At 39.8% G+C, this 71315-nt stretch overlaps 4 protein-coding genes across 5 annotated transcripts; 3 read left to right on the top strand and 1 right to left on the bottom strand.

Moving 5' to 3' along the window:
- The first annotated feature begins 3335 nt into the window (after positions 1–3335).
- On the top strand, positions 3336–14326 carry LOC148841200 (kyphoscoliosis peptidase-like). Of its 2 annotated transcripts, XM_088916111.1 has the most exons (7): positions 3336–3452; positions 4190–4241; positions 5294–5367; positions 5741–5846; positions 8352–8451; positions 10795–10920; positions 12891–14326. In XM_088916111.1, exons 2-7 carry the CDS (start codon positions 4190–4192, stop codon positions 12997–12999), a joined length of 567 nt encoding a protein of 188 aa, XP_088772237.1. In that variant the 5' UTR covers positions 3336–3452; the 3' UTR covers positions 13000–14326. The 2 variants fall into 2 exon arrangements, with proteins under 2 accessions (XP_088772237.1, XP_088772228.1); XM_088916102.1 differs by lacking the exon at positions 3336–3452 and having other exon boundaries at positions 4100–4241.
- A 4376-nt stretch (positions 14327–18702) lies between these two features.
- LOC148841199 (kyphoscoliosis peptidase-like) lies at positions 18703–25493 on the top strand. The gene is made up of 7 exons (XM_088916090.1): positions 18703–18774; positions 19512–19563; positions 20616–20689; positions 21066–21171; positions 22939–23041; positions 23444–23560; positions 24258–25493. The coding sequence occupies exons 2-7, from the start codon at positions 19512–19514 to the stop codon at positions 24364–24366; spliced, it is 561 nt and encodes a 186-aa protein (XP_088772216.1). The 5' UTR covers positions 18703–18774; the 3' UTR covers positions 24367–25493.
- Positions 25494–27098: 1605 nt separating this feature from the next.
- tkfc (triokinase/FMN cyclase) lies at positions 27099–42619 on the bottom strand. The gene is made up of 16 exons (XM_088916078.1): positions 42553–42619; positions 40151–40340; positions 39708–40000; positions 39320–39398; positions 36760–36849; positions 36177–36211; positions 35656–35740; positions 35395–35484; positions 32891–33007; positions 32581–32697; positions 32317–32454; positions 30905–31011; positions 30398–30501; positions 29711–29744; positions 28618–28710; positions 27099–27792 (listed from the first exon to the last, which is right to left on the bottom strand). The coding sequence occupies exons 1-16, from the start codon at positions 42556–42558 to the stop codon at positions 27634–27636; spliced, it is 1737 nt and encodes a 578-aa protein (XP_088772204.1). The 5' UTR covers positions 42559–42619; the 3' UTR covers positions 27099–27633.
- A 2566-nt stretch (positions 42620–45185) lies between these two features.
- On the top strand, positions 45186–71115 carry LOC148841197 (circularly permutated Ras protein 1). Its single transcript, XM_088910205.1, has 20 exons — positions 45186–45358; positions 49332–49397; positions 52370–52525; positions 57201–57326; positions 58171–58257; positions 58504–58601; positions 58682–58861; positions 59128–59178; positions 60023–60112; positions 60451–60602; positions 61531–61612; positions 61919–62034; positions 62363–62447; positions 63023–63129; positions 63582–63694; positions 65805–65916; positions 67288–67428; positions 68529–68622; positions 69696–69737; positions 70062–71115. Exons 2-20 carry the CDS (start codon positions 49340–49342, stop codon positions 70155–70157), a joined length of 1986 nt encoding a protein of 661 aa, XP_088766331.1. The 5' UTR covers positions 45186–45358; positions 49332–49339; the 3' UTR covers positions 70158–71115.
- The last annotated feature ends 200 nt before the right edge of the window (positions 71116–71315 follow it).

Raw genomic sequence — 71315 nt, 5'->3', positions numbered from 1 at the left:
AGGAAGTGGTTCTACGACTAAAGCACAACAGAGAGGGGACAGCTCTGTATCGTGCCCCCCTGCAATCTGAAAACTATTAGGCATAAGACCATGCAGGGTCACCACTGTTTGGGGACTTTATTAGTTTTATTCTCTTAATACAATTAGAGCCTAAGTTAAATTTATCAAGCGTAGCAAAGAGAAAGCAAAATTTCCCTTTGACCCTATCACATGCTTTTTCAGCATCAAGAGAGAGTAAGGTTGTGGATTATTTCAAAGGGTAGGTTTTTTTTAAACAATGTCCATGTTGACTATCCCCAGTAATGCCTTTACTACATGGATAAGGTTGGATCCTCTTCGAAAGCTCCAGTGTTTTACATGATATGCATATTATGTTAGAGTACAGTAGGTGAGACTAATTATAACAATCCTCATTTACCTATTATTAATGATTAATAACTTATTTTGACTAGCATAGCTATAACATGCTGTCCTGGGAAAGGAGCCATACAGTACATGATAATGTAATAAACATTCACTTCAGATTTGTGACTCATGCATTTATATACTGCAACACTTTTCACATGAGAACTGGTAAGAAAGAAAAGCATTCAAGAATCACAGCCTGAAGACAATGTGTTAATTTGGGTCACATGTTTAACTGTGCAGTATTTAAGAATTTATCAAGTGACCATAAAACATTTAAGTATGCAGGTATGCTAACATGGAGTTTTAAGGTACCTTATAATAAACCATTAGAATAATCTAATTCATCAGTGTGATGAAGGTATGCATCAATTTCTCGGTATCCTGCATTGAAAAAAAACACTTTAATTTGGCAATATCTATAAACTGGAGAAAACACTCTAGACATGCTTTAAATCTCTGGGTAAATGATAGGTTGGGATCAAAGCATGCACCCAAATGACATGTTGTCGCTTTGAGGTTGTGCTGGAGGAGTTATTTACATATAGAATGTCAGTTTATTTTCCCCAAGGCTCAGAAGCCCTGCAACTTATCCGCAACAAGAGAATATTAATTATATTTATATAAGCTGTATAACTAGTGCATATGACAATAAACTTAAACTGACCTTATTTTATGTTCAATCCCATATGTAAAGTCTTTGTTCTATTTGATGTACATAAAAAGATATTTAAATCTTTACTTCTTATGTCATTCATGGTATAATGAATGATATAGTGAATCTAGTTATGATGAGCTGGATAGTGTTGGGGAACAAGTAGAGGTTAATTCCATGGTAAAAAGTAGAAAGCATGAAGTTTCAGCTGTTCAGCCTTCTTCAGATGTGAAGAGAGACAGCAAAGTAGCGAGAATATAAAGCACAGGAGAACAAAACATGAAGCAGGTAAGAATGTGTACAGCAGGTGGGAAAGAGTCCAAATGAATTAAAATCTAGGCGAAAGATGTGAAATCTGTAATCTGTACATTAGTTTTCTCCGTATTCTTTTAAATGCACATCCCTGTATCCTCATCTTTTACTTTGATTCTATAGAAGTCTACTGTGTTGACTCTGCCGTTGAGAATAGAAATTTTGGATGAGGTCATTTCTCTGTTCAAGACTAAGAAGCTTTGGTTTATTAAACTTGTCAGTGTGGGACATTACTTAGATGTATCTGGTTGCTCTTTTGTGCACTCTTTCAGTATATCAAAATCTGTTTTTTAAAGCAGTGAATGACTGAGGAGCCCTGTTTACACATTTACTGGAAAAATCTGAGTGAGTACCTGGCTCATGGGTACAACACCAATATCCCATCGGCAACTAAACCCCTGAGCTTTTGCTCTGTAATCCTTGCCACTGCTCCATTGTGCTGCCTGTTGCTCCTGGTAGTGGTTTTGGACACAAATATTCCTTCCAAAAAAATATATTTTTATCTGGGAAGCTCCTAACTGAATGTATCCAGTGTTTCAGTCACTATACCATTCGTTTACAGGTGATACTAATATAGGAAAGAACTGTTGCTGTTTCACACACACATTATCAAATAATAAAATCCCGATAAAATAATGAAATGGTAGTCAGCAAGAGAATATAAACAAACATGGTTGCTTTAAAAACAACGTTTTGGCTGTGGAGCCTTCTTTGGGTGTGCTATATTATAACACCCAAAGAAGGCTCCACAACCGAAACATTGTTTCCCTTCTTCTCTTTTCAGCATGGAATAAACCTGTGCTTGTTCCTTTGCAGCCTAGGCATGCTGATGTAGCTACCTATTTGAACTACTTGCTGTAAAGACGCCTGTTTTCTGTAAATCACCTGACCAGAGCTATTGGCAAAACCTCAGTTGAAACCAAAAGTAAGCAGCACGTACAAGGCACTGTAAACTAGAGTGACTCTTCTCTCGCAGCACAGAGGAAAGACTCTCAAAGATATCAAATGAAACAACATCACATAAAAATCATAATATCTAAAATTAATTTTTATTTTAGTCTTGGAAATAAAATGCTTATTTCTAATTAATACATTATTAAAGTCACAATTTAGACAACAATACCATTAATAATACTAGTAAAAAATATTAATATTGTTCTTTTTCTTGTTATACTTCTAGTTAAAACTGGAAATTCACCCACAAATGTAAAAAGCCACCTCCAACAAAATAGAAACATGAAAACTAGAGCTACAGTTCACTAATGTAGTAAATATTATTCTTTCTCCCATTACATTTTATTCCTTTCTGTGACCACTGGAACCCAGCCTGAGGAGTAAAATCAAGATCAAAGACTTGGACTCCATTTCAAATATGAGTAGTCTGTTTTGTGCAGAACCAACAACATGTTAGGATATATAGTTAAAAGCATATAATTGAAATCATCATATGTCATTAATGCATGGAAAATGCTCAATAGCCAGTGTTGAAACTGGACCAACCTTGAATCTTGTTCCCCATCTTTAGCATTATAAACATGTACTGTAAATACAAACGTGTACAGTACAGGAACAAGTAATAGGTTTATTCCATGCTGAAAAAAAAAGAGAGAAAAAACACGTTTCGGCCGTGGAGCCTTCTTCAGGTGTGACAGTACAGTATGTACAGTACAGTATGTGCCTGGGAAAGATGATTTAAAAAGAATGGTTATTGTTTTATTTGTATTAGTATCTGTACAAAGCACTCACTGTCCTAATCCAAGAAAGTACTAAGTATGTGAACTAAAAAGAAAATTAATTGAGAATTAATTAACTTAAAGATGAATTAGAAGTAACCATTTTAAAATGAAAGCAAAAAAGTTCAGAACTGTCAGGAAAGTACCGTAACTACAAGGGGATGTACAGGTATGTGAAAAGAGAAAGTAAAACACTCATTGGTGGGCTGTGTGCCACTGACACTGCTCAGCCAATGACAACACTGGGAGGAACTTCGGATGCTCTTGAAATTTCACCCTTGTGAAGAAGTACAGATTATTATCAATCAGTCCTTGGTTGAGTTTTTCTTTTGCAGTTTATACCAAAGGTAGGTTGAAATTGATCTATTTTCATTTTGTGTTCAGAGGATTAAGGTGCTTTGAGTCCGTTTTTTAAATGATAGTTTTAAATTTTTTTAAACTCAAATAAATCTTTCATTCTCAAGTGTTTCAGATTTGTGTCCTTTTGGATAAACAATGTAAACTAGAATATTTTAGTAAAATAAACTTGCTATGCTCTTTATGATAGAATTACCAACTCCAGCTTATCAGACTAGTCTGTGAGCTCTTCTATGAGAAAGATGGTTTCATTCTTGCAAATCAGCTTGGTACAGTACCTGCACGTTGTGTGCGACCAATATCAGTGTGTTGAACACTCATGGAATGAAGTGTTTGCCTTGTCCAGCAAACTCACTTAGACCGAAGAGAACTTCTTGAATATTGGAAGAACAAATCACAAAGCTGTCATGTCTAGCTAGGGCAAGAGCTAAAGGGCGAACCAAGAGTTACAGTATGTGAAATTTTAATTTTCAGGAAAGTTAACACCTGTCTCAATGCAAATATAGTAGCTAATATAATGCTATTTTGACATGGAAGAATAAATACTCAAATGTTATGTTTATAATTTTGTTTCATTTATGGATGAGATCTGCATTTAACATTTATTAACAAGATTTTTTTAGTGAGGGTGTCAGTATGAAATTTTGATTAGGGGTAAAGTCTGCAGTAGAGTACTGGATTCGAATCATAGATGGAATGGTCCATGAACATATTTGCCCTTCAACAGATGCGTTGGACAGAGGAACTCTTTGCGGCAATCCTCCAGTTGAAACTCCCGGGTAAGTACTGCAACACAGGCCCAGTTCACTACCAAGTGCTCAGAAAGCTCTTTTAGGCAGAAATTTCATTTTCTTTCTGTGTTTTTTACTATAAGACTTCACAATAGCTTGTGACAGAATATTTTATTGAGAATGTGCAGGTTCCTACACAAAGTCTAGGGTGCTGATGTAAAACCGCTTACTCTTGTCTTGTTCCATTCTGGAAAATGGTGAAAATGTATTTAAAAACGTACTATCAGTACTGTAGCAGTAAAACAATAAACATAAATATCAAATGTGAAGTTGATTAAAAGACATCGCCTTATGGAGAAACAAACTTTGTATTTGTTCTGCTCCATATCCAGAATCCAGGATGAATGTTCCACTACAGTACATGATACAGGCTCTGGCAGGTTAGAGGATAGAGCCCTGGGTCTGTCAGGAAAACATCCAGATCCATCACCATTTGCCTTCTCCTCTTATCTGAATAGCACCAGCTGGTTCAAGGGCCAGCCACTCCAGCCCCAGGGTCTCTCCCTGCCAAATGTGGCAAGCCCATTGAGAAAGGAGAAGCCAACGCCCAATATCCGTGGGTGGTTAAATAACTGGACCTTGGCTTGGTGCACCTGACTGAAAGGAGGAAATATATTTTTAAAACACTCCAGCGCCAGGGTGTCTCCCTGCCAAATGTCAAGAGCAGAAAAGGTGACCCTTGCAATGTAACATACTACTGAACAGCTGAAACCCCACAGATGAAAGGAGGCACTTCAGGTTCTATTGCTCTGTAGATCTACAGTCGGTGCTTGTTGTACTTCGAACTTCCTTTTGTAACTGCTCGGCCTGCTGAAAGAGAAAGTTTCATATAGCCAATCAGACCTAACCTGCATGGTTCTGGATAGTAGAGGAACACAGGAATATGCAGAATGAACATCCAAACTCCACTCAGACAGACCCAAGAGCCTGTCTGTGAGGCTGCAATTCTAACCACTGATGGGTGATGTAAGTTTGGATGAGATTTTAACAATTAAAGCAAGGATTCATAAATGGTATGTGCTTTTATTTTACTCTTTCAGATACTGTTCTGACTGATAAATCCATACCCTACAAACCTCAGGACTTCAAATTACTGGATTCCCAGGCCTCGTTAGTAAGCCCAAGCTTCTCTCCTCCTTGTGAAAATGTGGATCTGTGTGAACATTAGATGGAATGAATTCAAATCTGTTCACACATTTTCAGATGTTTTGAGCAATGTGAACTCTTTTAAACAGAAAATTCAAAACAAAACCATCAAATACACGTAGGAAAAAACAGCAGGTTTTGAAAGATTATTATTTGGATTTAGTATCTCTAAATTCCAAGTGGGGATTTTTTGCTTATTGTAAGTTTGCTTTGTTCAAAAAATACTTCATTATAATAAAACTGTGCAGCCAACACACACAGTAGCTGTTCTCTGTCTGAATAGGACAGGTCTCTGCAGTGACTGCACAGTTGTAGAAGTGACATTCTTCTTTCTGCCACAGACTGAGGGGACTTCTGTTAAAGATGTGGTGTCCTCTTTGCTACGTTTTGCGAAGACAGATTTGCAGAAGGTCAGAGCAGTATGGACATGGATGGCTACTCACATAGGTAAGAGAGAATACATTTCTCTTATGTGCTGTATATTCTGTATCATCAGTACAACCAGCACATTTTTCAAATCTGAGAGTAAAATATTGTATTTGCGAATATAAGAGAGGTTACAAATGAGAAAAGATATTTTATTTTAAGTGTATGTTGAAACAAAAGACATCATTAACAGGAAAAGGCACAATAGTCCTGCTCAGGAATTAAAAGTTCTCATTATTGTACAGAGAGCTCCTGGTAGCCATGATAGCCATGATTTCCTTGCAGAAAAGATGTACAGTAAATAACATGTGAACCATATGATAAAATAAGTACGTCTTAGAAATAGCACATTTATGAGGATGAGTACTACTAGGTCCAGGCTTTAAGGAATACCAGATCAGATGAAAGTTAACTTTTAATCTATTTAAAATATATACTAAATTGTTATGTTTTGTAACAGATTAATCAAATATTGTATTTGTAAAAAAGTGCACGATTTCCATGTCAGAAGTTAAGTTTCTGTATGTTCTTTATTTTGTATTATGGATCAATTGTGTACAAATATAGTTGTCACTGCATAGCTTCCAGAGAAAACTGGGTTTGGGTTTTCTGCCTGAGGATTTTGCAGTTCAGTCTAGCCCAGTGTTGACCAGACACATAGTGGAGGGCTGTTCTCTGTCATCTTAGTGTTCTTCATTAGCTCTTATGAGCTGTGGTCCTAAACACACTGCACCATTGTTGAATTTGTTTTGTATCAGGCTTGAAATACTTGGTAAACAGGATTGTAAATGGTTAATCATAAATGCTTGAGAGATTAAATGATTTATTGTAAACTATTGCTGTGAAAGTTTTCTTGATAGTCATAACCATAATAAATTCAAAAAAGATATATAATTCTGACTTATGCTTTAAAATAATGACAAGGTATATTTTTGTGTTATTAATAAAAAAGGACTACTTTAAGGTGCTGCTTAGTCTTTAAGGTGGTGTTTTTTAGAACAGAAGTTCGGGAGGAGGTCATATTCTAATTTCATACACTCCACTTCCCTATGCATCTAAGATCCCAAGCTGCACATAGCTCTGTGTGCATCTTTTCTAGTACTCAACATTTTGCTTTGTTCAGGTGGGTAGCTGCGTCAGCATGCATAGGCTGCAAAGGAACAAGTAATAGGTTTTTTCCATGCTTAAAAGAGAAGAAAGAAAATATAACAAATAAACGTATTACTTGTTATTTTGCTTTGTTGCAAACAGATGTGTTTAGCACTTGACATTGCTGGGACCTTACTCATCTCTTAAAAGTCAGGACATGAGTCACACTCCTGCCTCTTCAGCCTCAACGTTTCACCAAATACAAGTGGCTGTGCTATGCTTTTCTTTTGGTGCTCCTGAAGTTGTTAAGCCTTGTCCCCATTTCCCTTCCTATCTCTCTCCTATCACTGCATCTACGGCTTCAACCCGTATCTACCCCTTTCCCAATCCTACTTTTCGCTGTCCCTGAGAGCTTACAGGAGCCCATGATCACTGATTCCCACTTTCTCTCCTGGGTGTGAGTACACAGCATCAGTCTGCACCAGATATGTGCCTCCTCATTCACAGCGATAATTTCCCTGCCCTCATGTTTCCCACCTCATGCACATTTACCAGCTCCCTTGGTCGGCGTCCAACTGGTGCAGTATTGGTCCTTGTTCTCATGCATGCTGGGTAGCAAACTTCAGCAAGCGGTAGCTCTCTTCCTACTTCCCATCAGGCTACTGTTCCAGATAGCCACAGCACCTTCGACTTCCCAGTGCAGAGTTCCAATCTGAAGCTAGAAGGTCCTGCTGCTGCTGCTACCTGTTCAATGACTCACACATTTCATTCATTCCTTTCCCTATCTGTGTTTCTCTGAAAAACTGCATATTCGACTCTAGTTGCTCAAACAAGCTCAAACCTGTATCACACGTCATACACTTTATATCTGAATCTACTCAGTCAGCATATTCTGCATCATATGTGCTTCTCATTCACTCCATGCATGCATGCATATTCTACTTGGTTCCTGCAAGTCTGCAGCAGAACCAACTCGCTCTTAGTGAGTTTTAAATCTGCATCACAGTTTTGAGGATTCCTCTGGGGTGATGTAACAGTGCTGATAGGAGCTTTTATTTTCTTAACCTAGCCAGTTAAAGCCAAAGTACTCTCCTTTCATATTTGTCACATTTTTCCATTATGAAATTCATTCGAATTTGACCAAACTATTCAAGAAGAGGATAGCATATTTTCCATTTGAATTACAATAATGTTTAAATTGATTAAAATTATTTAATGTTTAAATTGATTAAAATTTAAAATTTAAAATGAACGTTTAAATAGAAAAATCAATTAGAGTTTACAATATACATTGCATATACAGTAACGGCGATATCAATGCATGTGGAGTAGCTCACCAGTAGCTATTTATCCTCATCAAATAGAATTGAAGTTGTTTACTTACTGCGTTTGAAACTACAGTATGAGTGTTGTGTGTGTTGTTTTGTCTCTTCTCAGTATACGACTATGAGAACCACACAGAGGATCCTCAGGAAGTCTTCAAGAGAAGGAAAGCTAAGTGTGGAGGACATGCCAAACTGTTTCAGGAAATGTGCAGGTACTCCTGAGAACTAATAACACTGGCCTGTTGGTGATGTTCATGACGCAGTTAATAAAAATGATCAGGACTAAGTGGAGAGAGAGAAATCAGTTCTCACCATGTGAAACTGTATCCCAAACATTCAGGCTAAGATTGATTCACTGTTCACTGAAAAAGGGATATTTCCATTTTGTACTTTTCATTGCAGCTGTGCTCATGGTTATACAGCTTTAGATTAGGTTTTCTTTCACTGTTTTTGACACTCAGTCCTGTTTAAAAAATAACTTCATTTTGTTTCCAGAATGATCTAACAGATTTACAATATTATAGTAAGATGTTTTATATTACTTGTCCTCCTTGAAACCCAGGCATCCCAGTACCCTTTTTTAGAATTAAAAATGCATTTAAAAAATAAAGTTCACAAGAACCATAAACACCGATCCAACTGGCCAAAAATAAAAACAGGTTACTTGAAATGGAATCTAATGGGGAAGTAAAGGTCCAGCTCCAGTTTTCTGAAAATAATTCCTCAATTCACTAATCTACATATGATTTAAGATAATAATTAGAAACATATGGTCCCCTTTTAAATCACCACAACTCCTTTAAAATCTACATGCAAACCACTGGTAACCAAAGAAGGAGCATAAGCTCAGAGAGGATGCCTTCATAATTGATAATATAATAAAACATTAAGCCTGTCAGGGTAGGACATTTGTTGAAGTCCCAGAATGTACTGTATCTGGTTGCTCTTCTTTGGACTGATTCCAGAATTGCAATATCTTTTCTGTGATCTGGTGATTAAAATTGTACACACTATCTAATGGAAACCTTATTTATGTTATACAACTTTAACATGCCATCATTTCAGTTCAGTTTGACACTTTTGACTTTATATATGCTTACCATTCCCTGATGAAAATGTGAAGGATGTGCCAACCTCTGTTTTTGATTTCTGATGTAGTACTCAGCACTTGTCCACGTTAAGGGTCATTTGCCAGGAGTTTGCCTAGTCTATTACAGATTCGGTCTATTTATTTTTTCATTTCCTTTGCTGCTTCTACAGCGTTTGTTAAACTCTACTAGTTTGTTAACTACATCAGAGTATACTGTACATCACTGATATAATTAGGAAGTGCTACAGTATGTTATTAGTACAGATCAGTGTGGTATCCACTAATCACCCAAATCTGAACTTTCAGCCTTTATCTGGTTTATGTTATCTAATCAATCAAAATACACATTGCCCAAATTCCTAACACCCATAATTTGAGAATGTTTATTTTTTTAGAACTTTATCAGAAGTCATCTAAAAATCGACCATTGGAAGTCTCACTTTATTCACCACTGAAATGCAGCTCTCTTTTGGTTTACATGTGGCAAACATTACGTGTTAACAGTCCTGTACAGAGCAAATCAGGTGAAAAACTGAGAAACTACTTCACCATTTCAATTAAGGTGGAACTTTAGAAGGCTATTTTCTATAAACCTAAAATGGAATTTAGGCAGGTCACCAGATCTCCAACCCCCTCCACCAGATATTAAACCCCTCCACTTTTACAAACAGTACTATGGGATTTTTTTGTTTTTTTTAGTTTGAACAAAAACAGCAGGCAATCCTCTTTCACATAGACGCATTAACAAACATAAGCATCTCAAAAAATTCCAAATAGCTATCTCCCAAAAAACCTGGGTGGAGTCTCTTTTTGAACCAGGATCCCCCCAGACCCGCTGTGACCCAAAGACAAGACTTCCTTTCCAACAGCCTCTCAGAGCCTCTGGCCAGCAACAACCCCTTCCTTCTATGGGGCAGGATGAGTCACCTTTCCTGGGCAAATTATCCTGGTACAAAGCCAGTCTGCATTCGGCTTCTCAGTCACTAGGACCTTGTGGCCATTGAAGCAGCCCTCTCCGAAGCACATGCAGTACATCTCCTTCCCCAGGTGCTGATGATAGCCCCTTCTACCACTCAGTATCCTGTGTCAACATTGCTTGCGCCTTGAGCTAGAAATCACTGAGTCAGTAATCTAGATGCAGTATTCTGCACAAGCTCTTCAGGGCAAACTGAACTAAAGAGGTTTGAGTGTTTTTGCTCCCATAAGAGTGCTGTTTTTCACAGTCTACTTTACAGTTTTGAATTAACCTTTACGCCTTCCCTTTCTGAATTTACCAGAATGTGTATCAACTGACAGGGAGTTGTAATCCTCAAGGCAAGAGGTCACAAGGATGTGGACTAACTTATCTACATCCTTCATAGCAAATTCAAAATTAAAGACACTATAATGAATGAATAATGTAATGAATCTAATCTCAATGGACCGAAAAAGAAAGCTTGAATGATTTTTGATGTGGTGGCTTTAGAATTGCAGGTGTCCCGTGTGAGTACATTTTGGGATCATGCCCAGAAAAGGCCAAATCAAGACACGCTTGGAATGCAGTTTCAATCGGCAGTCAGTGGCACCTGGTTGACGTGACCTGGAGCAGAAGGCAAGTTTGTTTCAATTGAAGAGGTTCCGGTGGGGGGACTGTGTCTGTCAGTGGGTGCAGGGTTAGTTACACTGAAAAGAAGAAAGGAGAGGAAGGCACTGGCTGCGGAGTCTTCTACCTACACACTTGCGGACAGTCAAATTTTATGCTTTACTCCTTCTGTCTACTATTCAATGTGGAAAGAACCACTACATGGTCCTTCCTTGTAACTAATTTGAAAGCATTTTGAATGAATTCCAGTCAGTTATTCATTTACAGTCAGTTCACAACAAAATGAGGATTTCTTAATTCTATTCAATCTTTCAGAAGGTTATTGAAATAGTGTCTAAATTAAAAGAAGACTGATATAACTTGGTTATCACTAATTCAGTCCCAGTACTTGAGGTTGTTCTTTATGGGGAAAAATCAATAAGCCTCTGGCAAGAAGAAATGCCATAAAGTTTTGGAACAGTAATCTGTGATTGATCAGTGGGTTGAAGGTTTTGATTTAATCTTGGCCTAAATCTGACTGTCAGGGGGTCTCTCAGGAAGCATCTTGTATGTAGTTCAGAAGCCAGAAGACCCCGACATAAAAATCCCCAGACTACAATTTAAAAACGGAGCTTTCTTCTGCCACACTAGATTCTCTGCAGTTCCTAGTCCAACAGCGAAGACCAACTCAAAAACCTAAACTCTGCTCCAGCAGCCTTCAACTGAGACTCCTTCTGCCTCCTCCCAACTCTCCCACAAAACTGCCCACCTGGAGCAGTCTTTTATTACTGAACCCCTCCTCCTTTTAGACCATTGATTCTTAAAGGCCCAGTCAAAAGAATATATATAACAAATAAATTATCAAAACACACTCACACATATACACGCATTTCATTTATTTTCCTTTTTCTAAAATCTCAATCAGGAAGGCTCTATATATACATTTTTGTTTTATGGTGATAGAATGTTGGGTTGACATTAGGGCATTGGCTCTGTGGCTGGAAGGTTGCCGGTTCGTATCTCGCGGCCAGCAGAAGAATCCTATTCCATTGGGCCCCTGAGCAAGACCCTTAACCCCAGCTGCTCCAGGGGTGCTGTATAAATGGCTGACCCTGCTCTTTAAACACAAGCTTCTCTCCCTGTCTGTGAGTCTCATGGAGAGGAAGTTGGGGTATGCGAAAAGACAAATTCCTAATAGAAGAAATTCTATATGGCCAAAATAGAGATCTTATCTTATCTTGACACCAGTATGAAAAGGATGGGGAGACCAGTTCCTCTCTTATGCTCTAAAGGGCACTGTAGTGCCAGGAGCTTTAGGAACAGGCTGCTGGCCATCCAGCTACTGCTCCTTTAAGAGACACCTTGAGCTCAGATAAAGGTCTGACATTTGTTCTATCTGTTCCCAAATCAATTCCAATACACACAAAAACACAATAACAATTGTTTATTAATATATATATGGTTTATGAATTTTACCACATGAACAATGGAAATATTCACTGGTAAGTACACAATATCAATTGCAATGTATGATATTATTTTCTACCACAGTTGTAATCAAGATGTTTGCTGCAGGCTGTTTGAGGGTACATCAACAGGCTGTACTGTTCTTTTTCCGCTATTTGTTACTTTTTACCCAATGAGTTTGCAAATTTTGAAATGTCAAAGTTTTTTCCAGTTAAGGGTCCATTTCTAGAAAGCAGTGGCCAACCTGTTTTAACTTAAAGGCCCTCATCTCCACAGACACTACAGTAGCCTTCAAAAGTGCCTGTTCTTTAACGGACTATAATGTTAAAATATTTCACTGAGTGCTTGGAGCCCACTTGAGAACTGATATATTCTGAAATTCAGCCAGTGAGTTGAAAAATTCATGGCCCTAGTGATCTATGATATTGTAGTTAACTTGCTGTTAAATATAGGTAAGTATATTGTATTAAATGTACACTAGTAACATTAGTATTATTAGGTAAATTGTAAAGATGTCCACTGTTATCTTTCAGGGATTATTACTTCCTGACAAGACCTGAGAAGTTCTGTAAAACACACACACCAGATGACTCTAGATGGAACTTGCTCGACAGAACATGCAGCACAGCCACAGCAGCGTAGTATGTCTGTCAGACTGCAGGAAAGGTTTTCATGCAAAGATTTGAAACTAAATCTTAATTCAGGTTATTGGGTACTGTAACAGGATCTTTAATTTAAGCGGGTTGAGGTAACACAAATACAGCCCGAAGGTAAAAAACAGTGTAGAAAATGTGAAACAAAATCCACAAAAATAAAACCTAACACCCCCATTTGAGCTACAAAACAGTACTCCCTCTCTGATAATATCCTGGTAGCTAAACTGCTTATTGCCTCCAAACAAGTTTCTGTCTGAATCTCTTAAAAAACAAGTTTGCTGGGTCTAATTTACCATTTTAAACACATGACTTCCTAGTTAATTTTTATTCACAATGCAATGCAATGTTTTCCGATCATATACCTTCCTCTGACAAAATTGCATTCAATTAAAATCAAACCAAAGGGTGGGTCATTATCTTTGGATTCATACTGTATATTCTTAATCTTAGTGGAGTTTTTAACTCTCATTTTAACATTAAAACTTATAAGATGTGTTAAATAGTGCATATTTGATTATAGAAGTTAGGCTATGATTTGAGATAAAACAAATACTACGTGATTAATTAAATTCAAGTAATTTTGACCGGAAAAATTGTCATTTATTCACTGTGTGATGTTTTATGCACCATTAAGTTTTAAGCTTTTTTCCAATCCTCAATAGCTTTGCTGTTTGAAAAAACAATCCTCCAGGAACATTATTTGTTTACTTACAGAACTTTATTCCGTTCCTCTATTAAACTACTGAAACAGTGAAGACAGAACATCCAGTTGTTCCAAAACACTTTGGGAAGGATACAGAGTGTGATTGTATTGCCGGCTATTAAGTCAGGTTGAGGTGCAGAGAGAACAGGATCATCTAATGCTTTTAAATCTCTAGTCTGAAAAATAATACTTATACTGGAACAGTCCCAGTTATTTATAATATACTGAGTCTCTGGGCTTCAGCTGATTCAAACACGTGCCTTGGAACAACCAACACATCTGTTTTTTATACTGTGAGGGATTCATTAAGAACAAATGGAATAAGCCATTATTCCTGAAGACAAGATACTTTGTATTGATCCTAAATACCAAATAGTTTTCAGGTCATTCCCTCCTTTAGTAAACAAGCAATTAAAAAATGTAGCATCTAAAATGTAAGAATTAATATGCTTCAGAGCTGCCTCAGCAAAGTTAATTATATATGTTAATAGCTTGAATACAGTGTTTGCCTGGAATAAAGAAAAGACTGTGTGGAGGTTATCCACTTGATTTTAATCAGTGTCATAATGTTATGTAATGCAGCTTATATGCATTTGTTTCCTTGTGCTAAAATGTTGTGCTAAATGTTAATAAAGTGCTTCATTAAATATATTTACAATCAAATACATTTTAAAAGATGGCTTTACTGTATGAAAATCCCAATACACAACATTACCATATGTCAAAACTTGTTTAAGAGTGTTCATTTATTATTGGGTTTATTTGTTTTCAACATTAACAGTGACTAACAGGCTTACAGCATTCCTATATTTCAAAATAACAAAACATCATGGTCAATCTATGCAAAAAGCTATAGAATAAAATACATAATGACATGTTATGGAGTGTAGGGAAAGAACTGTACAGTGCTGAAAAAATGATAAAGTAAATAGATTTAGAGAGGAGTCTTTCAATGTATTTCCAGAGGGATGACCAGATGTTCCTGAAATGCTCCTAACTTGAGTGAAAATTATGTCAGTTTCTCTGGGGGTAAAAATACAGCTACTTTGGAGAGCCACATTTCAATGGTAGCTTCTACAAATTTGACTATATTGTCACTGTGTAGGAGATACACGTTTGGAGACATACCATTTGAAGAAGGGAGCAGATAGGAGGCAAAGAGGAGACTGAAATTAGAGGAGGGAGAGAATGTTCTTTCTAACCACATTTATCCTAATAATAATGAGATTGAGAGAGGGCTTGTTGAAGTTAAATCAAGTTTAATCTTTTTGATTAGAGGGATGTAAAGATGTAAAGAGATCACATACATGTAATTCTGGAGGGATAATAATAATAATAATAATAATAATAATAATAATAATCCATTCTCATACAGTAGGTGGAAGGGGGTTATGGGTATTAGCACTTGGGGGAATTCTCATGGTTAATGCTATTGATTGAGTACATTCAATTTGTTTCCAAAGAGGTGAAATTCATTCCAGCACTACTGCAATTGTTGGTTCTGGTTTACGGTAGTTATATGCAGAGAACATCATAAAGGGAGATTTTCTGTTCCTCTTCCCCCTACCAGAAAACGAGAGAGAGTTGAATTCATCCCTACAACCTCAGGAAGTGGTTCTACGACTAAAGCACAACAGAGAGGGGACAGCTCTGTATCGTGCCCCCCTGCAATCTGAAAACTATTAGGCATAAGACCATGCAGGGTCACCACTGTTTGGGGACTTTATTAGTTTTATTCTCTTAATACAATTAGAGCCTAAGTTAAATTTATCAAGCGTAGCAAAGAGAAAGCAAAATTTCCCTTTGACCCTATCACATGCTTTTTCAGCATCAAGAGAGAGTAAGGTTGTGGATTATTTCAAAGGGTAGGTTTTTTTTAAACAATGTCCATGTTGACTATCCCCAGTAATGCCTTTACTACATGGATAAGGTTGGATCCTCTTCGAAAGCTCCAGTGTTTTACATGATATGCATATTATGTTAGAGTACAGTAGGTGAGACTAATTATAACAATCCTCATTTACCTATTATTAATGATTAATAACTTATTTTGACTAGCATAGCTATAACATGCTGTCCTGGGAAAGGAGCCATACAGTACATGATAATGTAATAAACATTCACTTCAGATTTGTGACTCATGCATTTATATACTGCAACACTTTTCACATGAGAACTGGTAAGAAAGAAAAGCATTCAAGAATCACAGCCTGAAGACAATGTGTTAATTTGGGTCACATGTTTAACTGTGCAGTATTTAAGAATTTATCAAGTGACCATAAAACATTTAAGTATGCAGGTATGCTAACATGGAGTTTTAAGGTACCTTATAATAAACCATTAGAATAATCTAATTCATCAGTGTGATGAAGGTATGCATCAATTTCTCGGTATCCTGCATTGAAAAAAAACACTTTAATTTGGCAATATCTATAAACTGGAGAAAACACTCTAGACATGCTTTAAATCTCTGGGTAAATGATAGGTTGGGATCAAAGCATGCACCCAAATGACATGTTGTCGCTTTGAGGTTGTGCTGGAGGAGTTATTTACATATAGAATGTCAGTTTATTTTCCCCAAGGCTCAGAAGCCCTGCAACTTATCCGCAACAAGAGAATATTAATTATATTTATATAAGCTGTATAACTAGTGCATATGACAATAAACTTAAACTGACCTTATTTTATGTTCAATCCCATATGTAAAGTCTTTGTTCTATTTGATGTACATAAAAAGATATTTAAATCTTTACTTCTTATGTCATTCATGGTATAATGAATGATATAGTGAATCTAGTTATGATGAGCTGGATAGTGTTGGGGAACAAGTAGAGGTTAATTCCATGGTAAAAAGTAGAAAGCATGAAGTTTCAGCTGTTCAGCCTTCTTCAGATGTGAAGAGAGACAGCAAAGTAGCGAGAATATAAAGCACAGGAGAACAAAACATGAAGCAGGTAAGAATGTGTACAGCAGGTGGGAAAGAGTCCAAATGAATTAAAATCTAGGCGAAAGATGTGAAATCTGTAATCTGTACATTAGTTTTCTCCGTATTCTTTTAAATGCACATCCCTGTATCCTCATCTTTTACTTTGATTCTATAGAAGTCTACTGTGTTGACTCTGCCGTTGAGAATAGAAATTTTGGATGAGGTCATTTCTCTGTTCAAGACTAAGAAGCTTTGGTTTATTAAACTTGTCAGTGTGGGACATTACTTAGATGTATCTGGTTGCTCTTTTGTGCACTCTTTCAGTATATCAAAATCTGTTTTTTAAAGCAGTGAATGACTGAGGAGCCCTGTTTACACATTTACTGGAAAAATCTGAGTGAGTACCTGGCTCATGGGTACAACACCAATATCCCATCGGCAACTAAACCCCTGAGCTTTTGCTCTGTAATCCTTGCCACTGCTCCATTGTGCTGCCTGTTGCTCCTGGTAGTGGTTTTGGACACAAATATTCCTTCCAAAAAAATATATTTTTATCTGGGAAGCTCCTAACTGAATGTATCCAGTGTTTCAGTCACTATACCATTCGTTTACAGGTGATACTAATATAGGAAAGAACTGTTGCTGTTTCACACACACATTATCAAATAATAAAATCCCGATAAAATAATGAAATGGTAGTCAGCAAGAGAATATAAACAAACATGGTTGCTTTAAAAACAACGTTTTGGCTGTGGAGCCTTCTTTGGGTGTGCTATATTATAACACCCAAAGAAGGCTCCACAACCGAAACATTGTTTCCCTTCTTCTCTTTTCAGCATGGAATAAACCTGTGCTTGTTCCTTTGCAGCCTAGGCATGCTGATGTAGCTACCTATTTGAACTACTTGCTGTAAAGACGCCTGTTTTCTGTAAATCACCTGACCAGAGCTATTGGCAAAACCTCAGTTGAAACCAAAAGTAAGCAGCACGTACAAGGCACTGTAAACTAGAGTGACTCTTCTCTCGCAGCACAGAGGAAAGACTCTCAAAGATATCAAATGAAACAACATCACATAAAAATCATAATATCTAAAATTAATTTTTATTTTAGTCTTGGAAATAAAATGCTTATTTCTAATTAATACATTATTAAAGTCACAATTTAGACAACAATACCATTAATAATACTAGTAAAAAATATTAATATTGTTCTTTTTCTTGTTATACTTCTAGTTAAAACTGGAAATTCACCCACAAATGTAAAAAGCCACCTCCAACAAAATAGAAACATGAAAACTAGAGCTACAGTTCACTAATGTAGTAAATATTATTCTTTCTCCCATTACATTTTATTCCTTTCTGTGACCACTGGAACCCAGCCTGAGGAGTAAAATCAAGATCAAAGACTTGGACTCCATTTCAAATATGAGTAGTCTGTTTTGTGCAGAACCAACAACATGTTAGGATATATAGTTAAAAGCATATAATTGAAATCATCATATGTCATTAATGCATGGAAAATGCTCAATAGCCAGTGTTGAAACTGGACCAACCTTGAATCTTGTTCCCCATCTTTAGCATTATAAACATGTACTGTAAATACAAACGTGTACAGTACAGGAACAAGTAATAGGTTTATTCCATGCTGAAAAAAAAAGAGAGAAAAAACACGTTTCGGCCGTGGAGCCTTCTTCAGGTGTGACAGTACAGTATGTACAGTACAGTATGTGCCTGGGAAAGATGATTTAAAAAGAATGGTTATTGTTTTATTTGTATTAGTATCTGTACAAAGCACTCACTGTCCTAATCCAAGAAAGTACTAAGTATGTGAACTAAAAAGAAAATTAATTGAGAATTAATTAACTTAAAGATGAATTAGAAGTAACCATTTTAAAATGAAAGCAAAAAAGTTCAGAACTGTCAGGAAAGTACCGTAACTACAAGGGGATGTACAGGTATGTGAAAAGAGAAAGTAAAACACTCATTGGTGGGCTGTGTGCCACTGACACTGCTCAGCCAATGACAACACTGGGAGGAACTTCGGATGCTCTTGAAATTTCACCCTTGTGAAGAAGTACAGATTATTATCAATCAGTCCTTGGTTGAGTTTTTCTTTTGCAGTTTATACCAAAGGTAGGTTGAAATTGATCTATTTTCATTTTGTGTTCAGAGGATTAAGGTGCTTTGAGTCCGTTTTTTAAATGATAGTTTTAAATTTTTTTAAACTCAAATAAATCTTTCATTCTCAAGTGTTTCAGATTTGTGTCCTTTTGGATAAACAATGTAAACTAGAATATTTTAGTAAAATAAACTTGCTATGCTCTTTATGATAGAATTACCAACTCCAGCTTATCAGACTAGTCTGTGAGCTCTTCTATGAGAAAGATGGTTTCATTCTTGCAAATCAGCTTGGTACAGTACCTGCACGTTGTGTGCGACCAATATCAGTGTGTTGAACACTCATGGAATGAAGTGTTTGCCTTGTCCAGCAAACTCACTTAGACCGAAGAGAACTTCTTGAATATTGGAAGAACAAATCACAAAGCTGTCATGTCTAGCTAGGGCAAGAGCTAAAGGGCGAACCAAGAGTTACAGTATGTGAAATTTTAATTTTCAGGAAAGTTAACACCTGTCTCAATGCAAATATAGTAGCTAATATAATGCTATTTTGACATGGAAGAATAAATACTCAAATGTTATGTTTATAATTTTGTTTCATTTATGGATGAGATCTGCATTTAACATTTATTAACAAGATTTTTTTAGTGAGGGTGTCAGTATGAAATTTTGATTAGGGGTAAAGTCTGCAGTAGAGTACTGGATTCGAATCATAGATGGAATGGTCCATGAACATATTTGCCCTTCAACAGATGCGTTGGACAGAGGAACTCTTTGCGGCAATCCTCCAGTTGAAACTCCCGGGTAAGTACTGCAACACAGGCCCAGTTCACTACCAAGTGCTCAGAAAGCTCTTTTAGGCAGAAATTTCATTTTCTTTCTGTGTTTTTTACTATAAGACTTCACAATAGCTTGTGACAGAATATTTTATTGAGAATGTGCAGGTTCCTACACAAAGTCTAGGGTGCTGATGTAAAACCGCTTACTCTTGTCTTGTTCCATTCTGGAAAATGGTGAAAATGTATTTAAAAACGTACTATCAGTACTGTAGCAGTAAAACAATAAACATAAATATCAAATGTGAAGTTGATTAAAAGACATCGCCTTATGGAGAAACAAACTTTGTATTTGTTCTGCTCCATATCCAGAATCCAGGATGAATGTTCCACTACAGTACATGATACAGGCTCTGGCAGGTTAGAGGATAGAGCCCTGGGTCTGTCAGGAAAACATCCAGATCCATCACCATTTGCCTTCTCCTCTTATCTGAATAGCACCAGCTGGTTCAAGGGCCAGCCACTCCAGCCCCAGGGTCTCTCCCTGCCAAATGTGGCAAGCCCATTGAGAAAGGAGAAGCCAACGCCCAATATCCGTGGGTGGTTAAATAACTGGACCTTGGCTTGGTGCACCTGACTGAAAGGAGGAAATATATTTTTTAAACACTCCAGCGCCAGGGTGTCTCCCTGCCAAATGTCAGGTGCAGAAAAGGTGACCCCTGCAATGTAACATACTACTGAACAGCTGAAACGCCACAGATGAAAGGAGGCACTTCAGGTTCTATTGCTCTGTAGATCTACAGTCGGTGCTTGTTGTACTTCGAACTTCCTTTTGTAACTGCTCGGCCTGCTGAAAGAGAAAGTTTCATATAGCCAATCAGACCTAACCTGCATGGTTCTGGATAGTAGAGGAACACAGGAATATGCAGAATGAACGTCCAAGCTCCACTCAGACAGACCCAAGGGCATGTCTGTGAGGCTGCAATTCTAACCTCTGATGGGTGATGAAAGTTTGGATGAGATCTGAACAATTAAAGCGAGGATTCATAAATGGCATGTGCTTTTATTTTACTCTTTCAGATACTGTTCTGACCGATAAATCCATACCCTACAAACCTCAGGACTTCAAATTTCTGGATTCCCAGGCCTCGTTAGTAAGTCCAAGCTTCTCTCCTCCCTGTGAAAATGTGGATCTGTGTGAACATCAGATGCAATGAATTCAAATCTGTTCACACATTTACAGATGTTTCGAGCAATGTGAACTCTTTTAAACAGAATATTCAAAACAAAATCATCAAAAAGGAAAATACAGCAGATTTTGAAAGATTATTATTTGGACGTTGTATCTCTAAATTCCAGAGTTACTAGGTGGGGATTTTTTTGCTATTGTAAGCTGGCTTTGTTCAAAAAATACTTCATTATAATAAACATGTACAGCCAACACACACAGCAACAGCTCTCTGTCTGAGTGGGACAGGTCTTTGCAGCGCCTGCTCAGTAGCAGAAGTGACATTCTTCTTTCTGCCACAGACTGAGGGGACTTCTGTTAAAGATGTGGTGCTCTCTTTGAAACGTTTTGCGACGACAGATTTGCAGAAGGTCAGAGCAATATGGACATGGGTGTCTACACATATTGGTGAGTGAGAAACCACATTCCAGGAAAACCATGTTGAAATGCATTGCAATGTTTTTAAACAATTTTCTTGGTCTACTGTATGTCTTTCTAGAACTTTTATGTTATTTTAAAAAGTGAATGTATTCAATCAACTTTTTTCGATTTTCCTTTGCACTTTTTGCCAACACTTAACTGCTTTCACATGAAAAAGTGTTTGGTTCGAGCATTCAAGTTTTTATTAACTTTAACGAATGTACAGTAAACATTATTGGTAATTTTAATACATAATTTTGTAGTTTAAAGGAATGGGGCACCATTGGAAGGGGGTGAATACTTTTGCAAGACATTGTACTGTATGTCCAATATTATATATAAAAATTATTTTTGAAAGAAAATTAAATTTATTTTTTAATCAATACAGATGACACAGTGAACACTAATTTCCAGTCTCAATTTAATTCTGGAGAAAAAAGGTCATGTAAATTGATAGCTAGCATAAAAAAACATTACTTTGTGTTATATTTTGTGTGGTGACAATTCAACAATTAAAAGTAGGGATTAATAAGCAGTTCTGAATGTGGACTATGCATAAATCTGTAGCACCTTCCTACATAGTCATGATGCACTGCAGTGTTGATCCCTAACAAATTAATTTTTATCAGATACTATTCCTGTAGAAGTTTAAAATGGTTAAGTTTATTTCTGGCCGATGTACAGGTTGGACAGTGTGCAGCTGTTTGGTAGACCCCTCACTAAAATTCATACTGTAAATTCCATAATTGAGTGTGTTTGTATGTACATATATCCGAAGAGGCTCCATACCCAATAAGCTTTATACTTTTCACTGTGCAATTAGCTTACTGTATGTTTGTTCCTGTGTGTAGTGTATTTATGGATATTGTGCACCAAAAGAAACCTATCACATAATTACAAACAATTAACAAAGGTTTAATCAGGAAAACGACAACATCTTTGAAGCAGTTACACTGACCTTTTATTGAACAGATAAGACACAAGTAAATTAATTACATTAACATCTGTCATCAATATTGTTGATCAACCCAGGAAAGTTACAGGATAGTAGCATGTGTGTGGTGCTGTTGGAAGCAATACAAGGCGTACATCTGTGATTCATGGCTTCAAACCTGATTGCTGATGCTGCCTACTGGGATTGCATCCCATTCCTTTCATGGAGTTTGAAGAAGTTGGCTCGCTGGTCTCCGAGACCAAGTTTACATACTTTGACTAAGCACATTTAGCAAATATTCAGTGGGGCTCCAGTCTGGTGAGGAGGGTATTCACAGCATTACTATTGCATTTGCATCTTAAAAGAAAAACAATGTTACGCGAGCAATATGAGTATGTGTTGCCCTGCTGGAAGGTTGTCCTGTCAGAATGAGCCTGCAGGAAGAGCAGCCATTGACGTACAGTACCATGACTTGACCACTGTTATGCCAAGAAGTTAGGTTGCCATTAATAACCACATCTGGAGATCTGTAGCAACTATACAGTCTTGCCCAGACCATCACACTTATTCCTCACATAGAGTGGTCTGTTGCACAAAGACTAGTGAAAAACTCTGAACATACTGTATATGACACACTCTCCAGCATCTATCTTGGTGATCTATACAAAACCAACAGGTGCTTTGGCAACACCTGTTGTTTAGGAAAGATAAAACGAATATCTGGACATATGTGAGGCTGGACATTAACCTCACAAAGAGAAATTATTTTCTGGGACTTATTTCAAAGCAAATATCTTGGGTGCTTTTTTACTCCACTTTAGTTTATGAAAATGAAGACTGCTATACCACGGATCCGCAGGAAGTGCTGAGGAAAAGAAAAGCTAAGTGTGGTGGACATGCCAAACTGTTCCAGGAAATGTGCAGGTAGGAGCACCTTCAAAAGAAAACAGTTTAGAGCTGAGATCGGGTTTGTGCTTCTGTAAGGACACACTGAAATATAACCATCATTAGTAAGCATTCTGGGCAGACTGGAGCCTACATTAGCCTTTACTAGGTTTATCACCAAACCGGACATTGCTGCTATTTAGGCAAGAACTCATAGGGACATACTGTGAGAAATCCACATCCTACCTATTGGTTAAAGCTTAGCCAGAACATGACAATAAAACATAAAGAGTTGAGTGGGTGTGCTTTGGAGAGTTGTTGAATGTAATGGAAACATGCACAGCTTCTTGATGTATTGAGAATATATAAGGGATTTAAAATGATAAAAGAGGTCAAAATATTTTTACTATAAAAAAATAATTTTGTATGTTATGTGTCCAGGATCGCAGGTGTGGAATGTGAGTACATTTCAGGAAAAGGGACTGTATCAAGTCATGCTTGGAATGCAGTTTATATTGAAAATAAATGGCACCTCATTGATGTTACATGGAATGGCACGTGAGTGAGTTTTAAGCTTTTTATCAAGAAATACCAAGTATCTAGTCATCTTAATCAGTGCTGGATTTGGATGTGCTAAACAATTAATAAATGCATTTTTAATTCAGAAGGTCATTACAATTACACTTGGATTAAATTAAGATTTCAGGCACATAAGAAAAAAATCTAAACCGAGGGCTATCTACAGTTGCAGACAAAATCTTTTTAGAAGTTAATAATGGAGGAAAACCACAAAGAAATTTGAACTCTGTGATTTTTTTTAGTTTTTGTAATATATAAATTGAGTTTTAGTTTAAAAAAGAAACAAGAATTATTACATACTATGTATGTAAATAAAAAGAACATTAAAATATACCATTTTGAAATGGTATTTGGGCAATTCATACTATCATGCCTATTTATTGTGATGATGATATAACGATAGTAACTGATTTTTATGATAACTCAATTATCAATTGTTGTAAAAAACAGAATAATCAAGGCTGAAAGACAGATCAGCTGTCTGGTTCAAAAAGGGAATCAAAATGTTTATAATTAAAGAATGCAGCAGTGATCTGAAAAAAATCATCAAAAAAGCAGAATGCCTTGGTCTGTGACTGACTTTTTACTGTAAATTGCATTTACACACATGCAATGTTTTTAAATACACGCTCACTAAACCTAAAACTCTGAAACATACCTGTTGTTTGTGTTTCAGGGAAAAATACTTCTTGACAAGACCTGAGGACTTCCGTATAGACCACACACCAGAAAATTCAAGCTGGACTTTGCTCAAAGAAGATAGGAGACCAGATATTGCAGCTTAACCACAGTCAAGGCTGACTTGACAATCTGATGTTTATTCCACCAAGCTTTATCTCTATTCTTTCCAGCAGCTATCATGTAGCAGACTTTACCTGTTCTAGTTAGTCTACATAAATGAAGGAGCAACTTAGTTTTAAATCACTTCCTAATTCTTTATTTTTTTTATAGTACCCTTAATACTGTATGTTCGGTCTCAAAAACTTTAAAACCAAAACACAAAGTTCAATAAGAAATATCCATTTACTAAAACACAGACAAGTGAGGTTTTAAGGATAGATTTAAAAGACCATATTGTGCCATTGTATTTTTTGCAGAAAAATGAATTATGACTGAATACATGATAAAACACTAATCTCTCTGTCCTGTGGTAATCAAACTAAATTAAAAAGGTTAATAAAAGAGTTTACAAGCTGAATACCTTACAGGTTTGTATTTAACTGAATGCTCTGTTTATCTTATCCTATTGAATGAAGTCATTAAAGTAGGTTATGCACTTTCATTCTAATTAATTTCAACATATTCTTTATTTCAATGTTAATAAAGGGCTAAAACTTAAAGTGCTGTGAAATACACGTGATATTAAAGAATTTTAAAATCATATAATCTTGAATGCAATCTGTCTTGTAGAATTTTTAGTAGAATTTTTAGATCAAAATAATAATTTCATATACAGGCCAGAGGGCCAGAGTAGAAACTGCTTGGAAGATCATTTAAAACCGAGAACAGGAGACAGTTCTTTATGCAATTGAGTGTTGGAGTACGGCATAAGCTACCCAGCAATATTGTTGAAGCCAATACCTTGGCTTAAAGAAAAACAGCTGTATGAGATCCTTGCATTTTTAACTACCAACTGTCAAATGGGCTAGATGGGCCAAATGGCTACCTCTCGTTTGTAACCCTTCTTAAGTTTGTATGCATCAACGTACTATACCTGTCTATGTTAAATGTCATCTACAAGATGTTTGCCATGTTTTGAATTTTATCTTAATGTTTAGAACTTCTGCTTCTACTGTAGTTTGCTAATCCTCCTATTTGATTTTATTTCCTTTGTGCTTTACTCACTCTTTGGATAAACATAATTGTTAAACTGAAGTTTGGGAGGAGGTCAAATTATAATCTCACATTTCCACTCTTGTGCATAAATATTGTGACATTTGCACACATCTTTTTTCACAATCAGCATTTTGATCAAATCAAAGATAGACATCTCTTGGACTCAGTGGTTGGTCACTCATGTGCCTCTACCCTGATGCTTGCTTCACTCCTATCTTATCATCTTTTCACACATGCCAGCCTTTCTGGCATAGCTGTACCCAGAAGTCTGAACTTTTGTTCATTTGTCTCCCCAAAGCCTGGACAAGAGTCACTTTCTCACAGCTCTTCTACTTCAACCTCAACAACTGTCTCTCTGGTCCTGCTAAACTGTCTGCTCTTTTCTTTCAGTTCTCCTGATATTATCCACCCTCCCAGGAAATCCAGAAAATTTACAACTGCTTCCTGTCTCATTTCCCCTTTCTCTCTCCCTTCCACCTCTTTTCTGCTAGCCCTCTCACTCTGTTGTCTTTCCCTTGCTGGTCAGGTGTTAAACCCACTGTACCTGCGGCCCCAGCTTAGGAGCCCTCCAGCTGCTGATTTTTCCTCTGCTTTGAGTGTATGAGTACATGGTCTCTGCCCCTGGCTCTTTGTTGGCAGCCCTTGCCATCATTTGCTGATATACATGTAGTCTACAACCCTCTTCCCCTCTCTGCTGGAGTCCAATTGGTCTGGTGTTGGCCCTCAACCAGATCTAGGACTTGTTGGATATACTGCCGCTTGTTGACTGAATTTAATTTAATCATTTACATTTATATATGCAGTTCTCATTCATGCTTTCAATCACATTTTTTAATATGGATGTTCCTATGAAATTTTGCATATCCAAAGCAAGGGGCAGAGCAGTGGCTCCGTGGCTAAGGATCTGCGCCTGTGGCTGGAAGGTTGCTGGTTCAAAATCCCGTGGCCGGCAGAGGAATCCTACTCCGTTGGGCTCCTGAGCAAGGCCCTTAACCCCAGCTGCTCCAGGGGCGCTGTACAATGGCTGACCCTGTGCTCTAACCCCAAGCTTCTCTCCCTGTCTGTGTGTCTCATGGAGAGCAAGCTGGGGTATGCAAAAAGACAAATTCCTAATGCAAGAAATTGTATATGGCTAATAAAGTGATCTCTATCTTAAATCGATCAAAAACAAATCAGGCTACAATAGCTCCGCCTTTGAAAAACTCTGCATCAGTGTTTCAGGGTTTCTCTAATACTTTTCAGGGGTGTTGTTATTTCCTTAGCCAACAAAGGTAACTCCAAATATCAAAATATTAAGGGTGTTATCCCTTTATATTCGTCTACTCCTCATATTAATTTATTAATACAATTATTAAATTTTAATACTTCAAGGCTTGAAGCCCAAAACTTGCTTTCCAGTAACTTTTTTGAATTAATTCTGTAGCCATTACCACAGATTGAGTCTGACTGTCGGAGTACATCTTTAATTCTCCACATGTACCTCAAGCAGCAGATCACTGGTAGACCATTTTATATTGTAAGACCATAATTACACTATATTTTAAGTATTGAATGTGTACTTAATGGGTTGTTGTTGTTTTGTTTAGCATTATATCTTTCCTAAAGACAATGTACTTCACCTCATGCACAACATAAAAACAGACTCACAATCACAACCACAAAACACACACGTAGATGAATGTGTAGTAGATTCACACTCTTTATGAAGGATACTCACACTGATATTAGGAGCATGAAAATACATAGCTCTCATTCTAGACTGTTGGGAAATGTTTGCTGTAATATTCATTCTGGAATTCACATACTGTACATCTCCTCTCTGATCACATGTGCACACTGACACAGACAATGGACAATCCAAGCACCATCCTAATCCCTGACTGCTGCACCAAGCAGCTGCTCTTCATGACAGGGAGCTCAGAGAGAAAGTGGGTTAAAGGGGTATGTCTGGTAAAGTGATATTCACTCCCTCTGTAACAAGGTGTGGATGAGCTGCCTACTGTGGCAGTGGGATTAACATTTTTTTGTTAATCTACCTACAAACTGTCTTTTTATCATTTTATCTCAAACTTGATTATTTGTGTGTTAAGGTTCTAGTGCTCTGATGTAACCTGATAGTGTTAAGATGTTTAAGTGGAGATGTGCACAGATTGACTGCTCGCTGCTCTTACTGAGAGTGCATGATGCTGGTGACTATAAAACACTTCCTTGTATCCCTACACCTCATCCTGCAGAGCAGTGAGAATGGCCTTCAGTATGGTTGCTACAGCAACAGCACCAGGGTCAGGCTGGGTCACACGCTGTGCTGCGATGTAACTGGCACGCCCTGCCTTCGCTGTGAGACCGCGTGTTCTCTCCGCTCCTGACACCGCACGCTAAAACAGAGAGAGGAGATTGGGCTCAATGGGAACAAAAGGAAGGTCCTTCATACAGTTTTTGCCGTGAAATTGTCAGGTGTTTGAGGTACAGTGTTAGATTTCCAACTCTTCCACCTTGCCTGTCCAGTACTAAATTGCTTTTATACATTATTGGCACATGTGATAAATCCGGAAATACTGAAACCATACCCTAGCTAAAGTTTCATTATGCCAGCAGCCATATCACTCTGCAACTCACAACTGGCAACCCACTGAAGCTCAGCAGGTGTGAGCCTGGTCAGTACCTGGATAGGAGACCTCCTGGGAAAAACTAAGGTTGCTGCTGGAAGAGGTGTTAGTGAGGCCAGCAGGGGGCGCTCACCCTGTGGTCCATGTGGGTCCTAATGCCCCAGTATAGTGACGGGGACACTATACTGTAAACAGGCGCCGTCCTTCGGATGAGATGTAAAACCGAGGTCCTGACTCTCTGTGGTCATTAAAAATCCCAGGGTGTTTCTCGAAAAGAGTAGGGGTGTAACCCCGGCGTCCTGGCCAAATTTCCCATTGGCCCTTACCAATCATGGCCTCCTAATAATCCCCATCTATGAATTGGCTTTATCACTCTGCTCTCCTCCTCACTGATAGCTGATGTGTGGTGAGCATTCTGGCGCACTATGGCTGCCATCGCATCATTCAGGTGGATGCTGCACATTGGTGGTGGTGGAGGGGATCCCCATTACCTGTAAAGCGCTTTGAGTGGAGTGTCCAGAAAAGCGCTATATAAGTGTAAGCAATTATTATTATTATTATTATTATTACTGTTTCACTTGGAGGACGTCTTACCTCTACAGCACTCTGCAGTACTTCCATTTCTCCACCAGGAGGCACTGTGGAAAGTTTACTTAGCTCCTCCACGGCAGGGCACAGAGCATCCAGCTGTGGAGAAGAAAGGGGTTAGAGCAGAAGTCACAACTCCAGTCTTTTCATGCCAGAATCCAACTGGTTTTGTAGGCCTTTTCAAATCATCAACAGCTGAAAAGTGTTACATTTGTTCAGTTAAGCCAGGGGTTCCCAACCTTTTGTCAGCTGAACCCCTTCAACCTAAATTATTTGCCTCAAGTACTCCCTTGAGATTTTAACTAAATCAAACCTTTCAATAAATGTAGGGCTAATTCTATTAGCTAATTCTGTCATTGATTTCTGTCGTTGATATAAAGTCATGGTAAAGTGTTACATTTGATTGTTTTAATGTAATATATTTTACTTTCAAACATATATATATATTTAAAATTGAATTTTATTTGCCATTGACGTTTCCATCACAATCTCACAAACCCCCTGCAGTACCGTCACGAACCCCTAGGGGTTCGCAAGCCCCCTGCTAGGAACCCCTGAGTTAAGCTACTGACCATCTTAATTAGCTAACCATCTCAAACCTTCAGAGACTGAAGCCCTCTAGGACTGGAGTTGTTCAACACTGGGTTAGTGCAATGATAAAGTACAGATGGATTACACTAACTCTCACCACTTTTAATACAAAGGAACAACGAAGACTTTAATGACATATACTGTATAGCAGGGCTAGGACTAAAACTCAGATGGATTTGTACACTAACGAAGAGACACTATATAAAGGCACAAATACTGCATTAAATATTATGTGTGATATGTATACTAAGAAGATGAAGCTGTTTTGACTTCTGATTCCTTAAACAACATTAATATTAGGTGCAGAAATAAACTGACTGATAATTTAGGTGTTAATTTACAGCATAAGCCTGACTAGGTCCTAAGGAAGCAATGTAGCACTCAGTGCTCTTACTGTGCCCTTAGGCTCCAACTGAAACTGAACTGAAAACTGAAAGCCTCCTTTTTTCTTTGGGTCTTCCTACCTGGAGAGAGAGCTACATCCAGTTTGTTGCTCCAGAGTACTTACCATTGTCCGGTCACCCTGCTCTGCTCCGCCATACCTGCACAAACACAGGCTGCAGTTACACACTTCCACCACAAGGTTGTGTACACACATACAGTACCACAGGACAAATATTAGTGAGTGAATGGTTTAAAGATTCCTGCAATATGGGGTCTGACAGACTGAAATAGCTGTTATAACAGAGATACTAAAGTAGTAACAATTGTCTAACAATTTCTAGATGGATGACAATTCAGATACTATCTAAATAAAATGAAAATAGTACTCACAACCCTGAGATATGCCATTGTGCCCTAAAGTGCAATGGTAACAAATTTAGATAAATCTAAATCTAAATATATACCTAAATAAATTTATCTAAATAACTAACCAGTTATTTCCTCTGGAATTTCACTTTTGAATAATGTAAAATAATTTTGTTTTTTATGTTGAGTTTTTGTAGGATATGTTTCCAAAATATCCCTTGTAGGTGATGGTTGTTTTGCTGGACTCTTGTGTTGGACTCTAACACAAAACACATTTCCCCTAAGCAACAATAATAATAAAGTTTGGATTTGAAGACTGAAATGAAATATGAAAGTATTTTCTTGGAAATCATTCTGAAGCATCTGAACCCCCTGCTTCTGCACGCTGCAGTAGCATTCTGGCAGTTTCTGGGCCACAACCCTACTAAAGGCAATTTGGTCTGACCTCTTCATGGCCTCCATCCCAGCATGCACTGCATCAGCCCAGGCACTGGGCTCCGTTTTGCCTTTGAGGTGGGGAGCAGCGGCTGTCAGGAAGAGACTGTAGAGCTGAGAAACAAATCAAGAGTGTGTTTTTCACAGTCTACAGACGACAGAAACACATGGAGGTACAGCATCCCTATCACAGACTGAAGAGGCCAGAAATACTGTTCACCCAGAGGCAAAGTGCTGCTGTCATGGTCTGTGGAGCTGACAGACATAAGGACATTACCAGTATTTCAGGACTAACCAAAGCCATAGAGAGTTAGAAGATACACTAACAGATATATACACTAACAGAAATGAAGTGACTGAGGCAGATCATTATTAATGATACACAGCTCCAGGTCAAGACTGTTCCAGATCACCAGCCTACTGGGATGCCCACTGTACTTCCAGTGTCCTCAATGCCACTGATTCTCCCCTTGGGACATGAGATGACACCCAACAGAAACGTCACGGTTAAACTCACCGCCCCTGAGGATCCGCCCATGTGCTCCTGGACCAATCCAGCAAGAGAAGACAGCAGCTGCCCAGGACAGTCTGGCGTCACATGTCCCTGGAGCCACTGTTGGATGGCTGTGAAGAGTCCAACTCATTACAAGAGCCAAGCAGCAGGATAACAGTAGGATCTGATACTTTTAATGTAGGAATGAGCTGCCTAAGTGAGCAAGATATTCCCCCTGCTCACCCATAACTATGTTACACAGAAGTGGAGATGTCATTGCATTTAAATGACACCTTCTTTATTAAGTATATCAGACTAAGACATTGGTATTCTCTTTAAAAAATTCATAAAATAAAAGTGACAGAAGATAATTTCTGACTACTAGAGTACTGTCTGTACCTTAATCTGGGAGTGACCCCATCATCACTGAAACACAACTGAAATTTCCCCTTAAATGATATTGAAGCTGCATTGAATCTGATCTCACAGTTGTATTATAACTCAACATACTCTTAAAGCACTGTGAAGTTCTTTTTTATTTACTCATACTGTTGATTGTTAATGGTTTGCAGTTCTGTTTACCTGCTCAGGGAAACTAATTAGCTACTCCTTTCATCAATCAGTAATACTGATTGGTTGCTCTTGCAATGAACATTTGCTCAGACAGCTTCTGGAAATGATGGAGTTAGATTATGTATTAGGAGTTAAGTAGACTGGGCAAGATTCAATTTAAAACTAAATGCTTTTAAATGTCATTTATAAATACATATTTTCACATTAAAGTGCCTACAACTGATTAACATGGATAAAACTGCTTTTAGTTTACATTATCTGTCCTTTTACCTAAATAAAAAACAGATCTCTAGAACTTTTAACTTTTTCAAGTCAATGTGGTGAAGCAATAAAATTGTAAACAGAATATTAGAATATCCAGTTAAAAGTGTAGAATTTAAATCAAGTGATGTTAAAATATGTGCAATGCACTAATAAGTAATGATTTAGAGTATTATGTACTATAGTCACTAAACAACAAAAAGATATTATTGATCAGGAATCAGTCCAGAGATGAGTAATTATACAGTACATTTCAGGGCTTAAGGGAATATCCAATAACATAGTGTGTTAAAACACAGTATGCAGTGTTAAAATACACTACAATATATTAATATACTAAGTACTGTAAGTATATACAATATCAAGTATGTCCTGCACTCTCAGGTCATTATCTCTACACTGGGTCTGTGGCTCTTCCCAAGATTCCCAAGTGTTTTCTAATATAATTCCACATAAACAATTTTAGTACTTCAGAGTGAAGGACTTTAAGGTCACTATACACATGGTTCAAGAGCTGGTCGAAGAGCAGAAAACCTTGAGAAATAACAAGAATTAAATTTCTATCACTGATCCAAAGCAATTAGCAACCGGTCAGTACTCACCCTGTGCAGCAAGGGCATGAGTGTTCCCACAATCGCCATCTCCTGCTGCGCGGTCCAGCTCATTGAGCACCTCCTGCTGGGCGAGGAGAGAGGTACACACCCCCTGCAGCACCCGCCGCAGCACAGCAGAGCGCGGGCCTGCAGAGCACACACAGATCGGCCTCAACACTGGATTCCTTCTGTGTGCTATACGCGCTGTGCCAAGCCCTCTATGTGCAGACCTGTGGTTCCTCCCTGTGTTGGGCTCTATTCTCAGTGTCATACCTTGGGTGGTATTCTCTGGCTCTGCTGTGTCCTCCTGTGTTGGTCCAATGGTGCGGTTCCGCCCACTTAGGGTAACATTGCTCACCTTGGGCCAGGCAGGAGCAGTGGTATCAGCATCTAGAAAGAGAGAAGGAGGGAGAAACGAAAGAGGTTTCTTTGGCAACTTTTGTTATAAAATCACATACAGTAATAAGCACGCCATAAACACTTACAATTTCAAATCTGGCAGTAAATAGTTTTAATACTATACAGTTAAAGTACATTACAGTGAATTGTTACTTGTAAAGCACACTGTCTTAATGAGACTCACCAAACAGCCTGAGTATGTCCTGGTTGGCCAGCATCAGAGTGAGAGACACCCCTGCCATCTCTAATGATGTCATAAATGTGCCTGACATCACCCTGGCAATGCATACACCCCGCTCCTCTGGAAAATCACAACAGGAAGGAGTCACACTTGGGTGAGCTGGCCACTGAGCCCTGCTCTCTGTGCCTGGGGCCCTGTGCCCTAAATGTGTCCTCCTTTTGTCTCTTCATGTGAAAAAGAAGTCAGGAGTGATTGAGGCCTTGATCTAAAGACTTTGGAAATTAATGGAAGAGCAGGACCAAATCAGTGATTTTACCAAGGCGTCTCCTGTACAAAAGTGAAAGATACAGATTTAAAGGAATGGGAGAGTTTAAGAGAAGCAGAGTGTAACAGGGGAGATGCCATGTTTAAAGATGTTCTGGTGGAAGCATAGATAGATTCATCTAAAAAAGAGTAAAGCCTAGAAATCAGTGACACAAGAGGTCCAATATATGGAGAATAATATCAATTTATGAAATGACTGGAAAAGAACAGGATGCAGTTGGAGAAAAGGAGAACAATGAACTACAAGCACAAATACAAATTTACTAAAAAAGGCCAAGAAGGAGATTGAAAGGAATATGGTAATGGAGGCTAAAACAATGCAAGATTTTTCAGTCTCACAGCAGCAGAATCGAAAAAGACGAAGTGACGTGTCTCAGAGATATAAATAGAAAGCTTTCAAATGATGAAAGGGAAATGGCTGATGTGTTCAATGAAATTCACTCAGGCATTTACTAAGGAACAAACCGACAAGATGCCACAGTCTGAGTAAAGACAATGGTCCTTATTAAACAGTATTACAATAAAAAAAACAGATTTGTTTCAGCTACTAGAAGGTCTTAGAATGAGCAAATATTCAGGCCTGAAGATACGCTACCAACTGTACTTAAGGAGAAAAGATATATTGTTTACTGGCCATTGACAAATCTCTTTCTGCAGACTAGTAGTTGTACCCAGCTACTGGAAAACTGCTAATGCTAATGCCCAGCAAAACTGAACGAAATAATTCTATTACAAATAAGGATATGGAGATGATAATTAGAACTAAACTGGAGGACTGTCTAAACAGAATTAAGATCCTAGGGTACAGTTAAGTCAGAAAAGATTGATTACTTTTAGAAGGCTTTCGATAAAATTCCTGATAAATGTTTAGCAGGCATTCAAAGTAATACATGTTTTTGGATCAAGAAGTGGTAAAAAATGAACGGAAAAAATTAAATGGTTACTTGAAAAGAGAATACAGAATTGGGAGAATTATCAAATTCAGGTAACAATCCTGAAGTTATTCATCATATAAAGATATACAGGAGGACGTAGGACCACCAATCTTCCTAATTTATATAATTGATCTTGATTACAAAATAGAAAACAAGTCAAGCTTTTCACAGATGATGCCAAAATAAAATGATAATTAAACACTGTCAATACTGCAAAGAAATGTCTAAATCGTTTTATAATCTGAAAACACCTAGCCGATGAAATCTAATGTACACAAGTGTAAAGCATCACATACAGGTAAAAGAAACGTTATACGGTAAACATACAGTAGGATGAAAAACACTGAGTTTGAAGAGGCAGTTTAGGAGTTTATGTTGTGGCAGTGTTTGGATCTTCTACACAGTGAGAGGAAGTTATCAAAAACAGAAACAATGCATAAAACAATGGATATTATTTTAAATACCTATAATGTAGTAGTAAGGCCTCTTTCAGAATACTGAGTACAATTCTGGTCACATTGAGTGATTATCACATGAATGATAATGCTACTCTGGAATCAGAACAGAGAAGAGCAACTAGATACATTCTGGGGCTTAAAGGAATGTCCTGCACTGACAGGCTGATGGGCTGGAAGACTTGAAACTGAAACTCTGTTTATTTTTTAGTCTAAAACAGAGAAGACTACAAGGGGACCTACTGTTATATAAGTATTCAAAACACTCAAAGGCTTTGGCTTCTTCATTCCAGTAAACACAAACCAGAGGGCACAAGTGGAAACTGTGGGGAAGTACTTTTAAAATTGAAAACCGTAGGTTGCAGTATAAACTAACCACTCGTGTGGTTGAAAGTGGTAACCGGGTTTGTCTCAAGAAATGGCTGAATGAGATCCTTGGATCAATTATGTACTAGATAGCTAACGGCCTCCTCATACTGTTCTTACAGTAAGTTGTATTATGAGCAGTGCCTATCCTTAATATGGAGATCGAGGACAAATGCTAACAACCATGGGATGAGGTGAGGGGGCCTTGATGTTGTTCTCTAAAGACTGAGGATGGCTGTAAAGCCTGGGTGGGAAGTTGAGGGAAGCCTGCAACTGAGGGAGAGATGGACAGTACAGAGACTGGGTCGAAACATCAGTGGTGCTGTGGGCAGAGAGAGAGGGGGCTAGAGTGGAGAGCTGCGGAGAAACTGAGCAAGAATGAGAGAGAGGAATGCAGAACAGAGGTAGATGACAATTACTGTCTCACCTAGGTAGCGGATTGCTGAGCCTTTGACAATGGCCAGCTCCAGACAGGACAGAGAACCCAGGTTATTGACAACCAGCACTACAGTGTCCCCTGAAAGAATATGACAGAACAGTGAGCAACACACTGTCCACAGGAATGAAAAAAAACAGGACAATGACACCCTGAAACACAGGAATTCAAAGATGACTACACAAGCAACACCACAATAAGTTAGGAACAGTAGGCGTATTGTGTGTCCAGAAAGTTCAGCACTGAACTTACCTGCTTTCAGAGGGAGATGTGATTGGCTGGACGGGTCGGTCATGTGATCTATCATAAATTTCACTACCTCATCTGCAGTGCCCACCTGTCAAGACACACACCAAATGTCTGGTGAAACTTGTGAGTGCAGCATATATGACAGAGCGAGAGAAATGAGGAATAGGTTCACAGAATCCTGGGCCCAGTTACAAAACTAGGAATGACTGCAAATGAGAGGACACCATTTGGCCCATACAGCTCATCTGGTCATTCAGTAGCTTATGAATCCAAGGCTGCCATTGACTAGATTTGAGACTCCCAGATCTGGCTTCTCCTGTCCTCTGTGTCTTGTTTTTATCCCACTGTTACTGAACTGAACCAGAAGGTAATGATTTGATCAACATTAACTCATCTCTGTAACTGTTGAAGACTGTTGATGTCTTGTGGGTGTTATTATTATTATTATTATTATTATTTTTATTATTATTATTAAATGCTATGGAAAAGAGATTAATGGAATTTTGAAAAATAAAGCAGCTGACCTTTGACCTCTTGATGCCAGGCTCCCCGTGGATTCCTGTATGAAGCACAGAGAAAGGAACAGAGAGTGAGACAGTATTGTAAACACAATCAATACTCTTGTCTATCAGGTATTTGGTATAACTCATTAAGACTTGTGAGCTGCAGTGTTAGTTTCTGGTGTGTTGTGCAGTTAAGAAAATCAGTGGTGTGAATATTAATGCAGACCTGAATTTTCTCAAACTTCCTGTTGTTCTAGAAAAAGATCTTCTCATTCACTCTTACTTAGTAATATTCCTGCATTTTGTACACTACATTTTGAACACCTCATCCAAATCCCCCCCGAGACTTTTACTTAGATTGAAAAGATCAAATTACTCCAATCTGTGCACATAAATCATCTCCTTTAGCCCTGGAACGAGCCCTGCTGCTCTGATCCAAACTTTCTCTAACGTTACTCTATTCCTTTAGAATGGGGAGGCTAGAACTGTTTGCAGTATTCCAGATGTGATTAAACTAATCATTCTACAGTTCAGCAAATCTCCCTAGACCTGTATTCTACACTCTTCACTATGTATGCAAGTGTCAAAGTAACCCCTGACTCACCCAGTCCCAGCTCCATCTCCCCTGGTGGTAACTCAAAGTTTGGGCAAGAACCAGGAACACTGCAGGGAGACAGGCTGACCCCCAAAGTGCCTAAAACAAAGAGAGAGGATCACTGCAGGAACAAGTACAGGCAGGCTTTAGCTATGATCAGAAGCTAGATATTAACTTTATCTAGATCCATGGTACAGATACAGTATAACGTTGGGCACCAGTATTACCACCTTGTAACTGGAGCTGAACAAACTTGGCCTTGGTTAGTGCTGGAGTGGGAGAACCCAAACAAAAGCCAGGCTGCTACAGTAGAATTTCTTAATCAACAGCTCTATATAACCTTAATATGTTTAAAATATAAATTCAATTCTCCATATAAAGAAACTATCATAACATAACAGACCTGGATGACTGCTCATAACCCAGTTCTACTAATTATAGGGGGGGCCCTAATTATTGCCATTAGTAGCCAATTCAACTGCTTTTTCCTTTTTTTTTAGATGATGGTGACTTGATGGTGATGGTAAACAGACCTCTACAACCTGCTGGACTCTTCCTGCTGAACTCTTTTTAATATGTGCTGGAAAATAGCATTTTCTCTCCAGTGTTTTTTGGTCGATTTATCTGTGCTGCAGAGGTGGATTTGGTTGCTAAGGGGATAGTTGCTCAGCATGGGCAACCTCAAAGTCCCTTCCCCGTCACTGGGCCCTTTCCCATGTGAAAGTGTACAGTCTCCACTGCGTAGGTCCACAGGGCTGAGGAGTGGGCATTCGTCCGAGACAGGGGTGCAGCAGCAGTTGACAGCACCCCTGTGCCTAAATATTGAGTGTTCTGTTCTCTATTGCTGGGGACGGAGGGAGTTACCACATGGATAACAGAATAGGAAGAGGGAGCTGAGATGAGTTATCACCTGACAATGGCTTTAGGAATAGGGGTGGAGAATATGAGAAAATTGAGGTTTCTATTTATATTACTTCATTAGTTTGTTAATTTGTTCTCTAAAATGTGAACACATTGTGATTACAATGTAGCCTTCCTGAGCCAGGTGTAGCAGCACTGTTTATTAATAATTCAGGAATTAAGTTTGCTGCTCCCTTGCCGGTCTCTCTCTCCCTCATCTCAGTGGTGCTGGACACAGAAAGGCCATTCCATGTGGTTCAGATTTAAGGTGTTTTTCTATCTGATAGAGTTTCCTGATAAGGAACAACTCCCAGGGCTGAGATTCTCCAGCCACCTTAATGAATGGTCATCTCTGGCGCCTTTCTGTCTGGGAGATTCCAAGGGAGAGTTGCATCCCAAAGTGTTTACAACCCCAAGGTCAGAGAGCATTGTTACTCATCCTCCACCTCGATCAGCCAATCAGGAACTGGCAGAGCGGGGTAACCCCACGTGGGTCTCGAATGCCCGCGAAACTTTCTACCAATGAACGACCGTAGTTCCTCCAGATAAAAGAGGCAGCACAGGGCCCAGAATGCCTCCCCTCTAGGACTTTCTCAGACTCAGCTCAGACAATCACGTGACCGCCAGTGTGTCCGAGGGCAAGGATTTTACTTTGTTCTAAGAGTCAAGACCGGAGGTTGCCCGCGTGTAACCAAAGGATCCGCCCGAGGTTAGCCCAGCAGCAAGCCTCGTGAACCGCCGATACCCCACTGTGAATGCTTGCCTGATCAACGAGTGAACTACGGTTGGAACTGTCGACAGCTGAATCTCAGGATTCAGGACTAGCGCTACATCGGGAATTAACCGGTCTTCTTCCCGTCTAAAGAGTGTGACCAGCAGTTACTTTTCATGTGCACAATCTCTGCTAGTTAAGCCAGGACTAACTAGCTTGTCTTCAGAGACTCACTGCCAGCGTGCCACAGCAGGAATCTCTCCCTCCTTCTCCCACACCTCCAGCCGCACAAGCACTGCCTGGCACCGGGCCAGAGGACGCAGATTGGATGCAGCAACAGACTGTCGCTGTTCCTTTGTGTCCGCGGGAGGTCTGAATCCACATAAATTGTATGAGTATTCAACATTCTACATTGCAGTTAGAGAATTCAATTGCTACCTCTACCCCAGTTGATGTCAATTTAATTCCTGAGTGATGTACTTGCTTTTGAGTATCTAGTGTAGAAGTTGTTATCAAAGCTTATTAACGAAACGGTATATGAATGGTATACTGAATGTATGTATCTCTTGGTATTTGTAACTCTTTGTGATTGAATATATACCTTTTGTATTCTACTAACCCTCACTATAAGATCTTTTATGCTCATATGCACATTTTATGTATTAATAAATGTATTCTCCATGTGTGTGCATTGCCGAGTTGTTCCACAATGTCAATTTTCTAATAGCCATCGAAGAATCATTTTGTGATTTACTGCTACAATTAATAATTGTCCCAGTACATGCACAAAACCCCTACACAGGATACTGCAGTCCCGTTACAAGGTTGTACAGGTCAAAATTTTCCTCATCTGAAATGCACATTCTCTAGTGTCCACAGCCTTCCAGGTGCTTCTGCCACATAAGGGCTGCATGCTCAGTTGAACCACAATGTGTGCAGTACAGTAGTGTTGCTCACCGATCCCTCGGGCTGCTTCAGTCACTTTTTGCACTATTTCATCCAGGGTTCGCCCCTCCTCCGCAAGGGCTCCAGCTAGCTGCAGCAGGAGGCAAGAAGAGGTTAGTTAATCTCATGATAATCCATCCCCCCCACTCACAAACTCGCTCCCAGGACTGTCTTGCCTGGCCCCCCTTGCAAATGGAATGAACACTTTACGTGGCCTTATTGAGTAAACTTCAGTCTGACCATGTTATTGAGGGAACAGCTTTGTTTGTGAAATCTGCTGTATGCTTGAAGCCGTCACCTGGTGAGTTAGAGGCAAAAGTCCAGTGTTTCTGCTGTTTGATGTGAATTTCACACTTTGTCATATATTGTAGTACAACACAGCACAGCACCAACCCCTCACCTTGTGAACAAGCACAGTGCCACACAGGCCCCTTCTCCCAGCCTTGCTCGGTGCAGTGAAGGCACAATCGTCAGCCACTATCACCATGCTGACAGGCACTCCCTTTGCTCGTGCCTGCTCCAGCGCCAGCCCGAAATTCAGCCGATCACCAGTGTAGTTCTTCACAATGAGCAGCACGCCTGATGCTCCCCCCCGCCACAGCGCAAGGATCGCTGCCAGCACACTGCCAGGAGGGGGTGACGCAAACACTGCCCCCGCCACGACCCCTGACAGCATCCCCTTGCCAATGTAGCCTGGAAGTGGAAGGGTGGGGAGGAGAGAGCAGGAAGAAGACGATGGGGGAAGGAGTGGAAACGGGAGGAAGACATGATGAGAATGAGAAAAAGAGGGACTGTGCATTTTACACAGTGCTAAACACGACTGGTTGTGAGAGTGCCTTGTACCTGCATGTGCGGGTTCATGGCCGGAGCCTCCCCCAGCCACCAGGGCAACACGGCCCCTCAGGGCCCCCAGGTCGGAGCGCAGGACCACGCGCTGCCCCTCCAACAGAGTCAGACCTCCATGGCCACTCACAATCCCCCACAGAGCCTCATCGACACAGCCCTGCACACTGTTCACCAGCTTCCTGTGGGCCTGCAGCACACAGGGGACAGAGACTAGCTTCTATAGCGCATGTGACTGGATTACTTGATGGTTTATAGTCCTCTGACAGTACTGGGCCGCTCATATCATGACAAAAAAACACAAACCTGCATTACACTCAGATGATTAACTGACAGGAAGAGACTGGTTTAGTCTGAATTTAAATAATGCTAAAACAAAAGAGAAAGTGATGGCTTATGGGGGCAGTTTTCATGTCTTTCCACAGATCCTTGATAGGATTCAAGTCAGGAGTTTGACTGGGCCACTCAAAGACATTTACTTCACAGTGTTACTGAACAGACATTCAGGTGGAGGTCACTTCCTAGAGCATAAAAGCTCCATGGCAGACTACTGTGCTGCACACATCTTTTTCAGCACTCCTTCATCACTGCAGCAGTTTGTCACAGCATTGACCCCCACTAGCTCTGTCATTTCCTCAGCCAAGCGAATAAAAGTCAAAGTAGTAAGCACACTATCGCTTCATATTCACCTACTACTTTAATCATTATATTAGAATTTGACAAACAACTGAACTTCTAAAGCTGCTCCAGTGTAGATCTGGTCTTGTGCTGTGGGTCACTGTCCTGCTGAAAGGTGAATTTTATTCCAGTTTCAAGTCTTTAGCAGATGGAAGCAGGCTTTCCTAGGGTCTAACAATACTTACTCCAGCAAAGTACCCATCAATCTTGACAAGCTTCCCAGTCCCTGCTGATAAGACACAGAACTATAACATAATGCTCCTGCCATCACGGCTGACAATAGTGTTTTGTGTCAGACGTAATACTTTGCATTTAGACCAAAGCTCTTAATTTTTTTTTCGTACGACCACAAAAGCTTTTGCTATATGTTTGCTGTATCATTTAGTTTACAAACCGTAAGTGGGATTTGAGGTGTTGTCTTTTGTTTCAGTTACATAGAAACCTCTTTTGTGGAGTGACCAGGACATTGTGAACTGATGGACGTTATGTCAGACACTGAACTTCAAAATTCAAAATTGCCGTTGGCCTCACGGTGGAATGGCTGGCAGAGGACTCCTACTCCATTGGGCCCCCGAGCAAGGCCCTTAACCCCAACTGCTCCAGGGGTGCTGTACAATGGCTGTCCCTGCGCTCTGACCCCAAAACTTCTCTCTGTGTCTGTGTCTCATGGAGAGCAAGCTGGGGTATGTGAAAAGACAAATTCCTAATGCAAGAAACTGTACAGGACTAATAAAGTAATATTATCACTTATCTTAAATTCACCAGGCTCAAACAGATACAGTATAGATACTCAAATAGATACAGTAAGGGTCTATGAAATATATTTATACCCTTCTTCTAATCTGTGCCTTTATACAAATTTATCCCTGTGTTGCTTTGAAAGCTCTTTGGTCTTCATAGTTGAATCATTGCTTCCTGGGTGTTTTTATTCTGAAATCATGAGAACCACTATTATCACAGTGGACATTAAACTAATTGTGTTCCACATTACAGAAATTTTGTCACTGCAAAGGGTCAGAAGACTTATGCAATCATGACCCTCCATTTTTCTTACATATTACCTATTTTCTTTTTTAATTTTTGTTTTGAAGGAATGGAGAAGGTTGTATATGGAACAAAGTTTTACTTCAAAGTGTCATGACAGTAAGCTTTAAAGAGACAAAATGTGAACATTGTGTAGTTATATAGTTTTGCAAGATATTGCCTTTACAGCACTGTGTAGTTTGGACTCGTCTTCACTACCAATTCATGAGTAAATCTAATTTAGCATACCAGCAATACTATTATTAGAAATTGACATATTGTTGGTTTATTTTTACATTTACATCCTTTATCAGCCTGCCGTCTTGCTCTGTTCGCTAATCCGACAATATAAACAACTATTAAAAAGAGCTCACTCCTCCAGTTCGTTAGCTTCTTGCACAAGAGACTCAAGGCGCGTCAGCTTGGTTCAGTTTGAACAACACTATGTTGCAGAGCAGAAATGGGGAGATATCACATCACGGCGAGCTCACTGCAGACCTCTGTCAGATGGCCATATCTGAATGGCCACAGTTTCACCGAGACGGGTCAGCAGCTGTGACGCACACACCAGCTCTTCAAATCTTTAAAAGAAACGATTAATCAACTATAACACACTGCTGACTAAACCAGTGCTTCCGTGGACACTGATGCACAGCTCCTGGTTTGTTGAGACAAATTGACACAGCGCTGTCTGCACTTACCTGCATCCCCTCTGCAGCTGTGTTATCCGCTACTACCCGGAAACGGCAATACTCGCTGCTCAGCACAGCGCTCTTGTTCCGAGGACTGACACCGTTGTGCAATTTTGAATGAACTCTAACCCCCCGTCCCTCCCTTGTGTGCGACTCTTTTAGACGACCTTTGCGCTGCCGATATACTGTAGATGAGCAGCCTGAACGATTAGGTACACCCTGAGATTATAACGTTTGTGGGGGCTGAGGGAGGTTTTAAGTGTAACGAAAAGGTTATTTTCTGGGTGGTGCTGTACACAAGGTTAATTATCTTCTTTTTATTTTTTTCTTACAATTGGCTTCTCGATTTGGAGACTCTCATCTCGATCTCGTGTATTTAATTTATTGTGGCATCCCTGCAACCGCCTGTCTCTGGGCAAAGCGCAGACTGTACGGAGGCAGCCCAGAGCCATGTGACGTCACCATCGCCGGGCTGGTTTCCCTCGCCATGTGACGAGTGGGGCTCCAGCAGCCATTTCCTGTTGTTCTGTGCATCTGTCGCACCCAGATGTGTGCCACATGCTGACGAATGCGATTTGCTTTTTTCAAATACTGTATTTCAGGGATAAAGTGTAAAACAACCTTTCATTTCTTTTTTTTTCCACCCCTAACGTCAATCTTGCTAGAACAGGGTAAAGTCTATATAAACAGCTTTGTTTCTTTAATGTGGTTGTCGATTTAAAGTGGAATAACCATGAATTTACTACACAATTCTGGTTATGTAACAATTCTGGAGTATAAATTTCCAGGTGGGCAGATGTGAGACAGAGCGTGCTGGTACAAGATCACGAAACCACCTACTGCATTTAATAGTTACCACAGATCATGTCTTCTGATGGAAAATATTTTTAAATAAAAAAAAATTAAGAGCGAGTCTCCATTTGTAAACCGATTTTGACCAGTAAAGCAGCTTTTTAAAGCATATTTTATCATTCCGCGTGGGTTTAAACCTAACATTAAAACAAATATCTGGTCTAAATTGTTACAAGCCCGGTCCTTTCTATGAAGAAGTTCCCCAAGACTGGTGAAAATGAGTCATTAAGTTGTGGCTGGATCTGTCGGGCTATCGGTCAGTTTGACAGTTTTCAAGCATTTAGTCTGTACAGAGCTGTTGGAAGTAGTGTACTACTTCAACAGTTCTGTACAGACTAAAAGGCTTCTTCACTATGATAGAGTTAAAGTGATAAAATCCATACATACTGTAGTTCTTCTACTTGATCTACATTTACAGGAGAAATTATTTTTATCAAATATTTAAAAACTACTGTATGTCTTGTAACCCTGGCTGCAGTTACAAAAACTACAATGTCTGCATTGCTATTAACAAAACTTTTTAAATGTCATATGAGATATAGTTATTTACTTATATCTCCTATATAATGTTTTCACATCATACTTTTTTTAACCATGATTAACATTCATTGCTTTCTTACCATTGATATAAGCAATTCAATAATAGTAGTTAAGATAATTCTAACTTAATTTAATTTAATTAAATATCATTTTTTCCAGGTAAGCTGGTCCAATTGTGTATCAATGTAGGTCACTGGCAGCTATCTGTCTCCCAGTGTCCAGGATCTTCTCGGTTTTCACACACTCAGAATGGGTCTGTGCTTCAGTAAGTAAAAAGATTCCACTTTGTGATTCAACAACCTGGCCTCCCTTAATGCAGCTCTGCTGAAGCAGTTTCTCACTACTCCCCCAGTTCTGCTGTGTGGTCAGGCTGTTAGTGCAGAATAGCTGCTGGTGTTGCTGAGTGTCACCCAGGTGGGGCAGCTGGTGCAGAATGGCTGCTGCGTATCACCCAGGTGGGGCAGCTGGTGCAGAATGGCTGCTGCGTATCACCCAGGTGGGGCAGCTGGTGCAGAATGGCTGCTGCGTATCACCCAGGTGGGGCAGCTGGTGCAGAATGGCCATTGCATGTTATCCACTTGGAACTGCACTTTAATAGTGGATGAATTGAGTTCCCTGCTATGTTTAAAAGACTTTGAGATATTTCTGGATAAAAAACAGTTTTGAGTTGTAATTAATTATTAGTGTTGTTGAAAGTGCTCGATATGTAAATCTGTCATTTTATTTTAACTTCTTTTCATAGACTATAATTATCTCATTTTTGTTATTTGCAAAGTGTGGGCAACATTTCATGACATTTGAAAAGCATTCCTCCCACATCTTAGCTTGTGTGGTTTAGCCTTGAGCAGATTAAGTCTGCTGTTTTGAAGACTGCAAAAGAAATCTTTTTTGAACAACGTTTTTTTCTGTTGTGAAAGCAAAGATAAGATAAGTTAATAACTAAGATCACAGTTGATCTTGGAGCGACTCTAAAGGCTTTGCTCCTGATTTGTCTGTTATCCTGTGTTTAATATTCAATCCAGTGGCAGAAGATAATGAACAACAAAGTACTGCACCTTTATTCTTGTTAACAATATATTTTAAGAGGAAGGCCTGTTTATTTTCCTGTTATAAGTCCTGTTATGTCTGAGTGATGCACAAGGACAAGAGAAAGGCTTGCGTTTCTTAAAAAAATCCCCCACCTACTGAACCACACCGTGTTCCCTCCTATTTTCGTTTTTTCTCTCAGTCGTTCATCTCTTTGCTGTGACTTCCTGCTCTGTGTCAAGAGCGGTACGGCATCTGTTCTCGAGCTGGTTACAACACACAACACAGCCCCTGCACCAGGGCACACAGACACTGGAGTCTGACGGACAGGTGCCACCACACAAGCAAGACAAACAGATCTGGGACAGACAACCTAAGCCCTGTGCAGCTTTCTCAGGTATGTGAAGTCCGTGGCTGCCCTGGTGTTCCCTGGGACCTGCTGTGATGGTGCAGTACACAGTGCTTCCCAGAGCTGGCTCTCAGTGTGGGTGCAGTGTACTGGGGTGGTCAGTAGACAGGCTCACTCCACAGACTCTGCAGATGTGTCGGTGACAATGATGGGTGTGAGTCAGCATTGTGTTTTTTGTGCTCTAAATTCATTTTTAAATAAATCAAACAAGGAAAAATGAATTCTGTACTTTTGCATAACCGTTCTTTAATTAGATAAGGGCTAGATAAGATTCCAAAGTACTTTTTAATTGTAGTATTTATTTTTAAATACTTAGAAATGAATAAAAATACCTGCTTTATCATTTTAATCTTTTGCAGTTACTATAAGAAAATCAACAGCAGATTTTTCACGGGATCGGAAAGCATTAAAAACTCTCTGTTAAGATTACAAAGGCAACATCAAACTGGTTAAATAGATATACTGTAGAGAAGAGCTCAATAAACCTAACAACATGTCGGAATATCAGAATGGTAGCAAAGAGTATTTATTTGCGGTTTTATATCTGAAGTTTGGTTTTATTTCCTGAAGAAAAAAAATTAACACGTCATGTTTGTCTTGGTGCCGGAGACCCATTGCATGATTGAGGTCTGATGGTGGAAAGCTATGATGATGGATCCAAATTGCAGGGATTCATGCTTCCACTGGCTGATTGAATGTAGGGCAGTATATCTGCCCTTGCGTGATGCCCCGGTAATATGGACACAATCTTGTTGTTTTGTCAGTGAATCCAATTTGGAGTTTGAATGTGATTCCGTGGCCTTCAATTCAGTCTTCAATTCAGAATTAAGATTTACAGATGTACTGTGCAAGTCTTTAAGATAAAGGGATAAATTAATCTTACTGTACTGTGAAACTATTAGAAGGAATCATGTCAACTAAATTATTTAGGTATGCAGTAGGTGATTGGTTTGTAAGAGAAATTAAGTTAATTAATTAAGTGTGTTTCTAATTCAAGTAACCTGATGGGGAAAGTCAGGTATTATTGAAATAGACAAAATACAGTATGTGAATTTCTTCTGAATATATATATATTCATCTTCCACCTCTAAGTAAGGAGAGTTGTAAGTAACCACAGTTTTAAACATTAATCTCTCTACTGTGAGTCATTCTATTCATTTATTTATATTTTATGAACATGATGGGGATTTCTCCAAGATTTCCCCCCTTTTCTGAAAAGCTAATTGGAGTCGTACTCCAGCTGCAGACAGGGCCCTTCTGTTCCACAAAAGGGTTCATGTTAATGTATATTTGTACGTATTCGGAGTATTCGTTTCCCTGCTTCATAGGATGTTCATCTTTCCACAGCAACTAGCACATTGGATGGATTCAGCTTGGCCAGGATGTTCATTTTGATCCAGGTGTAACAATTTGTTGTGGGATATTTGGTTTAATCTCTGATGTTCCGTTTCATCCTGGATGTCGACTTGGAAAAGTTTGATACTCCAATAGAATGGGGTTACATATTAGTTGCTCTTATAAAAAGGTTAAAAAGAAAAGTGATAACGCAAGTGAAAAACAGCAGCACAGTGAAAGAGGATGTATAGGCCTGGGGTTAAAGCAGCATCCTGCTGGAGATATCTGAATGCTTCAGCACTAAAGGGATGCACTTTGCAAGTGCTCCAACAGGTGGGGCAGGTGGATTAAAGAGATAGTTTCTCCTAGGGATTAACATCCTTCGTGTTTCAAAGGTCTTTGAAGCCTTGCTGCTGAATTTGTAAATACGAATCCTATTGAACAGGATTTTTCCCATTTCAGATTTCTCTGGCTCTATGTACAAGTGTATACAGTATTTGCCTAGATGAAGTTATTCAATTACATACCTGTTACTTCAGTTTGAGCAAATATGCGTAGAAGGTTTTTATTTCTAAAAAATGACATAGTTAAAATGACTAAGACTAATTTATTGGGATCCAGCTAGGAGTTACAGGAAAGTGCTCTGCTCCAGCACATCATGGTGTAACAGATCAGGCAGAGGAGTGAGAAACTACAGTACTTCAACTAACCTGAGGGGAAAGCCAGGTGCACTCTATTTACCAATCCAAACAGGACACTAGAGCAATCACCAGTTAATGATTGCCCCTTAATGACAGCAAGAAGTCAGGATGTTATTTTCAGTTTCATTGTTAGCACAAGTGTTATAGGTACTAGATAAAACTTAAGATAAAACAAATCTCCAAGGCTTGATGGTATTTTTCCAATTGTACTGAAGGAAAAACAAAATTATATTCAAAGGCCATTAACACAACACAGGAACTACAGCATGTAGTTCTCATTGGGAAATATTGTAGTCCATAAAAAAGTGACAAAACTATGTAATTATAGACCATGATTATCACATTATGTAATGTTTGTATTACATGTGAAGTTACAGAAACAGTAATAAGAGCTAAACTAGATGATCGTCTTTTGATAAGGTTTCATATAAAAATCTAAATCTGAAATTGCAGGCTGTAGGTATAAAAAGAATTGCACGTATTTGAATTAAGAAATAGAAAATGGTTAGAAACCAGAGAGTACAAATAGGGGATGAAAGCTCAAACTGGGATTATGTAATTAGTGGAGTACCACAGGAGTCGTTATTAGGAACTCTGGTCTTCCTCATTTCTTCAATTGCATAGATACCTACATGCATTTACTAAATACCTACATATATTTGCTACGAATCTAAGATGGGGAGCACATGTTGAAGCTACCTATGACAAAAACTCTAGTGTTTATGTTGATACAGGATGTCATTTTCCTCCTGACAGTGTGAGTGAAAAAACAAATTTTAGGATATATAAATAAAAGCATAGGATTTCAAAATGGGGATCTTAGGTTGAAATTGAACAAAACATTAATGAAACGTCTTTTAGAATATTGTGTATAATTTTGGTCATCATGTTTAAAATACAGTATATGTATAATATTTACGATACAGTATATGATGTTACTGCTCTGCAATCAGTCCATTGAAGAGCAACCAGATATACTGTGCTTAAGGGAGTGTCCTACACTGTCAGGTTGAAGCAACTGTACTTTTTTAGTCCTCAACAGAGAAGACTACAAAGGGACCAGACACAACTGTTGAACACATATGATTTAGAGAAGATTAAAATGTACAGTATAAAATCCTAAATGGTATACGTAGGGTTAACCCAGGGTAATAAGGAAACAAGGGAATAGGGTCATCATAGAAAACTGGAGGGGATTTCAATTAGAATGGAGAAAAAGAAACACTTCTTTAGTTATGGTTATCTGAACTGGCATCCCAGCCAAGAGTCAAACTCTGGGAACTTTCAAGAAATAGCTAGACAAAGTTTTACATTTTCTTAGTTACTAAACTTTGAAATTAGTAAATAGAAGAAACAGACACATAAAAAGACCTGAATGGCCTCCTCTCATTTGCAACTACAATACTCACACAATACAGTACTCACACAGTTTCATGTTTCTTCTTAAGTATTCATAGTCCTAAAGGCACAGACAAAGACAAAGCAGTGGACCTCTTCAGTAGTGAAACCAGAAGCAGAGGACACACTTAGAATCTAGACAAAAGAGCACTTAAAACCAAGAGCAGGAGGCACTTTTCATTAAAGACTTGTGGGCGACTGAAACAGGCTATTAAATTCATCATCTTTTTTCTTTTTTTTCATATTATTTAAACATAAATTCTTCATGTAAAGGTTATCATTTTCTAAACTGTTAAAATGGATGACCTATGGTAACAACACCTTCTCTTCACTATTTTTTACTCCAAGCAGCATATTAAGAGCCCCATTTAAGGAGAATTATTTTCCACACTTTCAGACTTGTATCTTGTTATTAATCTTTTTTCTGCTGATGGGGTTGATAAAATGCCACTTCAGTCTTACATATGTGCACCCTGTCCTCTAACATTACCCTGTCTCCTCTGTTGCTCACTCTGTGTTTTTGGCAGGGTAGGAGATGGAATTTGCCTGCAGTCATGTGGTGTGTAACTGGCAGCCAGTGTCAGATGTTCCAGGTAAGAGTGAGTCTCATTTTTCTCCAAACAATGTCCTGCACTTCACAACAGACTTGCACTGTACTTCTCATTATCTAAAAGGAAATCAGATGAGCTGTGGGCCAAGTACGTGCATGTGCATGTGCAGTCGTGGTACTGTAGGTCCTCAGTCCTTATTTGGGACAGAAATGTGTTGCTGCGTGGAAAACCACTGCCACTGGTTTGGAGATAAAGTCAATGTTAAGAATCCTTGAAGACATGTTTTTGCAAGATTCATGATTGGTCAAAACATCCAGAAAAGTAAGCTGGGATCACTGACCTTGATGGACTCTGGCTATAGTTGTAGATTCTTTTGGAGCATTTTTGTTGTTTTGTACCAACAAATGTGATACCTCAATAAAGTATGTTACAGCTCATGCCTAATCAAAGATCCCAGTGTCAGGAGTTTGAGCAAATAGCGTGTGTGAGTCAGCAGTGCTCTGTGATCGGGGGGTGGGGGGGGGGGTATTGTGTGACGGAGTGGTGTAGTATGTTTGTTTGTCAGGGGTGCTGTGTGATTAGGAAGTGTGTATGTTGGGGTGCTGTATGTGTGTCAGGGGTGCTGGGTAGGCAGGGAGTGTGAGTGTCGGGGTGCTGAATGTGTGTCAGGAGTGCTATGTGGACAGGGAGTGTGTGTTGGGGTGCTGTTTGTTGTGGGGGGAGGGTGTTCTGTCATGACAGGCAGAGCAGTAGCAGTTGTTTCCTTCCTTCAATGGCACAGGAAGCCGCTGTCCTCATTAATCCCTGAGCATGAGCCCAGCAGTGATTGGCTGATGTCCATTAGAGATCTTGTAAGCATTCTGCTTCCTTTACCAGGGCCCTGTAGGGTTTCTCTGGGCTCTGTTCTGAGAAAGCTGAGTCTGCGTGCCCTCAGGCTGCCAGGGACCACGCTTCATACTTTTATCCTTTTCTCCGCACTGAGGTTGCAGTGGTACAGAGACGTGCTGTGCAGTGAGACTTGGATACCACAGACCCTTTGTTGTTCTGCAGTAGTTTCCAGTGAGCTGAGAAACTTCACTTTCATCTATTAAAATACATGTTACTAATTCAGTGGTCCAGAGTAAACATGTGGAATTGATTAAACACAAACATGTGGAATTGTATTACGTGTGTAATACAGTAACTCTGCCTTGACGATTGATATTCTGTATTCTCTGTGTAATTCTCTGTATTCTCTGTGCTCCGCCTCAAAACAAGCTAGCCGCTCTGAGAAGTGTTCTCGAAGAATGCAAAATGTAGAAGACAAGGCAGCTCTACTACAAACATGCCGAACAGTAACTGATTACAGTACTTGCACTGTCACTAAAAATAAATGATCATATACAGTAGCTTCTATTAGAGGTCGAACACATTCATTTTGCACTGTGTAACTAAGTACAGATCAATAAAATTCCACTACTACAACTACTCCCCTACAATGTATTTTCAGTTTTGCTCTTAGGAAACAAGGGTGTTTACTTACTGGCTACAATAACTGCTATCTGGCAAACAATTGGCTCCCTCTAAGTGTCTAAATTTAAAAAAAAACTCTAAATCAATAAAATGTATCTTACGAAAATACTCTTCATATACAGTATGATGATCATATTGGCAGGAGATTGGAACACACATAAACCATATTTTGTTCCATTTAGCTACAGAAATGGAAAGAAGTTGTCTAGATTAGATTCAAAAAGGTTGGAGTGGGGAGCTGTGTCAGTGTGTGAGCTGCAAAGGTACAAGCAGTGGTTAATTCCACCTTTAAAAGCGAAAGGATAAGACAATACAAATCTTTTACTGTGAAGTGGAACTTTCCATTGGTGAGTAAAGTAGAGGAAAACATAAATCAGCAAAGGCCACAATAGCTGAAGGTTCGGGTAAAGGGACAGTGAGACAAAATGCAGCCTCTTTGGATTTTAGCTCACTGTTTCTATGCAGTAAGAAATTAACCTCTTTGTGTTACTAAATTATATTTGGCTAGGTGAAAAAAACTGTGACAGTGTGGTTAGATACAGTACCTTTTCTCATATACTAAATTTGTTTAAAGTTCCATTTTAAAATACTTCATTTTTTGCGTTATCTCTTTTAAAATTTTCCATTTTTACATTGATTTACCAATAAAAATGCACTGGAAGAAATTAAACTATTGACTAATAGCCTGCAAACCATGTGAAACCTGATCCCAGCCCTGTGTTTACAGGCAGTGTAGTAGTGCAGGTATAGTAGGTACAGTATATATACTGTATAATAGGTGTAGGTACAGTATAGTGTAGGTAGTGTATATTGCCTTTGTGGAATCACTCTATTTCTCTAGACCAAAATGCAAAGCTCTCAAGATCCTTGCTGACCCTTCCCACTGTGCCCAACCTCTGTTAACTTCTCTCCCCTCTGGTAAGAAGCATAGAGCTATCAAGACAAGGACTACTACAGTAGGTTTTGCATCAGCACCTACTGTACCTGGAAGATTTGAGATGCATAAACTCTGCACTTTAATTGTGGTATTTTTGCACAGCTCATTGTTATTCTATCAGGCCTCACTGTCGTTTATAACTGTTATACTGTATTTATTTTATTACTGATGTGTGTTTAGGATGCTTTGTGAATGTGTTGGGTGGATTTTGTTTATCATCAGCTTTAATATTTGTAATATTGTAATAATAATAATAATATGTTGAATATTTGTGTACTGTATGTTTTTAATTGTATGAGCTCACCGAACCAAATTCCAAACAAATAATTCTTATCGCAATAAAGAACTGAATCTTGAATCTTGAAAATGTCTGTATGTGAATGAAAATGTTGGAGTTTCTGTTTTAAATGGTCCTTAACTTCCATTTTTGTCATCTGGTCCTTGCTTCCTTGGCATCTTATTCTCCATGTTTGTGCTTGTTGGCATCATTTTATGTCGGTGTATGATGGTGCTGCTGCCTCTTCGCAATGCTGCTCTGACCCAATCTCATTGTCTTCTTTAATAGCTCTGTACGCGGCTGTGCCCAGTTGCTCTTACTCCAGCTGGGATGGCTCTGCCCAGTCTGCTGCACAAGGGCCCAGCTCCTCCAGTTATCGAGACTATCATGACTATGACAACCGCATTGCTGTCATCCCCCGCAGTCACCAGGGCTACCAGGATGGTAATGTTCCTCTCCGTCACACTATCTATCTCTCACTCTCTATTACTCTTCCATTGAATGTCTCTCCGTCACAGCTTCTCCCTGCTCCTTTTCACTTTCCTTACCCCAGACACTCTCTCTTGCTGTGTTTCAATTCAAAGTTGCTTTGCTGGAAAGACAGTTTCAGTTTTCTAAGAGAATGGGTGTCATCCTTCCTGAAAGGATTAACATTACAGCATGGTGGGAAGAATGGATACACAAAGATAGCATATAAGACTACAGATACAGTATGGGATGCAGTAATTAGTGGAGTGCCATAGGGACTCCACTAGAGAACCACTTCATACTTTATATCAGTGATCAAGATTCATGTACAGGTAGAGGATCAGTAAACATTGTAGAACAAGCAATTTAAATTATATTAGACAAGGATACCAATTCCAAAAGGAACTGTGCTACCTATGGTCCATCAAAAAAACTTACCGCTGAGCCTGGCTTAGTTCCTGAAATACTACATTGCTGCCATAGTATTATGTATAGTACAGTATTGTGGGTTGTTTGGTGCAGATTGTCTCCTAGATCACACCAGGATGTTACATATTGTCTGGAGAGTGTGGCTGTGTGTCTCTTCACTCCCAGCAGGACTGACAACCTCTCCGTTTCTGACTGTTATTTCTCTGCCCATCTTTCAGACTTTCTCATAACATAATGCATAGAAAAAATTGTGGCAGTACATGTATTATACTTAATGTGATATATAGTATGCCAGTTTAATTAGTTTAGTTAGTTCCAGAATGTATGAATGTATGTATGAAAGGTACAGAAAGTATTAGTGACAACATAGGAGGTGGTGGAAGAACGATGTTTTGACAGTATATTACAGTATACATGTACATTATATTAAAATAAAGCAGTGTCAATGGGATGTCATTGTAGGCAATTTGTGGATTTATTGTGCACAACCAGTTTGCTGAGGCATGCAGAGCCAAGTAGAGATAAGCTAGAGAGAAGGGAACTAGTAAACCTAGATAAGCAGGGGGGAGGTTTGGTGGTAACATGCGTTATAGAGAGAGTGTGATGCTGGATGTTGTTGATTTTGGAGCTAAAGAACTCTTAAAAATGTGTTGCAAAGTTGGGATGAGGCAGGTAATGTGGTGGGCAGTTTTGCTTCAGAAAATTGCTGATTTTAGAGAATAGATGTCTGGGGTTGTTATGGTTGTTCTCAAAGATGTGGGAGAAGAAGCTAGATCTAGCAGACTCAATTGCATTATTGTATGCACAGAAGTGCCTCCTTCCAAGACTGAAAATTAACGTTAAGGACAGAAAAATGCCACCTACAGTACATTCAAGTGTTCAGGAGACTGCCTTCATTGAACACAGCTGGTCAGTGTACCATAGGGCAGAGCAAAAAAAGGAGATGGTTTGAGTTTGAAGAGGTGCTGAGGTTTCGGGGGTAGATGAGAGAGCTATTAAGCATTTGTACTTTGTCCTCTAAAGGACCAGAATTAAAAAAGCAAAGTATAGTGGACAAGTCAGAATTTGCAAACCTAGTCTGGTCAACAGATCGCCAGTTGTGGAAACTTATAGAGCATGAGGGGGAACAGTGTGAAACAGGAAATTCTAGATTGAAGAGAATAGCTAAGTTGTCAGAGAGACTTAGTTTAAGATAAGAGAAGTGAAAAACGAGTCATTTGCAATTACTGAATCAAGGGTATGTCCTTTGATGAGTTATAAGAACAAATTGGTTTAGATCATGTTAAGGATTCGGTAAGAGGGACCGAAACCAGTGAGTGAACCCACTTGCAGGAGCGAACAAAGCCAAGCCGTAATCCAAAAGCAATCCGTAATAGAAGGAACGAGCCGAGAGTCCAGGGGAAGCCAGATATCCGAAAGGGAACGAGTACCGAAGCCGAAGCGTGATCCGAAGTCGTAGACGGTAGAGCAATCCGATAGTCCAGGGGTAGCCAGTGATCCGAAACAGAGCGTAAGTAACCAAGCCAAGCCGAGATCCGAAAAGCCAAAGTCCAAAGGGAAAAACCGAAAACCGAAAGCCAAGACGAACACAGGGTAGAAGTAGGAGTAGCACAACCAGGAAGCTCGAAAGGAAAAACCAATACTGAGCAAAGAGGTAGGGAAAGACAGGTGTTTAAGTAGGATGAGACGGGGGTGTGGTGGTGAATAGGAAAACTGATAGGTGAACTGATGGATAGGGCCTACGCCTACTTCTGCCTCCTCCGCTGCCGGGAGGCAGGGATCGTAACAGATCAAAGTCTTCCATCAAAGCTGGAAAATCCTTAGCTAAATTGAAAGACTGTGAATCAATGTAGATATTAAATTCACCAAGAATAAGGATCCTCTTAACCTTGAAAATAACAGAAAACAAATCAGTAAGCGCACCTAAAAAGGCATCATGAGGTTTAGAGGGTCTATAGACAGTAATAATAACAGTAGAGTGGGGAAGAGAGACATCTGAAACAAGAAGACAGCAGTGGTACAGTAACAGGACTTCAACAGAAAAGGAGATTATAAATAACAATTATACCACCACCATGGCCAGAAAGGAGAGATTGTTCAAAAAAACTGTAACCAGGAGGCACTATTTTGTTAAAGACACCAAGACACCATCCTAATGTCTGTGTCAGGTTTCAGTCAGACATCGAAATTCAAGTTTTTTCTCTGTGATGAAATAATTTAGTAGAGCAGCCTTGCTCTTTGTGGATCGAGTGATGAGTAATGCTGATCTGTCTGGTCTCGGCGAGCCAATGGATTTGTTGGAAAGGGGATGGGTTCCAGGCAGGGAAGGGAAGATTCAGCAGGTCAGCACTAGTGTGGGACAGTCTAGCAGCCTTGCACTGAAAAATGGGTACCGCAACTCCGCAAGGGGATGAAGGAAGAAAATGGCATCCAGAACTGCGGTGGATATTTAAAATCATTTAAGATTCAGTAGTTGCAGCAAGGAGTAATGATGAAAGTGAAGTAAAAAAAAAAGAAGTTGAAAGACGAAAAGTAAAAGTATGACGCATATAAAAACAAGAAACACGAGAGAAGCGGCAGCCAGAAGCGCCTGCATTCCCTCTCAGCCAGAAGTAAAAGGTGTAATGTATATGATATATAACAAGAATATGTATATAACACATATACGTGCAGTATGTATATAACAAGTATATGATGTATAGGACAGCCTCAATTATATAAGATAGTTTGCAAACTGCATCCAAAATTCTGTTCTACCATTACTTGAAGGTGCCCAGAGTTTGGCACCTTGCAGCTCTGATCTGTTTCTATGGTTTGAAATTTTCCTTTTGCTAATGTGGTGACCAAAACTGAAGACAACATTCAAAATGATGTCTTACTAATTAACCTAGTAATTGCAAAGTTTAAGCTAACACTTGGTTTGGTCTTCCACACTCTTTGGTCTATACCCAAGCGTTCCAATTTGTTTTTGTTTTATCCTTGAATTTTCTTGATGAGGACATTGAAGAATTAATACAAACACCTACATTCCTACAGCTCAGAATTACCCATGTGATATTTGGTTTTTGCAACATAGTCGAGTGTCTGTGCAAAGGAAACTTTCTAACCACCACTGCATCATTAACGATGTTCTGACCTAATTTCCTGAGATATACAGTGTTCTTTAGTGGGGGCCATGAATGTGTGTGTTGTATATGTCTGTATAAGGAGTTGTGAATTTGTGTAATGTTCTAAGCATATGTGTAACTACATGTCCCTGTTAGAGGGTGTGTGGGGCTGTGTGTGTGTATAGCTGTGGGAGGGTGTGTGGGGCTGTGTGTGTGGCGGTGGGAGGTTGTGTGCAGCTGTGTGTGTGACTGTGGGAGGGTGTGTGCGGCTGTGTGTGTGTAGCCGTGGGAAGGTGTGTGGTGCTGTGTGTGTGTAGCTGTGGGAGGGTGTGTAGAACTGTGTGTGTGGAACTGTGGGAGGGTGTGTGGAGCTGTGTGTGTGTAGCCGTGGGAGGGCGTGTGGGACTATGTGTGTGTAACTGTGGGAAGGTGTGTGGGGCTGTGTGTGTGTAGCTGTGGGAAGGTGTTTGTGGGGCTGTGTGTGTGTGTAGCTGTGGGAGGGTGTATGGGGCTGTGTGTGTGGCAGTGGGAGGTTGTGTGGAGCTGTGTGTGTGACTGTGGGAGGGTGTGTGGGGCTGTGTGTGTGTAGCTGTGGGAGGGCGTGTGGGACTGTGTGTGTGTAGCTGTGGTAAGGTGTTTGTGGGGCTGTGTGTGTGGCGGTGGGAGGTTGTGTGGAGCTGTGTGTGTGACTGTGGGAGGGTGTGTGGGGCTGTGTGTGTGTAGCCGTGGGAAGGTGTGTGGAGCTGTGTGTGTGGCGGTGGGAGGGTGTGTGGGGCTGTGTGTGTGTAGCTGTGGGAGGGCGTGTGGGACTGTGTGTGTGTAGCTGTGGTAAGGTGTTTGTGGGGCTGTGTGTGTGGCGGTGGGAGGTTGTGTGGAGCTGTGTGTGTGACTGTGGGAGGGTGTGTGGGGCTGTGTGTGTGTAGCCGTGGGAAGGTGTGTGGGGCTGTGTGTGTGTAGCTGTGGGAGGGTGTGTGGAACTGTGTGTTTGTAGCAGAGGGAGGATGTGTGGAACTGTGTGCATGTGTATGTATGAATATGTGCGTGTGTACAGCAGTGTTACAGCAGCAATTTTACTGCAGGACCCTTGTCAATTTGCTTTATTTTCTCCGCCTCAGATAGCTCCCTGGTTCCCCCGCCCCTGCCTCCTCGTCAGGGAAGCCGCAGCAGGACATCCCAAAGGCACCAGCGGCCCCAATCCCTGCCCCTGCCCTCCAGCGCCCCGCCTCCTCTGCCCCCCCGTGGTGAGTGGGGTGCCATGAAGAGCTACAGTACAGTGACACAGTGACAAGTGTAGTAGTGAAAGAAGGGAAGAACCCACTCTGCTTCTTTCATACTCATTGTCACACTTTGTCTTTCTGAAACTGTTAACATAGATTGTGTTTTTTAAATGTACTTTTATTTATACAGTTTTGTGGACCATCTGCCATGCAGTTGAGTCCCTTTGTTCCTAAGGAAAAAAGAGAGATGCTGTTCATAGGGCATTACCGAGCCACCCAAGACAAGGGAGGCCCCAAGGCCTGAAGAAGTGCTAACGTAGTTCCATAAAAACACTAAAAAAACCAAACCACATATCTATAGTCCAATAAGGTTTTTATTACACGTTAAGTTATGGAAATAATTATTGTAACTAGTGAATCACCTATTTGGAATAGTCAGGTTGGCTATAGTAAAGGCAGGTCTTGCTTAACTAACCTATTAGAGTTCATTGAACAAGGAAAGTAAAGATGGATCCACACAGATCATATGACAGTGATATGGTGATTATTAGAAGGGTTTTGCTAAAGTTCTTCAGACAATATTAATTTTTGAAATAACAGACAATAGGCATTCAGGGTAATGTGTTTGGATTGGGAATTGTTTTATAGAAGAACAAAAAATAGATGGGTTGATGTAATCTGTGGAGTACCACAAAATTATCTAATTTATATTAATGATCTATAATAGGTTCTGGTGTAGTGAATACTGTAAATTAATCAAGTTCAGAGATGATACCAAACTAAGAGCATTAGCAAATCTTGTTGAAGCTGCAAATACATGTAAGATATATTTACTGTGATGTTTGCTTGTCTGTTTATCCTTCATCAGTGTCCCATAGTTGCAATGAGAGGAACCTGAAGGCCAACGTGAACGTGGTATCTGTGAGTGTGGGCCGGCTGTTGGACATCACTAAAGGTAAGTCAGCTCTGCATATTTATGTCCCAATGAGAACAGCATCTTCAGCAGTTAGTTGCTGATTGAGGAGAGTATCCTGTGCAGTGTGTGTCCATGGTATGCTGTCTCATTGAGGACAATGTACAGTACAGTGTGTTCTGTACCAGTGAGGACAAATGTCCAGTGTAGGGCGTACTGTCTCAGTGAAGATAGTGTCCAGTACAGTGTGTGCTGTCTCAGTGAGGACAATGCATGTCTGTTTTTTAGCTGAAGATATACAGCAGTTTCAGAACCCCTTTTACTGCAAGAGCTGTCAAGGTTCCTTGTCAGCCCTGAGCGTCCCACGCCATCGACAGCAGGGCACTGTGAGTATCTGTGTGTCAGGTGTGTGTTTGTGCTGTTTGTGTAGCATGGTGTGCCGTGGTGACAGAGTCTCTCTGTGCAGGTCTGGTGCTGTGAGTTCTGTGGACAGGAGAACGTTCTCCCCAGCACGGCCAGCCACCTTCCTCACAGCCGGGATGTCTTATACGTGAGCGAGGACATGGATGGAGACTATATCAACTTGGAAGACATGCTGGTGGTGTTCTGTGTGGACATTTCAGGAAGCATGAGCGTGACAGATGAGGTCAGACCGGCCATCCAGACAGAGGCTTTTCTGTATCTCTTCTCTTTCTTTACTGTCAGTGCAGGAAGATTAAAAATAAATGCATGTACAATGTTAGCTTGTTTATTCTTAATTAACCAATAAAAAGCAAGTGCTCCTACCTCTCTTTTACAATTTACAGTACCAGCAAAACATATTTTTACGTTTTCTCTGTCTAAAGCTGCATGCCAAAGTATGTCTCTCTGCTTGTGTATTTATGATTTTTTTCTTCCACTCTCTTTCTGCAGGTATCAACTGCAAGCAAAGCAAAAACTCCTCTCTACATCTCCAGACTGCAGGTATATCCCCTCAACATGATAGTGAATAGGCTCAGTCATTTGTATCAGCTTTTAGGTACAGCAATAATGTCTCAGTGCTTTAAAGACACAGTCCTCTCCTCCTCATCTCGGTTCAGTGCAGGACTTTTCAGGATACAGGCATGTATCCAGATGTACAGGGGGATCTAATAACTTTTTCATCATGATTATTGTGGTAATTCATCCTCAATTATTGTGTTGCCATACACCATTATATTTCCAGAAGCAAAATAAGTTTTTAGAAATGAGATGGAGTCCTGTTGTGCAGTGACTCCGGCATATATTTGGGAAGCACAAAGACTTGTCTATTTCATATTAACTATGCAGTGGCCATGCTGATTGGCTCAGTCAACTTGGAGTGTGTTGAGTATGCAGTCATTATGACTGGATTGTATTGACTGTGTGCTCAGTCTTAATGGATTGAATATGTAGTCAGCCTTACTGGACTTTTTGAATGTGTGTACAATCCTTCCAGATTGTGTTGACTGTGTGGCCACCATAACTGGGTTATGTTAAATTCATGCTAAACCTGACTGGACTGTGTTGAGTGTGTGTCTGTCTGGGAGGTGTTGACTGTGTGGTATTTCTTACTCAGCTGTGTTCAATCTGTGTTGATTCTGACTGGACTGTGTGGACTGTGTTATAAGTCTGACTGGGCTGTGTTGACTACATGGTCTCTCTGAACAGGCTGTGTTGAGAGTGTGCTCTTCGTGGCTAGACCTTGTTGACTGTTTGGTCACTCTTACTGAGCTGTGTTAAGTCTGTGCCCTGCCTGACCAGGTTTTGGTTTGTCAGTCTGTCTGATCTTAGCTATTGTTCTCATTAGAGTGTCCAGGATGCTCTCCTGAAGTCGCTGAACTCACTGCTACAGACGAGTCCTCGACGTCGAGTCGCTCTTGTCACCTTCAATGATGAGGTGAGTATGTCCATCAGAAACACACTGGAGCTCCCAGCTCTTATAATCTCCACCATCATATTCCTGATTGATGTGGTCCCGAGCTTCAGGAATGTCTCCACTGTAAAAATGCTAGTGAGTGGTAGTGTTCAGTGTTTCACAGACTGATTGGACCTGTCAATCTGTTTAAGTTTTTTATACAGAATTAATTAAGAAGTAGAATTAATTGTTACAGCCCCTTGAAAAAGCCAATATGTTGGGCTCTTGCAGAATTCACTAAATCTTCAAGAAATAGGAGTCCTGGTGGACAGACTGACCTGTTGTTGCAATCCAATATTTCTCTCTTGTCCTGTGTGCAGGTGACGGTGTACGGGGATGGAACTACGGTCCCTCTGACACTGAGAGACTGGGGTCTGATGGACTATGACCACCTGAAATCACAGGGCGAGAATTTTACCACCCCTCACTGCATCGCAGAGAGCATCTTGCCATTGAGCCGGAAAGTTCAGGAGTCAGTGTCTCTGCCAGTCTGTCATTGTCTATCCATTAATACATTGGCCTACATATGCATAGTTGACATGGTTCACATAGTATGACTTTATCAATCAATTTTATACTTATATAGCGCCTTTCTAAACAGAGCATTCTCAAGGCACTTTATATGAATTATATAATAAAGAACAATACAGTATACAGAATATACAATAAAAGCAGATTTAAAAACATCAACGGAAGCTGCATTTTTAATATCAGGAAGATATTTAATGCTAGGAAGTGTGTTCCAAAAGTTGGGGGCTACCACTGAAAAGATTCAGTCCCCTAATGTGTGATATGAAATCCTAATAACACTGAGGAGCCTAGAGCCAGGGGAACAAAGTATGAGACCTGGGGCTACTATGCAGATTTGCTATGTGGGGATAGTAAATGTACATGGGTACACGGGAGACAGACCATGTAGTGCCTGACTGGTCAACAAGAAAATTTTAAAGTCTGTCCTCTAAGAAACTGGTAGCCAGTGCAGGTGGTTCAGCACAGGAGAAATATGGTTTAAGTATTTAGTTTTGGCCAGCACTTGAGTAGCACAGGTCTGGACATTTCTGAAGTAATTTCTCGGATGAACCAGCTAAAAGGGAATAAGAGACAAAAAGCTATGAAACCAAACTAGCCAAAAGGGACAGATATTATTTTAGCAATTTTACTGGGAGAAATGAGGTATGTTATCATTTACACACTCCACCAGGATTTTTCTAAACAACTGAATCTGCTTGTGCATGATTGATTATTCATTTATGGTATATGAGTGAATGTAATGGTGTATGAGTGAATAGTTTACTTAAAGAATCATGTTGGATTCATATAGCATGAACTGTACAGTAACTGTACAGTACATGTTAATATGGTCTCTCTTCCTTTCCTTTTCTTTTTCCCTCTTTCCCCAGAATGAAGGAACATGGAGCCACTGCACTGGGTCCAGCAGCACTCATCTCCATAGCGATGGCTTCTAGATACATGGGGTCAAAGGTCAGAATCAAGCACAGGAAGCACAGGCAAGGAGAGAGGAATGAAGAGAAGAGAGAAGAGGGGAAGCAGCATAGGAGTGGAGAGAGATAGGAGAGGAGATAGGAAGGGGAAGAGAGATGACAGGACAGTTGAGATGAGGAAGGTATAGAGGGTTAAGTAGTGACAGAAAATGAGGAGAGAGGTGATGGAAGGGTAGGAAAGCTGAGAGGAAAGATGAAAGGATCAAGGCATGTTGCTGTGTAAAATGAAGCAGCTTTCTACTAAGATTGTAGCAACACAGAGTCCTCACTCTCTTTCCTCTGCCAGGTTATAATCTGCACTGATGGGAGAGCGAATATTGGCCTGGGTGACCTGGAGGAAGAGCCCACACCTTCCTCCTCCTACTTCTACAGCCGCCTTGCAGAAGAGGCGTCAGCCAAGGGGTGAGTGTGGGCCCAGGTCTGTGCTCTGAGTGGTCGAGGTTCACTGCTCTCTCCAGAACTGCACCTGCAGATAGATTAAAGATAGATAAAAGGTTACACACAGCATAGGAGAGGCAACCATGCAGACAGAGGAAGGCTCTGCTATTTTTTCTTCATAAATACTCTGTTATACCTACACAGATTAGCACATAAACCATTATTTGAAGGAAATACATTTGATCCAGTGTGTTGATACAGTGTGTGTCTGGACCTAAAATTCATGCCAAGCTGGCAGCTGGCAGTGCTGTTTTGTAACAGAGTAGTAAGTGTCAGCATTTTATCCCGGCAGGGTGATAGTATCAGTGCTGACATTTAAAGGCACTGACTGCAGACTGGTGGAGGTGGGAACCCTGGCAGACCGCACTGGAGGGAAGGTGAGTTCAGTGGAGTACAGCACTATAACTTCCATTCTGAGATTGTGCTGACAGCTACAGAACACTATGCAGATGGATTTGTAACCCTGCAGCTGTACAGATGGATTACAATTGCCTCGAAAAAACATTAAATCTGCAGGGGATATTGAGTTGGAGTCTGAAAGTTATGAGTTTGAGGAAAAGGGAATATCAGGGAGGATTGGTATGGTACAATGTGTAAAAACATAAGAGAGCTGTAAAGAGAGGAGGCCATTTAGCGCCCTTTGGCTGTTAGCAGCTAATTGATCACTGGATCTCATTCAGCCATGAAGGGATCAGCACCGACTCCATGGCTGGGTAACCTTTTATGTAAAGAAGTGCCTCGTGTTCTCAGTTTTAAATACACTTATCTGCAGTCTCAAAAGTCAATATAAAGGGTATGCATACAAAATGCATATGAAAATGTTTTCTCAGTCATACAAATACAAATTAGAAAGCTATGACGTTCACAATAAATTGTGAATTAGAGAAAGTAGAGTAAATGTGATCATGGGACGGTCTCTCCAGCCAGATGATTCTCTATGTGCCCTCTGCAGGTCAACATCGTCAACATCAGCAATGTGTCATCAGAGATCCAGTCACTACTAAAGGATAACATTATAGCCACCAGTGTCAAGGCTACCCTGCTGTCAGCTGATGGCATGTGAGTGTCTGAGAACCTGTCTGGCCTGGCTGATCTCACGGTTCTTGTCACTGTCATCAGTGGTGTCACTACACCTTCCTGCCTGTTCTTCCCTTCTTCACAGCTGCCTCTGCTTGTTCTCTCCCTACAGTTACAGTACCTCCACCTGTTCTCTCCTCACAGTTCTCTCCTTACAGCTGCCTACAGTACCTCTAACTGTTCTTTCCTCACAGCTGCCTACAGTACCTCTAACTGTTCTCTCCTCACAGCTGCCTACAGTACCTCTAACTGTTCTCTTCTCACAGATGCCTCTGCCTTTGCTGCCCCGTCACCCCCATTATTCTCAGTGCTGTCAGTCTGATGCATGTACTTCAATAAGCATGGTGGCATGCCCTGGTGGTAATGATATTTCTCTTACTTTACCCCTATAACCCCTATAACTTCTTCTTTGTGTCTCTCTCTCTCTGTCTCAGATTCTACCCCTATGAAGATCACTGCTCACACAAGTTGGTTAAGGAGGTTGGGAATGTGACCGAGGGCCTGGAGATCACCTTTGAATTTGCTGTCAAACCCTCCAGTGTGGAGAGTGAGTGTCACAGTTTCTTTTATATATAAAATATCCAGGATTGACCAATCCAGTCTTCAAACTGAAGAGCATCCATTGCACTTTGTGGGGGTTGCACACACAAGAGAGTAAGACGGACAGGTTGTACTGTAGATACACTGCCAGCAACACTGCAGACCCACACAGTTTGAAATAATATTATCAGAGTGAATGCACAGAGAAGCTCTCTTTCTCTCTCATTCTCTCATCCCTTCCACACTCATTCAAATACTGGGCCGTGGAGGTGCTGTCAGTTCCATTGATCTCTCAGAAAAACATTGTCCCCCATCTGAAGTTCCCCACAAAGCACCTGGATGATCCACAAGACAACTGGAAGACAGTTTCCTGGATAGATGAGTCAAAGGTTTTTTGTGCATCATTCTGGACATTCTGTGGCTCAAAAACCAAACACTGCCTCCCAACAGAATAATCACATCCTAATTGTCAAGCAGGGTGGTGGGAGTATCATGGTTTGTGACTGCTTATGTGCCTCAAGACCAGGAATGATTGTCATAGTTGAGGGAACTCAATCAATCATTGTTGAGGCACAGATCGTGGGCCTGTGGTGAATTATTTTGTTGAGTGGTGTAACAATTCCTTCCATCAATTTTAATGTGTCGAAAACTGGATATGGTAATGAACTACAGAAAGCAACCACCTGTTACAAAACCATCACTGACTGAGAAGCAGGAAATTGAAACTGAAAAAAAGATACAAATATCTTGGCACTGTTGTTGATTACATGCTTACCTTTGAGGAAAACATGAATACCATACATGTACAGTATGTAAACAGAACCAACAGTGATTCTTCTTCCAGAGAAACTCTGTTCTTTTAATATGTGATGTACAACGATGATTTCTTTAAATCTATCCAAACATTGACTGCAGTAGCCTGGTTTGGTAACCTTAATACATGCAATAAAAACAGACAGAGCAGGAAAGTGAATTAATAATTGACTGTCATGACCACTTCTTGCACAGTGAATACGAGCTTCCATCTTGACATCGATTGAGACTACCCAGATTTAAGTGCAATAGGAATAAGTTATCCATTATTCCCACCGCTATTAACCTGCTTAGTTTGGACAATTTCTTATAGATTTATTTTTTTATTTCTCTATATATACATGTGTTTCTTATTTGTTAATCAGTTCATGTTCTGTTAAATGCATTTTGTATTGTGTCATGTCTTTTACCTGCCTGCAAAGCAAATTTCCCATTTGGGACAATACAATGAAGTACTGTGCAGTAAGTACGCAGGGAGGACAATGTCAGGCATCAGGCCTAATTATCCTAAACATACAATCAGGTCTACATTGAAATGATATGGCAGGGCTTGAAGCAAGCTGTTCAAGCAAGGAAACCCTCACATGTCACTGACTTGAGGCAGCTCTGTAAGGAGGAGTTGGCCAAAATTCATAAAGGATGATGTGGGAGGCTGATTAACAGTTACAGGAAATGTGAAGTTGAAGTCACTGCTGCACAAGGAGGTGCACCTAATTACTGAATCTAAGACTTCATGTACTGTACACATCCACACAAGAATATTTTGTTGGATCTCTGTGTTGATTAAAAAATCCAAATATACAGTATCTTATGTCAGTGTTATATGTTCAGGTTATTTTTATGTTTTTGTTAAGGTTAACAGGAAGATCTAATTAAGTTTTATGTCTAAAATATATGAGACTATGGACCAGTGCGGGGGGGGGGGGGGGTTCACAAGGTTTTTCTTGGCACTCTGTAGTGTTGTTTTAATGCTTCTCAGTATATGTTAACAGTTAAGGTAAGCAAACGTTCTTCTTGATGATTTCTTATGATAGATTACTGTATGATAGATTATCCCTGATTCTCATATAATAGATATGGTGAATTAATTTTCTGCCCCTGCAACAGAGGACCTCTCTCCTGAAACATGTTAAGAAACTCTGTACTCACTGATGACCTCCCTTTGTCAGTTAGGTAATAAAGTGTTTCCTGCCCTAATTTCACCCCCAGGGTCTCCCTTTAAAGATCTACTGTACATCTCATCTGGATTTCCTGGTTAATAAGATTTCACAGTCTGTCTACCTCTGTTCTTTTTTGCGCTGCAGGTTTTCTGCGGAGGGACAGACTTCCCTTTCAACTTCAACTGGATTTCAAGACACGGGAGCTGCAGAAAGCCACCCGCATCCTCACAGAGCAGAGGAGAGTAACAACCAGCAGGTGCTCCACTATCACAAACCACTGACAGTGTACTGAGTTGCGCGTCAGAACTTCACCCTACAATGAAAGATGACAGCTCACTGAGTTAGAACTGCATTTGACCTATCTGCCCTGTTTGGTAGTTAGAATCTAATTGATCCAATTATTTCTTCCAGCCATTTCTTGATAGAACTAGGGGTTTTGGCTTCAACAACATTGCTGAGTAGCTTATTCCAGAATCCCCAACCCTTTGTGTGAAGCAGTGTCTTCACACAAAGGGTTTTAAAAGCAATTACCCATAATTTCCACATGTGACCTATGGTTTGTGCTTCACTGCTAATAGAATTGAAGTCCACTGGGTTGATACTGTCAAAGCCTTGCAGGATTTTGTACAATAAAGCACTATTTTGTACTATATTACACCATATAAAATCAGCATATATTTTCAGAATGCTAAATCAAGACTTCAATTAACACCAAAGAGTCAGCATTGCAACATACACACATACAGTATACCGACAGTGCACTGTACACCAATAGTGCACAGTCAACACTGCATTGTACACTGATGTTTATAGCATTACCAAATATAAAAACATTCATTAAGTATTTAAGTAGATGATGTCCAGACACATAACAAACAACAACAGGATTAAAAAATATTAGTACAATGAATTGAAACCAGAGATAAAAATACTAGCCTTAGAAAGACCAAGAGAGAATTTCAATAGATATTAAAACTAAGAATTAGTTTTTTTCAGCATTACAAAAGAACAAGAATAGTAAAGGAGTAACTTATTAGAGTTATTTGAATAAGCAACAACAGTAGCCCTACAGAGAGTATAAATTATAGACTTCCATATTTCGATTTTCCATAGGTTTTTCATAAATTCCCTCATAAAAGATTAATTGATAACACTTTATTTATATACTTTTTGATAACACTTTATTCACTTTATTTATATACTTAAATATGATGACTGTCAATTCTATCTCACAAGTATGGCCAAACCTCATTTCTCCCAGTAAAATTGCTAAAATAATATCTGTCCCTTTTGGCTAGTTTGGTTTCATAGCTTTTTGAAATTCTGTCATATAGACATTTGAGATTTTTTTATTATGTTATTGATTGCGTGTGGCCGTGTAGCACTATATTGATTAGGTGGCCAGTATAAATGTAAAGACTTTACAACCAGTTGTTGAATTGTAAAATATAACAAGGGGCCCTAAGCATAAGGGTGCTATCACTATAACTACTGTATATGACATTGCAAGCCAGTGTTACCGTATGTTAACTGTGACTTAGCCTCAATAGTACAGATTCAATTTGGATTTTGCAGTGCAGTATCACCAACTTTCTTCACTTCAATATACTCTTTTTTTACTCTGTAGCTGGGTATGGACTGGCAGTCTGAACATGTCAGTGCTTGGAGTGCACTGTGCCCAGTTGTGTGCCCGCCTCACTATGGAAGGCAGAGTCTTGGAGGCACAGAGACAGCTGCAAGCACAACAAGAACTCCTGCAGCAAATCAGGTACAAGGGAGAAAGGAAAGAGTGAGGAAGGAGAATACTGTTTGCTACAGAAGGAAATATTCCCTGGCATAAATTCAAAATTTCAAATCCGCCATGAGAAATCACATGTACGAACAGTTACAAATGAGAGAAGGCCATTGAGCGCATCTAACACACTTGGTATTTAATCTAGCTGTTACATAAGAAAAAGAGATGGATTCAAATGATTAACAAAGTGTGGTTGTCTCTTCATCCAATCTACTATACATTTGGAGTTTGAGAAAAAAGTGCACTTTTGTCAATGAAGAGTGAAGCTTTGAAAGCTGTACTGCGAGCATACCTCTTTTACCTCAGTAACAACCTGGTACTGTGAATTTAAAATGAAATTTAATGTAGATTAACAATAACAATGGTAAATTCTGATTACCACTAAGGTTAAATGTTAGTACAGTTTACCAGTAATTTTAAATGAATTAAACCTAGAGAAACACAATCTTACCATGCATACTGTATATAAATTTGCATGCATTTAAGAAACCTGAAGCTGCTGACCAGAATTGCCCATTACAGTAAGAATATGAACAGAACACACTCCAGAATGAAGCAGAACTCACCTGTACTGCTGAAGACCAGCTAAAGTTAAAATGATAAGCAACCATTCCTGGAGAGTGTAGATGCATATTTTATGCATTATGCCTAATGAACCTCAAACAAAGCATTCAATTTACTCAGAGGTCTAGCAATATAGAAATTCACACTGCTACCCACCATCACTTTACATGTCTGGTCCTGCATGGAGGACAGAAAGCAACATTCATCAGCCTTCAACAGGGCCCTAGAGCTGACAGCTCCAGTTTTCATCACAGAGTTCCACAAGGGATTTTGGCAAATTTTTTTGTTATTTAGACTGATGTCGTATTGGTACAGTATGTGATATATTATGCTGAATAAACTGCAGGCTGTGAAGCAAATGGGATCAGTGGAATAGGGGAAAGGGATCAGGGGTGTAGAACAGATCCTGCTGTTTCCAGTTATGTTGTGTGTGTTTGTATGTGAGTATCAGAGTGTGTGTGATTTGTGTGTTTATCTGCACTCACACCATATTTCTTCACTGCCCACAGTGACAAGCAGCCTAACACCAATGAGGAGAGTGTCTATGGCAATTGGATCAGCACCATGAGCCATATTTGTGAAGATCTCACAGAAAACACACAGGTGAGCTCACAGCACCTCCTTCATGAAAGAATGTGTTCACCGCATCACTCACACACACCGTACGTGTCCACTTTCACACACAGACAGAAGTGTGTTTTAACAAGCTACTCCACCTCCACACCCTACATTTCCCACCCTGCCATTTCTCCCTTGACACTCATTGTTCTCCTCATTGATGCCATGCTCTTAATCCTGGGCCATAAACCTTCCAGCTGGATCCACAACAAATATTCCTCTTCTAAACTGCTGCCCCTGATCTCCTTCCTTAACTTCTCTCTTCTCAGGATGTTCACCCTATTCCTTTAAAACATCTGCGTCACACGTCTCTTAAAAAAACAACCATTGATTCCTCTTTTCTCGAGAACTATTGCCTTGTCTCCCGTCTCTTTTTTCACAAAACCCCTTGAACAGGATGCTTACTAACCGCTCTCCACTTACCTCTCTTAACACTCACTGCATGATCCCCACCTGTGTAGCCTTGGACAAATACACTCTACTGCAACTGCTCTTCTCTCTGTTACCAATGCCCTTCAATTGGTTTGTGCTGATTCCCTCTCATCTGGTGTCTCTGGAACTGTACATCATATATACAGTACATCCTCCTGTCAATGTTTGCTGACCTGGAAATACTGTATATGACATCATATACCATCACTTACCTGGTGTCTTGGCACAATGTGATCTCTGAACCTCACTCACTCTCCACTGGATTCCCCCAGGGCTCTTTTCTGGGTCTCATGGTGTTCTCCTCTTACAGCTGCTCCCTAGGATCTTTAAACTTTTTCCACAGCTTTTCCAACCAGTGTTATACAGATGGTACTTAGATCTTTTCCTTTTCTCACACTGATACCTTTGTCTCAGCCTGTATTAATGCGTACCTCTTAGCCAGTTTCTCCGGGATCCATTCCCATCATTTCAACAGAACCTGTCTGACTTCCTTTTCCTCCTATTGTTTTGACCTCTCCATCTCTATTTTTCTTGACTCCGATACCCTCTTCCCCTCCTCCACTGCTACAATCCTATTGTAATCCATGTCCCTTATAAAGGCTTTGTCTTTGTCTTTTCAAAACCAGAGGTCCAGAGATCTGCTGCAGAGCAAGACAGTCCCAGTGAAGGTCAGTTTGCAGATGATTGGAACTAGATGAGTGCTTGTATGCTCCATTGTGATATGTTCTTATAGTATGTACACTTTAAGGCTGGTATAGATTCTTACCTGACATTTCAACTTTACTATAATTCATTCAGTTATGTATTATAATTAAGGAAAACCAGTTCTCTTCAATAGGGTAGAAGACTGTCACACATTTTCTTCTTATCTGTCCTCTCTCCATTAGCTTGCAGTCTGCTTTCCTGACTTATTATTTGTGTCTTCTTTTTGTCTGACTATCTACATCTCCCTCTCTGTCTGCATTTCTGTTTATATCACTGTGTGATTGCAGGGTCTCTCGGATGAAGCTGCCAATGTGGTGTACCAGATGAAGAGGGCAAAGAGCATCGCACTGAGGAGACATCCAGCTGATACACTGGGGCTGTGAACCACAGCATCGGCATTGCCCTGTAATAGTGCACTGTAGTACAGCCTATAGTAATTTTATAGATCTGCAGCTACTGAGTGGTTCCAACTGCAAATGTTCTTATTCAGAGCATCAGTTCAGATATGCCATCTGAAACTTGCTAGCTTGGATTATGTGATATAGCCACTGTGATTGGATCTGACATTCTCCTCTAGAACCTTGTTACGATACAGAGTTCACAGTTGTGTCAATGACAGCATGCCACCCAGGTCCTGAAGCAGCAAAGCAGCCCCAAACCACCACTCTCACCACCATTTTTGATGGTTTGGATGTGGTTCTTCTGTTTGAAAGCAATGTTTGGTTTTTGACAAACAAAATGTTTCTCTTTGAGGCCAAAGAGTTCTACAGTACCTTTGACTCAGCTGCAGAGAAAACATTGTTCCAGAAGCCTTGTGAATGATCTATGTGCTCTTTATTGAATTTCAGATGGGCAGCAGTATTCTTTTTGGGAAGAAGTGGTTTTCTTTTTGCTATCCTTCCATGAACACCATTTTTGTTCAGTCATTTTCTGATAGTTGAGTCATGAACACTCACATTAGCCAAGGCGAGAGTGGCCTGCAGTTCCTTGGATGTTACTCTGGTGTTCTTTTTAACTTCCTTGATGACTTTCCAGTTTGCTCTTAGAAAGATTTTAGTAGGATGAATGCTCCTAGTTAGAATGACTGTGGTCTCAAACCTTCTCCATTTGTAGACTGCCTGTTTGAGAGTGGACTGATGGAGCCCCAAATCCTTAGAAATTGTTCTTCCAGACAGATGAGAATCAATAACTCTTTTTCTGAGGTCCTTAGATCTTATTTCCTAAAATCTTGGCCTGACTTGTTTCTACACACTAGCATGGTGAAGACCAAACTCTGAATGAAACAAAAAAAATAAATAAAAATGTTTCTGATCTTTATATAGGATTGGGCCTTCCAAACTCAGACCCAAGCATCTATTCAATTATTCAAGCGCCTGTTTCTAATTAATTCCTTAACTAAGCTAATGTAACTAGGGAAGCACTTAAGTGTACCCTCCCCCCCGTGCCTTAACTACTCATTTGTGTTTAATGACATCATTTCATTCATATATCAAGAGTCCTAGAATTGGTTACTACACACCCTATTGGATATGTAGACAAGA

This window comes from Atractosteus spatula, chromosome 1, assembly GCF_055471065.1.
Source record: "Atractosteus spatula isolate fAtrSpa1 chromosome 1, fAtrSpa1.hap1, whole genome shotgun sequence".
Classification (NCBI taxonomy): domain Eukaryota; kingdom Metazoa; phylum Chordata; class Actinopteri; order Semionotiformes; family Lepisosteidae; genus Atractosteus; species Atractosteus spatula.
The sequence above is the reverse complement of the archived record's forward strand: the minus strand, read 5'-3'. Positions and strand labels throughout refer to the sequence as shown.

Coding starts and splice junctions, on each gene's coding strand:
- LOC148841200 (XM_088916102.1), top strand. CDS start 4,154: ATGGAATGGTCCATGAACATATTTGCCCTTCAACAGATGCGTTGGACA. Junction 4,242..5,293: donor CCTCCAGTTGAAACTCCCGG/GTAAGTACTGCA, acceptor TTACTCTTTCAG/ATACTGTTCTGACTGATAAA. Junction 5,847..8,351: donor ATGGATGGCTACTCACATAG/GTAAGAGAGAAT, acceptor GTCTCTTCTCAG/TATACGACTATGAGAACCAC.
- tkfc (XM_088916078.1), bottom strand. Junction 35,741..36,176: donor CTGGCATCAAGAGGTCAAAG/GTCAGCTGCTTT, acceptor GTGTCTTGACAG/GTGGGCACTGCAGATGAGGT. Junction 35,485..35,655: donor ACATCTCCCTCTGAAAGCAG/GTAAGTTCAGTG, acceptor ATATTCTTTCAG/GGGACACTGTAGTGCTGGTT.
- LOC148841199 (XM_088916090.1), top strand. CDS start 19,512: ATGCGTTGGACAGAGGAACTCTTTGCGGCAATCCTCCAGTTGAAACTC. Junction 19,564..20,615: donor CCTCCAGTTGAAACTCCCGG/GTAAGTACTGCA, acceptor TTACTCTTTCAG/ATACTGTTCTGACCGATAAA. Junction 20,690..21,065: donor TGGATTCCCAGGCCTCGTTA/GTAAGTCCAAGC, acceptor TTTCTGCCACAG/ACTGAGGGGACTTCTGTTAA.
- LOC148841197 (XM_088910205.1), top strand. CDS start 49,340: ATGGAATTTGCCTGCAGTCATGTGGTGTGTAACTGGCAGCCAGTGTCA. Junction 61,613..61,918: donor CTAGATACATGGGGTCAAAG/GTCAGAATCAAG, acceptor TTCCTCTGCCAG/GTTATAATCTGCACTGATGG. Junction 62,035..62,362: donor GAAGAGGCGTCAGCCAAGGG/GTGAGTGTGGGC, acceptor TTATCCCGGCAG/GGTGATAGTATCAGTGCTGA.